Below are 72,089 nucleotides of genomic sequence, written 5' to 3' on the forward strand. Positions count from 1 at the left end.
CATTTAGGAAATGTGAACGTGTAAAGCTGCCTTTCTGCACCATCCGGCAGTTTTTATTTGGTCATACTGGATATAAAGATAATTCACAACGGTCCTTAAATCACGAAATGCTATTGCCAAATGATAATATTCTGTTTTACAATGAGACAGGTTATTCAGATTAACGTGACAGTAAATCAATGACAAAACAGATTTTTAAACATCAGTCTTTCACAGAGATGGTATGAAGTTTAGATAAAAGCCAAGATACACATATGAAAACCTTCTCAGTTCAGTGTTGATTAATTACACGTAGAGCCTAGACTGAAGCATCTGGTTCTCCCATAGCCGCATTACCAAGATATCTCCATTATTTGTTTGATATAATATATAAAATACAGTTTAATCAAAAAAGAAAGTACAAGATGAAGTGTGAATTTTTCATTGGTTCTAACAGACCCTTTATAAGGAAAACTGCGTGATGACTAGCCAGTAGGAGAGGAATGGATGGTGTTTGGAAATATAACATTTATTTCTCTAAAGTGTTTACAAAGCTTTCTGGTGCATCATGACCAGATGTTAAGTATTGTGCTTTCTTACAAATGAAATTATAGGATCTTAATTGTCAGAATGGAAGGCACGTTAGGAAGTATCACTTTAACTCTTCTATCAGGTGTTGCATTTGACAGCAAGTAGCAGAGTTCTGAGAAACAGTGGCTTAATCAGACAGGGCTTTATTTTCCCTGCATATAAAGTGGGCATCCAGAGAGGAGCTGTTGCTCATCAGGCTGAGGTCTGTCCAATTCTCAAGACTTTCCCTGGAGCTTGCAAGGAGCTGTTGGGACTCCTACCATTAATTATGAATTCCAGGTAGCAAAGAAGAAAAACTGAAGGAAAGGAAGAAGGGGAAGTTCCTGTGCCGGGAAGACAAGAACTCAATATCCCAGTAGATAGTCATCTCATGTCATTGATGGAAACCAGTCATTGTCCACCTCTGTCAGGGAAGGTTGGAAGGCAGCTTTTAGCTGGGCACAATGCCAACGCTCACAGAATTAGTCTGTTAATAAAGGAAGAAAAGAAGGTTCCTCTCCCCATACCTCTCTGTTACAGTCTCTGCCACAATCTATATCTTACAGAGATGAGGCGATTGGCTTAGAGAGGTTAAGCAACTTTACCTCTGTCTCCAAGCTGGTGGCAGAGTCAGAACTTACGGAGCATGAACATATGCCCTCTTGTTTTCAACTGAGGACGTGGGGATGGGTGGGAAAGGAATGGGGGTCTTCTGAAGTTCTAAAGAGTTTGCTTTAGCAAGAGCATAATAAGAATGGGGAAAAGAAATCACGGATTCTTCAAAGTTTGGCACATCGATGTGACAAAAATCACAGCGATTTGATTTCCCTTTAGAAATGGTGCAGCGAAAAATAAAGGCACAATTCCTAACACAAAAATGAAGTCATACTGTAACCGTCAAGGCATTAAAATTTTGAGTCTGTTTCTCCAAAGTAAATAATGGACATGTTTCCTCATACAAACCTGAACTTACTACTGTAAAAATTGTGGTCCTCTTCCTCCCCATAGAGGGATCAGCCCTCAACTTCCTGAGGAGTGTGCCTAAGGACCAGTGATTTTGACGGTAGTGGTAGCAGAAAATCAAGATTGTGCTTGAAGGGCCTTCCTCGGATTCTCTCCCATTGCCCAGATGATAAAATGTGTTCTCTCGGAAAAGGGCTGTGAACAGATGTTGACTTTCACAGATACCATTCAGCCGTTCAAGTACCTGTTAATGTACATACGTTCAAGAATGCAACACTATATCTGGTTATGTGTTAATCTGAGAAGAGATTACTTATTACTACTTATAATCTAGTACCACAAAGGAGGGAGATATGCAGAAACCTGAAGGAAATGTTTTCCAAAAATTGTACAGCCGTAAAACTATCCCATCCGTGTTATAGACAAGAAAACTTCAGGCCAGCAAAACAGAAATTACTTGATTTAATTTGTTTAGGAAAATATTTGTTTTCATTTTAATATATATTTAAGTTATATATAACTCCAGGGGTTATGGTCTCGTATCTTTCCCAACACGAAGACGTATTTGAATGTTGTCGTGTCATCTGAAATTGCAGGTATCTTATGTTTCTCCTCCATTCATGGTCAATGTCTGGCATATAAATGGGGGGCCAAGTTTCCTAGTCAGAAATTCAGTATTGTAAGTGATTCATTTACAATTGCAGTGGGAGAAACTACAGATGACCACCAGCGAAAGGAGGAAAATATTCTGCTCTGTCACATTCCACGTAATCGCGATCACCTGTGTGGTTTGGTCTTTGTATGTATTAATAGATCGGACAGCGGAAGAAATCAAGCAAGGCAATGATAATGGTAAGAGCATGTCTCTTTTCTTTTTTCCTCCTATTGGTTTCTCTGATGACATCAGAGGTGGGTAGGGAAGCTATTTCCCCTGTTAGGTCTTCATGTGTGATAAGCTAGCAAAAACCAGTACTGGCAATTAAGTCATCTCCAGTTATGTTATAAATACTCTGATTGAATGCCTAGGGTCCCACGCTGAGGTACGAAATTTATCAAGTCCATATAAACATTGGTAGAGAGAAATATATAGATGTCATGCATCACTTCAGGCTTTTCAGGAACTGATTAAGAATCATGTTCTGCCTAGGGAGCCTGGGTGGCTCAGTTGTTAAGTGTCTGACTTCAGCTCAGGTCATGAACTCATTCATGGCTTGTGAGTTCAAGCCCCACATCAGACTCTGTGCTGACAGCTCAGATCCTGGAGCCTGCTTCAGATTCTGTGTCTCCCTCTCTCTCTGCCCCACCCCTGCTTGCACTCTCTCTCTCAAAAATGAATAAACATTAAAAAAAATTTTTTTTTAAATCATGTTCTGCCTGATGTGAAAAAGCAAACAGTTGTGAAAGTGGAAGTTTTTTCATTTAATTTAATTCACTATAGTCATTGCTTCTTTTAAAACATGAATAAGACTATATTCTACTAGAGAAATGTGTTATACCTTATTAATTAGTACCATATAATTTGATAGGAGTAGATTAACACTATGGTTTGAAATTTTAGCCATACTGAGTTTAATTGTGAAGGATGGTGTCAAGCCTGCAAAGAAAGCTGTTTAAAAAATCATTAAGGCAGATTCTAGGATCTGAAAAAGATAGGTCACTTAAAGCAGAATAAAAAATAGAATGCTTATTTTCACTTCTGAATGTACTCAGCTCCATTTCTCATCAGGCTCTACCAGCTTCCGCATATGGCATAAATCATAGCTGGTAAAACAATGAGAAATATTCCCAGAACCACCCCCACCATCAACCCTTGAAAAAAACAAACAAACAAACAAACAAACAAACAAACACAATATTAAGCCACTGGTGAATTTAAAAAGAGAAATTGTTCAGATGATAACACTGTAAGTTTGTAGTATTCTCAAAAATGCCTATTGCTTCCCTCAAAGAAAGAAACTGAAAGAAATAAAAAGGTGACAGGAAGTTAGGGAGAGGAAGTGAGGGAAAGAAAGAAGAAGGAAAAGAATATTAAAAGCAAAAGTTCTGTTATTTCTGCCTTTCTTTGGGTTCCTAAGAGCAGGAGCAATGTGCCATTCTCACGCTTGCCCGCTCGGTGGCAGCAGGGAGCACCAGCGCGAGCTCTGGGCGCTGGAGAAGCGTCTGGGGAGGAAGGGACTGTGAGGACCCGCCTGCTGCGCGGCGATGTGGTGGCTAGGAAAACGGGTCGGGGCAGGTTGTGTTTGTGTTTCAGTTCCATATGACAGTGATATTTACAGTGTATACCAGACTAGACTGTTTACAACTACATTATGCATTACTCCTGAGATACTGGATTTTTAAAAAATGCCTGTTACATCCCTGGAATAAGTTTCCTGAGGATAGGACTTTTTCTTTTTTTTTTTTTTTTAACCCACGCCCCCTATACTTACAGGGACGGGCCCAAGCTAAGTAACAGAAAGCGTGCCATACACAGCAGTCATGTATGTATAGAACAACAGCGAGGCACCCCACCACCACCCTCACCTTAGCACACCCCGGTATAAGATCTTCAGACTCAAGTGTTTTCTTAGCGATCAAGGGCAGCCCTGACAGCTAGGGATCAGTACTTGTAGATGTCTGATTTAGAGTTCAGTGTTTGAGAATCATAGATCGGCCCCAGTGTAGCCCTGCCTTCTCCCAGCGGTCACCATGATACCAGCAGGGCTCCTCCTGTTCTCCTCTGGCCACATGAGAGGGAAGGAAGATTATGAGCACCTGTCCTGGACAAAATGAGAAGCAATCTTGTGTCACCCATATACAGACAGTCTAGAACCTCTCCCTTACATTCATTTACTCAATCCCACTTCTGAGACAAGTGAGTGAACAGTGATCATTTCTCCTACAATGAACAGGACTATCTCAACTTCAGCCAACCAAAGTCTCCAGAACCCAAGAAACCCTTGGCCCCAAGCTTCCTTCCATTTATCTCACTCTGCCTGCTCATTCTCCAGTGCTCCTGGATACCCTTATGTCTTCAGTTGTCATTGCTATGCTGAGAACCAAACTCCAAATTTATCTCCAGCTCGTACTGCACTCCAGATCAGGCATCGACCTCCTGAACATCTCCATTTAAAGGTCTTCCAAGCACCCCAAACTCAATGTGTCCAAACTTTTAATCTACTACCACTGTCCACCCTAACACCTGTGGGAAAGGCATTACTACAAACACCTGTTGCCAAATCCATTTGGACTGTCATTTCTCCTCTCCCTCTCCCCAACTTCTGCCTTCAGTCAATCACCAAATCCTATTATTCTGCCTCATTGGTCTCTGGAATCTGTCCCTGTCTCTCTTTCCTGACTGCCCTCATCCTTGTGCAAACTATCCTTTTATTTGAACACTGCAACAGCATCTTTACTAGACCTTCTCCAGTTCTGCCCACCTTTAACCCATGCCCAATAAGGTATTCATTGCAAATTTACAAAACACACATCTGATCACATTCTATCCCTACTTAGCCATTACTCTTAAAATGTATCCCAAACTCTTTAATGTAACTAAATTGCCCCCTTCCCTGCCCCCACCATGACCTGGTTGTAGCCAATTTTTCTGAACATTCGTTCAGCCCCACAAATGGGGCTCTAGACCTTTGCTCAGCTTTTCCCTCTACATGAAACCTTCCTCCAGCTTCTGTCCACCACACATTCAAACACTGCTCTGTGTTCTCACACCACTCAACTCCCACTCAGCCTTTGCAGGTTGCCTTAAATATCACTTCCTCTGGGACACCTGGTTCAGCAACCTGAGCTAGAACAATTGTTACTACCATAGTGGTTCTCAAAATGGTTCCTGGGACTGATAGCATTAACAGCACCTGGGCAGTTGTTAGAAATGCAAATTCTTGGCCTCTCTGCACCCCAGACCTATGGACCAGAAATTCTGAGGACAGAGCCCAGTAGGGCTGTGCTTAAGAAGCCAACAGGTGATTCTGATGCCAAGCATTGAGAAACGTGCTTACCTAGCATCCTGCACTTAACCCACTTACTCCATTTTGATTGCATATTTGAATTACCTGTGGAGTTTCTATACCCTACAAAGCCTGAGTTTTATCCCCAGAGGTTTAGATTTAATTATCCCCTATGTCATGGTATTTGCAGACATGATGAGAAGCTCTGCTGTACCAGGAAACTTACCACATACTATTGTAATTGCTCATTTAATTGTAAGTCTCCTGGCACCAATAGACTCTGAGCTCAGGGAAGGACAGATCGCTCTCCAGCATATATCCCTGGGGCTTAGCACTGTGTCAGGGACCTGGAAAGTTGCCCAGTCAACGTTGTAGAAGGAATGATGAAGTGTGAGTGCCTCATACCCCATGCTCACACTTTCCTACCTTTCATGTTTCTTGTAGAACTTTTCTTCAAAATGCCTGCCCCCCACCTCAGTTCTGGGTGTATGCAGGATTTCAGGCCAGAGTCTCCCAAATGAATTATCACTCAGGTCCCTCAGATTTCAAAAAGAAAATACTGAATGATAATCAAAGGCCATATATATATATATATATATATATATATATATATATATACACACACACACACATGGTCCAGGGTCAGGTCAGCTTTCTACTGTATACTTTTAAAAATTATTTTCAGTTTCTTAAGAGCAAGTGGAAATGAGATGACTTTTATCTTTGGTGTTCAGAGCTTCTGAATTAGGCAGCAAGATATTCATCAGGAAACCATATCCATGACTTCCTACAGACCCACTTGCCAGTGGGACAGTTCCTACCTAACTTGGATAATTTCAGATGGAAACTATAGTGACTTTTGCAAAGGGTACCATCTGTACTTATGTTCAGATTGTATTTAAAGCCTGACTTCCCAAAGTACACATTTGTAGGTAGTGTGGGCATCTGTATGAGTTGTTATTATTTTAATCTCCCTTTGGCATTGGGACTGTGAGTGCTGAGCCTGAATTTACTTTTAACGTCTGAAAAAACTGCAAAATTTAAAAGTCAAAATATTTTAAATCCATTTCGAAAACCTTCAAAAATATTGGAAGAGGAACAAATTGTCCTTCTTCAACCTGAACTGAGGTTGAATGTAAAACAGCAAAATTCTTTGAACTGTAATAACAATACTGAAAGGGGAAAAAAAAATCCTTCATGTGTTTTTAATGGTTGTTCTTTTAGATTAAATAAGCCTGGTGCCCCCAGATAGCTCTCTCTCTTCTCTCTCTGTTGCCTTTAATGACAAAAAAAAAAAAAAAAAAAAAAAAAAAAAATCAAAGACTTGGTACTCGAAACTTTAACACAATCACCCATTACTAACTCTAATTTGGGGGAACAACGTCCTCCTGCCTTATCTTTACATATTCTAGAAAAATGTTTCAGTATACTGTTTGTGTGTTGAAAACAAAACACAAAAATACAGACCAGGAAAACACAACAATTTATACTATTAGAGAGACAGTAGGTGCAGAGTATTTTTTTTAATGAAGTATATAGCTGATATACAATATTAGTTTCAGGTGTACGACATAGAGATTGGACAACTGTATACATTACAAAATGCTCACCGTAGTTGAGTGTGGTCACCATCTGTCACCACACTGAGCTGTTACAATGTGGTTGTGTTCCCTATGCTGTACTTTTCACCCCATGATTTACTTATAACTGGAGGTTTATACCTCCATTCACCTATTTCACCTTTCTCCCACCTCCTCCCCTCTGGGAACCACAGTTCTCTGTATCTATGAGTCCAGAGTCTATTTTCTGTTTTCAGTTTGTTTTGCTTGTTGTGTTTTAGATTCCACACAGAAGTGAAATCATATGGCAGGTGCAAATTTTAATCTCGCCCTAGAACTATGTAAATGTGTACACCACAAGGGGCTAGAATAACAAATCGAATTTTTTTTTTTTCATGCCTGCCCCACTTGTGAGCCTCTAAGCATCTCCAGGGCAGGGGCCATGCTTCATTATTCAGAGAGGATTTAATATGAGTAGAGGTTCAAAAAATGTTGCCAGCTGTGGCTGATCCCAGCAGACAGGCACGATGGCTGTGCCATACTCGTTAGCTGTTAACATCTGCTTCGAGTGGGTGTTAAAAATCACCTCCCAGCAATCCATATATTTTCCATTTGAGCACTGCTGTTTAAGCATTCCTTTTTAAAGTGAGTGTATGCACTGTTATTGTTAATAACCCAAAGATGATAAACATTGACTTGAGCTACGTGTCAGAAGCCCAGGCTTCTAGTTCTGCCCTTGGTCGCGGACCAGTTACGCTGAATAAAATAGTCACTCTGAAGCTCAGATTCCTCATCTGAAAAACGAAGTTGGACTGAATACCCTTCAAAGGTGCTTTCTGATACATTTTTCAAAGATACTATGAACTTGACCTCGCATCAGATAAATGGAAACATCGTGTTTATACAAATACCACACATATATATTTGTATAATTTATATATATTTATATATTCCTTTTTTTAATGTTTATTTATTTTGAGAGAGAGGAGAGAAGGTAAGCAGGGGAGAGGCAGAGAGAGAGGGAGAGAGAGAGAGAATCCCAAGCAGGCTCCATGCTGTCAGAGAAGAGCCAAGCCATGGGGCTCCATCTCACGGACCGGGAGATCATGACCTGAGTGGAAATCAAGAGTTGAACGCTTAGACTGAGCCACCCAGGTGCCCCGATATTTATATATTTCTTATATATACTCATACTTTTATATACTTTTGTATTTTTATCTTTACTCACAGTGACTACCACCGTTAAAACAAGTTAAGGAAAATGTTACAAATGTGTGAGCTTTTTTTTTTTTTTTTAATGATTTAAGCAACAGGAGAGAAGCAACCAGGACAAAAGTAAAGGACAAAACCATCTCCTTAGCCCCATCATTCACACACACCCTTACGCAAACACATTTCATAACTCTGCATAACCTAAGCACCCAGCCAAAAATATCCCAACTTACCAATGAGATGCTTTTTCTAAATATATATTGTCCCTGCAGCTGTTAAATGAGACAGGTTCACTTCTGCTGTTTGGGGATTTTAAAAGCCTTTTTAGACACACTCCAGGTGTCTCCAGTTACATGATCTACACAAGATATGCAGAATACTTTGAGAGTTCCAATTTAAAAGCAGGAAGAGATTTTAGGGATCACTGTTTTAAAGATGAGGAAGTAAGCAATTTGCCTCATCTTCAGCTTTATTATGAACACCCTCCCAGGAGCCTGTGGTTTACCCAATTTGAACAAGAAGCAAGATGTTACAGGTGACCCTGCATGTGTTTCTCCAGTGGAGAGAGCTGGGGACCCTGTTCTATTAAAAGAAACATATTTTCAGAGAAACAATATAGCTAGAAAATGAGTCTGGAAGAGTCTGAAAGTGGATACATCTCAGCTTACAAACCATTGTCATTGTGGTCTGAAAGTCTGGCATAAATGTTTCCTAACAACACACAGTGAGATTTCTGAGCTTTTCTCCATGAAGGGAATTCCTGATTGGGAAGGATGCCCAGAGGCCCAGAGTGAGGAGGTATAGTTCTAATTCCATTGGCCTGGCTGGCAGCTAACTGGACTTGCTCCTCTCCTAGTTGTGGAGGTTTTCATTGCCCTGGAGTCCAGATGGGACATCTAAAGGTTGAAGCCCATTGAAGTTAGGTCTTAGTCATAGGCACCAGAAAGCTTTGCATTTAGTCTACAACTCTATCAGCGAAAGGTGTGTAGCATTTAAATCATCCATATTTAAATAGCACTTATATTTACATAGCACTTATAACTTATAAGTTATATTTACATATATATTATAACTTATATTTACATAGCACTTTCTATGTCAAGACCTACCCATTTAACCCACACTAGCAACCTTGTGAGGTAAATACTACCAATATCTCCATTTTTAACTGATATATCAGTTATCTTTTGCTATATAACAGACTATCCCAAAACTTACTAACTTGAAACCACAAGCATTTATTTCACTCCCAATTCTGCAGATCGGTTGGGCATTCCTCCTGGCCAGGACCTGGCTGGCTGTTCTCTGCAGCATCCACATATGTGTCTACAAACAGCTGGCACATTGGCTGGCTGCTGTATAATCAAGGCTGGCCTCCTCCAAATGCCTGGCAATGGGCATGCCGTTGGTTGGATGACAGAAACAACTGAGCTGTGTTTTTCGTCACATAGGACCTGTTGGCCCTGTCTTCTTCCCATGGCAAGTGCAGTGTTTAAACAAGTAGCAAGAGAGTAAACCACACACACAATGGGAACACGTTTGAAGTTTCTGTTGTGCCCTATTTGCTATTGTCCTGTTGGCCCAAACCAGTCATGTGGCCACATCCAGAGTCAATGAGGGAGGGGGTGGTTACCCAAGGACACGGTTACAGGGAGGCATGAGCCAAGTGGGAGTATTTTTGAACAAGCTACTAAAGAGGAAACTGAGACCAAAGAGAATACCAGGTAACAGGCTGTCAATACCTGAAGGAAATGAAATAGCACTCTGAATTAGGACAGATGAAGATATAAAGACTGGAGTGACTGATTCTTGGGAATAAAACTCATGATCCTTAAGAATGGGTGTGGACTTTACACAGGAAAACAGCCTTTGAGAAGCATAAGGAACATCCTATTGGGGTTTGGTCTGCAAAGAAATTGAATAAAAGTTTGAATCCTTTGGGATCAGGGTATTTCTTAGCCAGGAAGGAGGGCCTTCTGGGAGTGAAGATGAAGAAAGTGATTATAAAGAAGGTAAGAGATGGTCAGTGGCAGTGGTCCTGTTGATCAATAAATTCTAGTCTCAGGTTCCTGAAGGGGAAATGCCTTTAAATAGTCCCAATCCATGTCTACTTACCCAACCCCAATGGAGAATAGAGTGAGGAATATCTGGAAGACCTTTTTATGTGAGAAAATAATTTATAAATTTTATTCTTTCATTCATTTTTGTTTTTATTCAAGTATTTATAGAACTTTACCTAGAGTCCCCAGTTTTCCTCTCTGGCTTGCTAGAAAAATCTTGCACAGACTCAGATTCCCAAGAGTCTATGATGAGCTGAAAGGCCCATTTGCTTTTCTTTGTCTAGAGTGCTTTTATTTGCTCTTTAAATATAAATTTCCCTACAGATTGTGGGCTGATTTCTGTGGCTCTGGTAGCACCACACATTCATCAAATTCTACTATGCAAAATCTTCAATACCATAACCCAGGACGAATCTACAGACCACCTTAAGCCTTTCACAGAAGACCTACTAGCATGTTGGTTGTTTGGCTGGCCCTCCAGTACCGCATCATACACATGCCCTTACAGAAAGGAGGCCTGGACATTTACCCATGAGATACAGGTGTGCTGTTTCTTAGGGACACATGCATCCCCATGTTTATAGCAGCACTATCAACAATAGCCAAAGTATGGAAAGAGCCCAAATGTCCATTGATGGATGAATGGATAAAGAAGAGGTGGTATGTATATATATATGTATACACACACACACACACACACACACACACACACACACACACAATGGAGTATTACTCGGCAATCAAAAAGCATGAAATCTTGCGATTTGCAACTACGTAGATGCAACTGGAGGGTATTATGCTAAGTGAAATTAGAGAAAGACAAAAATCATATGACTTCACTCATATGAGGACAAGAGACAAAACAGATGAACATAAGGGAAGGGAAACATAAATAATATAAAAACAGGAAGGGGGACAAAACAGAAAAGACTCATAAATATGGAGAACAAACAGGGTTACTGGAGGGATTGTGGGAGGGGGGATGGGCTAAATGGGTAAGGGCATTAAGGAATCTACTCCTGAAATCATTGTTTCACTATATGCTAATTTGGATGTAAATTTTAAAAAATAAAGAAGAAAATTTAAAAAAAAAAGAGGAGGCCTGGAAGAATTTAATAATCATATGTTGAGATTGCTTGAGAATGTACTGGCCATTCGTGGAGGATTGGCATGACAATATGGACAGTGAATGAGTCAGGTTTACCTATTATAGGGGACAAGAGAAGACTTCCATTTCCTTAAAAAATGGTTGTGGACAGAACATCTGCTCTTCCAAGCTCCTCCAATTCTTACCCAAGAATTTCCAAGCAAGTTTCCTGTTAATGTTTAAAAGGTAACATTAAAAAGGTAGGGATACAGAGAGTTTATTCCTAAGCCTACAGAAATTTCTGAAGAAAGATCCCAAGCACAAAGGCAAAACTACAGATAGATCCTTGGGCTTCAGAGAAATGAACAGATGGTTGAATTGCCTCAAGTTGAATTTCAAATTCCTCTTCCAAACTGGCAGGTAGAAACAACTTTGAGCTCTTGGCATTTCCAAGTTCAGGTTCCAGCTTCAAATATATATTAGTGAGGACCAAGAATTACTTGTTTACACAAAGGATCCACAAGGAACAAGACTTTGTGCCTTCACTTTTCTACCACCCTTATTGTGTACATTCTTTCTTCTTTACAGAAGACACCATAGAACTGAGGAGTCCAACAAGGTTGAGCATGAAGACAAATTACTAAGTCTCGATAAAAGGAGGTAAATACATCTTGCCAATGGAAACATTCTTGGAAATTCACTTAGCCCCATGTTATTATCTCCTCTCACAATGTCCTTTAGGTGAATTTTCCAAGGTAAAATCTTATAACTGCTCAATAATATCTTTATAGAAAACAAAAATCTTGCCCACTTAGTCAAAACCAAAGAGAAAGATCAGGCTGTCTCTGAGAGAAGATGTCACGTGGACTGTGGGTTTGTACCCAAATGACTTCTGGATGTAGGGTAGGGGGATACTGCACACTCTAAACTGTTGGTGGATGTACTGGGAGCCCTGACTTCCCAAACATACGAAGGAAATGACTGGAGGAGACAAAATCAATTCAGAGAACATTGTGAAAGAAAGTGGAAGAACCAGACTGTCTCCCAGAATTAGAGAAAATGGCCCAGATTCTCAAGTATATTATGCGTTCCAGCCATTATTTCAGGAAGGAGAGGTAGGACAAGAGTGGATTCTTCAGATTATCCACCAATGAAAGCAGGGCTTCATGGACAAGTGAAGAAAGGCTGTCACCTCTGGTTATATTAAAAACACTGAGGCAAAGCAATCCAAGTTGGAACTTCAAAAGCTTTCATTCATCCTTGAAATATCTACTGAGCAAGGTGCTGTGGAAAATTAAGACCAACCAGACATAAATTCTGTGCTTGTCAGGATTATGGTGTACCAAAGTAAAAATAACTTGTTAGAAAGTTAACACATGCCACAAGTGGAAGAAATAACATGAAACTGGAAGAATGCGGGTTTATTTCCAGCTGGAAATTACTTCTTAGTTGGCTTTTGTGGAACAGTAGACATGCAGAAGTACAGAAGGAAAACCGAGGGAAGAAACATCATGGACAAAGCCTCAGAAATGGAAAACCTCCAGACTCTTAGAACAGCTGGTAGTTTGATTTAGCAGAGGGGAAAGTTGGATGTAACCCATGGGGACTTCCCCCAAATGGGAGATAAAGCACGTCTTCTCCAGCTTGTCTGTGGTTAAAACATTCCAAACACATAGAAACTATGGATCAATATAGTAGCCAAGAGCAAAAATCTTTCTAAATTTGGAGAACTTCAAGATGTCTGATCTACATACTGAATCCTCCCTGCAATTAAGAAGCTTAAATGATTATCTTCTACACGAATTCTCAACCTCAGCACTACTGACATTTTGGGCTAGATAATTCTTCGTTGGGGGGGGGGGGTGCTATCCTACACACTATAGGATGTTTATGCAGCATCTGTGGCCTCTATTTACTAAAAGTCAGTAGCACCCCACCTCAACACCAGGCGTAACAATAAACAGTATCTGCAGACATTCCCAATGTCCCCTGGGAAACAAAACTTGCCCCTGTTGAGAACCACTGGTCTACCCTCGGTCTGTGTGTCAGATGATTGTTCTCCTTGCATAGGTAGAACTAAGGTAAGAGCTGAACAAGCCCTTGTGTCTGTTTTCTTACAGAAGCATGAAGCATATGTCACTGTTACAAAATATAGGTAGGACTTCTTATAACTCTATCCATTGGTATAAGTAAATAAAAACCCAAAATAGAATCAGAAACTCTCATAAACTAGGATTTCTAACCAACTCTTCCTGGCCCAACATACTAAAGCCTTTCACATGAACGTAGATGGCTATTATACCCTCCACACATACTGACATTGGCAAGAGATGGATTCCTGACTGTCGTGTATTTAACATTCATAATATTGCTGTAGCTACAGAAACTCTTGTGAAATAGTTTTAAAAATTGTGAAAGACTATTTGTAGTTATGATGGTGGAAATTAAGAGAAAATATTGATATGTAAGAAAGTGGTTCCCAGCGACAAAAAGACTTATGAAACAAAAATGACTAAAACACTAAATTTGATGCATGCCTTTACTCAGGAATTGTTTCTGGTGAGATGTGACAGCTTCTTTCTTTCACATTTTTTATTTAATTTTAAAGGGAATGAGGGTGATCCTATAAAAGTACCTATTACTTTACCTTTAAAAGATTTTAAGGTGGACCTTTAAGGTTCTAGGTAAGGTAAAATCCTTTAACAGAATTTTAAACGGACTCTTTCACTTAGTATGTTCACTATAAGGAATAAATGTCAAAGTAAGTATCTAAAGTCTAATGTCACATACTTGATGCTATAAGGAGAAATAAGACCATTATAGTGGTAGGTGAGCTCCTTCCTGTAGACTTTCAACAGTACCTTTAAAAGAGTTGAAAGCAATTAAGCAATTCTGGTTAGAATTTTACTGCCTGTTAACAATATATTTCTTATCCACAAAATTTAGTAGGCAGGCATGGTCTTTTGAAGGAGTCATAGAAAAAAAAAAATTACCAAGTCCATTGGTAACAACTTGGTGGTAACATTCTCTTTTTTATTTCAAAGGTGTTCTTGAATGGCCATTTTGGACAAAACTGGTTGTGGTGGCCATTGGCTTCACGGGAGGTCTTGTCTTCATGTACGTACAGTGTAAAGTCTACGTTCAGTTATGGCGCAGGCTGAAGGCCTACAACCGTGTGATCTTTGTGCAAAATTGCCCAGACACTGCCAAAAAGCAGGAGAAGAATTTCTCATGTAACATAAACACGGACATCAAAGATGCTGTGGTGGTGCCTGTATCACAAACAGGTACAAATTCACTGCCATCTGCAGAGGGAGGCCCCCCTGAGGTCATCCCGGTGTGACACAAACAGTTGGGAGTTTCTTCACTGAAGGGTATCTTTCTAGCCCTTAGCCACTACAAATGACAGAAGTGATCCTGAATTATTCACTCCTTTATCTTCTCCTTTCTCCTACTGACTCATTCTTCCTTACTTTGCTCAAAAAAGGAAAGGACCAAAAGGCACCGATGACCAGGATCCCATGAAGCAGTCCAAAGTGTGATACAGAAATGTGAAAAATTTGCTAGAGGTGATTTCTAAGACAATTAAGAACCAATGGAGCGAGGGATGCTTTCAGGCAATGACGAAAGACAACATGGACACATGCATCTTCACGATAGCAGGACAAAGTTTAAGAATACAGACTTGAATTGCAATGTGTATTTCTTCTAAGGCCTTGTAATGTTAACTCTCTCGTCCAGAAATAAGAAACATACTTGGTTTTAAGCTTGAAATTGTCTACATTATCCTTACATCATATCAGAAGCAAACTTGGAGGATGCATATTTTGATATTTATACTTTGGACGGCTAACAGATTTTTATGGCTATAGTGGAGTCCAGTTGTTTTAACAGATGCATGTTTTTAAAATAGATGCAATACACATTTGAAGAGATCAATACTTAGAATTATGTTTAAGTCATGAGCAAAAGATTTGCAGAGGTTTTTGGGTGTAATTAGCACTGTTAATACCTACAGAAGTTGAAGTCAACTATCAGGCTCTATATTTTATCTCGTCCCTCTTAAGACAGTGTTGTCCAACAGATATATAACGTGAGCCACAAACGCAGGACATGTCATATGCATACATTTTAAACTTTCTAGCAGCCCCATTAGAAAAGTAAAACTAAATGAAATGTTTATATTTAACACTATATATCAACATGTCATCAGTATTAAAATTGAGATATTTTACATCTTTTTCTTACGAACCAAGTCTTCAAAATCCAGTATGTATTTTGTCTTTACAACATATCTTCATTTGAATTAACTGTACTGGATAGCATAGCCCTAAAATTAGAGGCAGGACCTCTGCTTCATCGAACAGTTGAATATTTAAAAACAACAGCTCAATTCATTCTTTTATTCAGAGTCTCTCAAATATTACAGTTTTGTTAAGCACTTACATTCATCAAATTAAACATCCTGAGTTAGGTGAACTTACCATTTCTCTAAAAGGTAAAAAAAAAAACAAAAAAAAAAAGGGAAGGATGAAATGATCTGTGGCAAAGTTCTGAAATTAGCTTGTTTGCTACTATGAAGCACAGATGATAGGGAAACAGAAACTAAATATTTTTCTTAGGTCAAATGTGTAAATTTTTTTTTTTTTAATCCACATGTGGTATCAACTTGACAGAGGAGTAGTTATGACTAAGCATTTAGACTCTGTTTGAAAAAGCTGACAGCATTTCCCTGCTCAGCTGGGAAGTAAAGATACTGAATAGATTTTATGATAAGTAATAAACTGAGTTGTTGAGGTTTGATGTGCAGCTGATTATCGTGCTCCTTGCATATTCATGTAAAACTGAAGCGTGGATCATAGATTCTGCAGTGAGCTAGATTAATGATTATAGATGTAGTGACCTGTCAAAGAAAGAGGTTCTACATTTTAAAAGGTGATTTATTTTTGTTAGCTGTCATATTTATTATTGTGAAAAGGCAACTGTGATGGCCATAATGACCAAAGCATGGGTATCGCATTGCACAAACCTGGGTATCACATCGATGCACTTTGTAATTATCAGTGTGCTTGTTCTTCACGGATTATCATATAAGAAAGGAAAAGGAAATAACCTTTTAATGAGGAGAAAGATATGAATATTAGTAGTGGCTGACAGTCCAAATAGTCCCAATTCCTAGAAATAAAGAAAAGGTAAACAATGTCGTGTGTGTGTGTGTGTGTGTGTGGTGTGTGTGTGTGATTTCATGTATGTACATGAGAAAAGTGGTAAGGTTTTTGGTCAGTCAGGAAACAAAAGGTTTAAAACATCTTTCTTAAAACTTGTTACGGAGGGTATGGAATAAAGGCACAGGGAAGACCCAGTTGAAGTTAACGAAAGTGTACCAAAATTTCTGCACAAATAAGGGCAAAAGTGGTGTAATAAAAAATTAATGAACTTTAAACAGACTAAAATTTGTATTAACTTCCTCTTAAATTTCTATGTTAAAGTTTTAAGATAAATACTCATGAATAGAAGCTTTGGGTGATTTAACCATGGCATATCACCCAATAGATTAACCTTGATTCAATTTTTCTGTTAATTGCCCTAAGCTTTTTACTAATCCATTTCTCCAGGAGCTTAGCAATGGGAACAAGTTGTTTACATATATCCCCTGGGGGGGTGGGGGAGGAAGTGGGAGGGAATCTGTCACCAGCAAGCAATGAAATGTTATCTCTTTTGTCTGCTCTGGAAGGAAAATGATTATTTACTTTATCACCAAAAATACTATTTAAATTCTGTACAAATCTAAAGATTGGTAAATGCATAGCTCATTTCTCAATGGGAGAGGACTGGCTAATAGGCCTTGTTTATTAAGGGTCACACCTAACACTAAGAAAATATTTCTAGAATGAAAAGATCAGCATTACTGTCTTAACAAGAAAATACGACATAGTGTTTTAAGATCATACCTAAATTCTCAAAATTAACTTACAAAAGCCTTGACTTTCTTGTAATGAGAATATAATAATACATATAGCTCCCTAGAGGGTGAACAGTCAGCTTTTTATTCTGCTATTACTCTTCTGAACTTCATATATAAACCCTGAACTCCCGAATTTAAATCTTTTACAAAGTTTTCCTATAATGGCTGTTTATAGTTCAATCTGAAATAATTACATGCATTTAAAACCTAGTGTTGATTTCCTTTCATATTTTGTGTGGCAACTGCCCTTTCAGTGAAAGGATTTGGCTTTGTGACAATACTGTTGTGGACTGGATATACCCTTCAAAAACTACTCTCCAGGCTGACAGTTTTTTTGAAGCATGTTTTCCTGCTCATGTAAAAAAATGGAATTGAAACAAAGGACTGAAATTGAAGAATGGCAACACAATTCTGTTAAAAATCTTGGCTTTTTATAATCATGCATTTGGTAGTATCAATACCATAAACTACAGACATTTACGCTGTTAATTTTTAAAAGAACTCTCACTTTCATTGTATCAAAGATTGAATTGTAAAGGAATGAAATTCCAGTTATTTTTTTAAAGAGTGAAGTCCAAAAGGCAATTAAGCTTGAGAACAAACACAAGTAAAACAAAAATGAAAAAAATCCAAAAATGATCCCATCAACCTGGGATATAGCAGTGGAGACACTGAAGATAGGTGTATATTGAAGAAGTGTTTTAAAATATCCCCGGCTTGAATCTCACTCTGAGCTGCTATTACATATGATTATTGCCCCAGAGATAGCCTCGTTTATTTTGTTTTGCAAAAGGTCCCTGGGTACCCCTAAAACATCTATTGTTTGGCTGGAAAATTAGCTCATTAGAGCAATGACATCATTAAGAGACTGTAATTGCCAAGGGGGTGTGGTGGGGAAGATTATTCCATTTGACTGACAGTTTACCTTTCCTTACCTTGCCAATGAATATTTCGGAACAAAGTAGAGCTCTTTAAACTTATTATTCATTATTGTAGTTGTTATATAATAATTGTGAAAGACTTACACTTTAATTAAGAAAGATAAAAACCTTTTTTTTCTTAAGTCAGCCCAAAGGTGCTATTTTACATATCAATACAGCTGAAAGGAAGTGCTGTTATTTTGGGCTGCAATGTTTCCTCCAAATCTGAAGCCCATTTTGAAATTGGATATCACATTTAAAACAAACGAGGAAAAATTATTTTAACTGTGTGCAATTTTTGAGATTGAGCATTTGTACTTTTTTGGTTTTACCTAATTCTCTTGCATTAACAACTTACTGTTTTGTGAATGTGTACTGAGATGAATTAAGGAAAAGAAAATAATTATCTGTGAAAGAAAGACTTTGTATATTAAACAAGTGACCTAAATTTTTGTTGTGGTTTCTGTACTCTTTGCCTAATTTACCAGGATTTCTGCAGGTTTGTATCTGCGACATTCAAAAAATCTTGAGTTCTTAAGATTTTATAACAGTCTGGATGTTTAAGCAGCTTCTGAACAGATTCATAGTTACTTTAAAGCCAACACAGGCAGATTCACCCTGACATTACAGAAGGGAATAAAGAGGTGCATTAACAAGGGAAAACCAATAGAAATAATCTAAACAGATTTTCAAAACCTGTTAAAAAAACAAACAAAAAAACAAAACAGCAAAACCCTAGAGGAAAAATCATCATGTAAAGAAAGGACTGTCTCATAAATAAGGCTTGGATATACCAAAGAATTTAACAGCATTTGTCTACTCAGACATAATAAAATAGTAAATTTAGATAATTTCATACATACTAATAGGAGAAAGACTGTGCAATCAATTTCTAATCTATGATGTTTGCTGGTAAGAGAAGAAAATGTCTCTCTCCAAAGCTCCAACGTCTAAACCTGAATTCAGGGTAAACCCACTGCCTAGCCCAAGGCCACCTCCAGGTCATTCTGGTAGACTAATTGTATGTGCTCATTCTGCCTCATTGGATATCCAAACTTACAGTTTTATCACACCTCCTGAATTACAGCAAATATTCCTGGATCATAAGTCATTGTCACTGTGTGTTCAGCTAATGATCCTAAAACTGGGAGATGTGATAGAGATACCAAAGGAAGCAAGAGAATGGGAAGAAATACTTGGAACTCGGGGAAAGGGCAATGCAGGCAATGGGAACAACAACCAAAGTCCCGAGTGGTTGTCAAGCAAGATTCAGCTACCGTAGAAACAGCAAGCCCTTGTTAGGGTCACAAAGTTTATTATTTACAGTGATAGCAGAAGACAAACCACCAGTAGCCCCATGAGTCCTGTCCCAAGAAAAGACACAAAAAGAGGGGGCATGAGACATGAAAGAGGACACTATAATGCAACAGAAGGGGTGGGGCACCTTGTTGCTGAGATACTAATTCCATGTTGTAGCTAAGCAACTTTGTGGCCTGCAGCTATGCCCTAAAGGGACTCAAAATGGAAAGTCTCATACTTCATCAAAATCTGGAGGCAAGGACAACTGTCTCACGTCTTCTCTGGGAGACAGGGAGGCATACATGAAGTGGCCCATGATAGTTCCTCACATGCCCCAAATCCTTGTGTTCCAGGAAGATCATGGGCCATCATGGCTCAGGTTAGCCTGAACCTAGCCTGGCCTAAATGGATAAACACAAGGTCTTCAGGGTGCCAGCAGAGTTGTTCCACAATAGAAAACAGTTTGGCCATTCTAGGAATAGACAGGAGCTGTCTGTGTACCTGCAGTACAATAAGCCAAGGGCAAGTGGAAACAAAGGTTGGAGAAGCAGTTAGGAATCAAATTATTTCAGGCCTCTTTGGCCATGGTAGGTCATGTGAATTTCACCCCAAATATAATGGATGTCAATGTAGGTTCAGCAGTTGTAATAAATATAGCACTCTGGTAGGGGGTGTCGATAATGGGGGAAGGTGTGCATGTGTGGGGGCAGAGCGGATAATCTCTTTACCTTCCCCTTAATTTTGATGTGAACTTAAAACTGTTCTGAAAAAATAAGTGTTTAGAAACAAAATTATACCCATCAAATAAACATACCATTAAGAAATGACAGAATGATACTATAACAAGATGAACAGAGGAGTAGCATATTGTAGTGTACATTTTCAAAAATTCATCAGCAACTCCAAAGAATGGATTATGAAGAACAAGAATGGTGGCATGAAGGCCAGTGAGGAAGTGACAGGTAAGGGCAAAGAGTGGAGATGGCCTGACATGGACTGATTTGACTTTCTGAAAACAGAACTACAAATACCGACTAATTAAATTTAATTGGGAGGGTATGGAAAAGAGAAAGTGAAGAATCAAAGATGATTTACAAGCAGTTTTCAGAAATTAGGTGAAAAACTTGGGAGAGATTCAAGGTTCCTGATGAGAGAACAGGGATTGGGATCCAGGACACAAATAGGAGTATTTGCCATTGAAAGGAGAAAAGCTGCTACATCCATAAAATGGAAAGGGAAGGAAGGGGAGGGAGACGTAAAGGGGAGAGCAGTTTCATTGTCTCAACGATGTATATAAACTGAAAGTTGGTTGAGGAGGCAAATATTAAAGCTAAGCTAGAACATGAAGAAGTAGTGAGGGGCGCCTGGGTGGCTCAGTCGGCTAAGTGTCTAACTTCGGCTGGTTATGATCTCATGGTTTGTGGGTTTGGAGCCCCGTGTCAGGCTCTGTGCTGACAGCTCAGAGCCTAGAGCCTGCTTCGGATTCTGTGTCTCCCTCTCTCAATGCCTCTCTCCTGCTTGGGCTCTGTCTCTCTCTCTCAGAAATAAACAAACATCAAAAAAAATTTTTTTTAAGTAGTGAAAATTATCTAAATGTTGGAAAAATGAACTTATTACAGGTACACAGTAAAACTGCTAAGCAGTATTGAGAACCCACTTGAGATGTACAAACATGAATGGAAAAACCCGATACTCTCCACAAACGCTGAGCTACTTGGGAACAACAGGTACAAAGGAGACAGATAACCTGGTGTGCTCCTCTGAGTTTTGAAAGACGAATACTATGCAGTCAGGGGCAGAGGGATGGCGAGCATGTGACAGGAGGCAACTCTAAAACCCGAATCTAAACAAAACAAAAGAATCTGAAAACAGGAGACAGGTGGTGCACAATGAAAGAATGAGGTCAAAGTACAGAACTTCAGCAGTGGAGGGGGATAGGAGATAGTGAATGGAGCACAGAATAGTCGAATTTTATGGGAGTTTCAGGAGCTAGTAAGTATCTGGGTGTGGCCACTGAGAAGTATCTGAATGGAGTGGAGAAAAGGGTCACAATTTTAGATTTGTTATCCACAAGGTCCTGGATTCACTGAAATGATTAAAATAAGGGAGAAGAAAACTAAGCCAAGTAAAGTCTTCAATGAATGAGAAGGTTCTTCTGGGAGGTGAGATAATAAGGAAAGGGTGACAGTGATAGAACTTCAAAGAACAGAGAAGTAGCAGTGGCAATATAGCAAAGAGGACACCTGTCTAATCTCCTGCTCCTGAAACACAGGGATAGAAGAATAGTAAAAGCTCCTATTTGAGGTGACAGAGTCCTAAGGAGACACCTATGTCGGTGAGGAAAAGAAGTGACTAGGATATCTGGAAAGAGACCACTGTCAGAGTTGACGGCTCTGAGCTTAGAGAGGTACCATTAGCTCATATCCGTGGAAGTTCCACTTGTTGTTGACAAACTATGGCAAGCTGGAAAAATCCAGCCTATTTTGTGTATGGCCACAACTAAGAATGAGCTTTACCTTTTTAAGGGTAGTGAAACATACACACACACACAGAGATATGCAAAAAGAAACTGCATTTGGGCTGCAACACCTAAAATATTTACTATCTGGGTCTTTACAAAAAAAAAAAAAAAAAAAAAATTCACCATCCCTGGTTTACAAAGAACTGCCAGTGAGTTCTCTTCCAAGGCCATGGACTGCAGAAGCCATCTTGCAAAGACAATCTACTGACCGAAAGGAAGGAGCCTACATAAGGCAGCACAAGTTATCCCTGCAGGAAAAAAACGTGTTCTATAGATAATGATTAGGGATATCACTTAAAAGCAATACTGTAACAACAAATTATCTCTTAGGCTACTTTGGTCCAGCCAGGAGTAACAGGTAATTATTTATAATGATATATAATAAAATTATGAATTATAATTACTATCCTAAATGATAAAGTAAATTCTTCCATTCAACAAATACCTACCTATTCTAGTTCCAACCAGGGTGCTTGTTCTATTTTTTGCTTTGATGGTATAGGGAAAACCAGGAACAAATGTTTAAGGGAGAGCACAATCTGCCATTTTCATAAGTTATTTATCTAACAGAATAGTAAGACTTTTTAAATATCAGACCAGATAAAAGTTTCTCTTCTCTTTAAGATTCAGTTTTGGCAGCTCTTTCTGCCCACAGGTCCTGTCCCTGTGCTTTAATAAAATCACCTTTTTGCATCAAAAAATAATTTAAAAAAAGATTCACTACAAATCAAACCACACTCAGATATCACCTCACACCAGTCAGAGTGGCCAAAATGAACAAATCAGGAGACTATAGATGCCGGAGAGGATGTGGAGAAACAGGAACCCTCTTGCACTGTTGGTGGGAATGCAAATTGGTGCAGCCACTCTGGAAAACAGTGTAGAGGTTCCTCAAAAAATTAAAAATAGACCTACCCTATGACCCAGCAATAGCACTGCTAGGAATTTACCCAAGGGATACAGGAGTACTGACGCATAGGGGCACTTGTACCCCAATGTTTATAGCAGCATTCTCAACAATAGCCAAATTGTGGAAAAAGCCTAAATGTCCATCAACTGATGAATGGATAAAGAAATTGTGGTTTATATACACAATGGAGTACTATGTGCCAATGAGAAAGAATGAAATATGGCCCTTTGTAGCAACATGGATGGAACTGGAGAGCGTGATGCTAAGTGAAATTAGCCATACAGAGAAAGACAGATACCATAGGTTTTCACTCTTATGTGGATCCTGAGAAACTTAACAGAAACCCATGGAGGAGGGGAAGGAAAAAAAAAAAAAAAGAGGTTAGAGTGGGAGAGAGCCAAAGCATAAGAGACTCTTAAAAACTGAGAACTGAGGGTTGATGGGGGGTGGGAGGGAGGGGAGGGTTGGTGATGGGTATTGAGAAGGGCACCTTTTGGGATGAGCACTGGGTGTTGTATGGAAACCAATTTGACAATAAACTTCATATATTGAAAGAAAAAAAAAGATTCAGTGTTTATAGCCATTTTGAAACAAAAATGAACCCCCCCCCCAAAAAAAAGGACACTTTCCAGTGACTAAAGAGACAGGAACTTCTCTAACCATAAAACCATACTCTTACAAAGATTACTAAAGAAAGCAAATCAGCATCAGTTGAAACACTGAAACACTGAAAATGAAATAATTGGAACTTTAAGAAGTGAAATTATGGAAATATATTTTATTTTTAATTGTCAATAGTAAAAAAAGCTGTAATATTTTAAATAAGTTGTTAACAAGATTTAGTTAATGTCTAGTAAACCTCTTATAGCATCCTTTTACATTTATTTTCTTGAAAATACTCAGACACTTGCATTGTATCCCTTAGAAAACAGCCTAAAAGATAACTGCATTTAACAAGTCCTATAAAGAACAACATTCTAACATTCATGTTTTTCATATTTGAAATACTGAGTTATATTATATGTCATTCAGTGTATCACTTAGAAGAATAAATAACACAATCGCAATAACTGATGCTCTGATCTTTGTTTCCACAGATAAAACCTATCAGCCTTCATGCAGGAAATATACAAACAAAAAGAGTTAACCTGCAACCACTTATTTGTTAAAAGATAACAAATTACAGTGTGGGAGACTAACATTACGAAAATAGTCACCATTTTTTTCTTTACCATTAAACTCTGGCTCAAAGATAATAAAAATAATGTACAATCCATCAGTGTGTATTTATCCTATATCACATTTTCCCTATCTTACAAGGAAAGAAAATAGATTTAATTTAAGAGGAAGATTAGTGAAACACTATTACTGAAAGACAATTTTGTTATCACCACTACTCAAGGAGTATGCACGGGACCCTTTCAGAAAACACATTGCTGTACATACCCCACAATCTGAGATTAGGTGATCCAAGGTGAACATGAAAAAAATTAAAACATTTTTTTTTCCTTATTCGGATCACTCCCTATGCCCAGGAAAATCATGTTAAATGGATCTTAGATTGTACTTTTATTTTATTTCACTATATCTATTTTAGCAACTTAATGTAAATGGAAAGTAACACTTATTTTTAAGTGAAAATCATAACACTTTTTGAAACTGCAAATGGGAGTTTCATCATGGAAGATGATAAGCTACATGGCAAATTCTTGTATGTAGACAGTTATTTACCATAATCAGTTCAAATATAACTACGCTTTCCATTTATTTACTTTCAACTGACATAAAGGACAATTAGGCCACTGCAGTCATTTCCTCATCTGAGTCACTGGATTCATCTTTTAGTTCCAATTCCCCTAAATCTTTGTCTACGGTTATAATAGTTTTCTTCTTGCACTTCTTGGGAACTGCATCATTAGCACAAATTTTTCTCATTTTAATGGTTGGCAATTTCTTCAGATCCAAATCCCACTCCCTAAACAAAAGAGAGTACACACAGAGGGTTGCTGGGGTGTGAGATGGGGAAACAGTCAATGTATTTAAAACTCTAAAAGCAGTAGAACAAAGTTTATGAATGTACAGTAGATTCAAATGCACTAGAAACAAACAACATAAATGCATTAGGAAAAAAAAGAGTCCCAAGAACTGAGGTCTGCTTTGTCCATATTTCTTGCATCTTCTCATTAACCTACAATAGCTATAACTGTACACAGATTCCCACATATCCAAAACTTCCAAAATGCAATTCAGGAAAATATTAGGCAGAAGTTAGAAGGAGGCTCTGTTCCATTCTTTTATTCTCCCTAACCTGAATCTTCAGTCTGGCCATATGGTTTCAAGAATCTAAAAGGTAGGAACTAAGACACCTGGGTGGCTCAGTCAGTTGAGTCCGACTTCAGTTCAAGTCATGATCTCACAGCTCAGGAGTTCCAGACCCATGTGGGGCTCTGTGCTGACAGCTCAGAGCCTGGAGCCTGTTTTGGATTCTGTGTCTCCCTCTCACTCTCTGTCCCTCCCCTGCTCACATTTTGTCTCTCTTTCTCTCAAAAATAAATAAAAATGAAAAAATTTTTTAATAAATAAATAAAAAGTAGGACCTAGATCATACCTGGCAAATTTCCAAAATGCAGTCAGAAAAGATTTTTCTTTTCACACATGGTGGTAAATCACAGTAATTTTCAGAAACGAAAAACATGTTATTGTTACACTAGAAAACTCAATCGTTCAACTACCAGACTAACTAGTTCTTGATGACTTAACTTTTTCTCTGGGATCACTTCCCAATAAGCATCCTTTCTGAAAGAACTCTGAGCCATCAAGTCTGTTGCTATTAGGTTATATTTTAAAAAGTATGAACTGGGGAAGAATAGTGAGAACAAGTTCTTTTAGGTATTATATTAAGGTATCTAAATTTTCTTTTAAAAATAAATAAAAGCACCATGTCACTATCATTTCGGTGTAGATCAGGTGTTTCAAAGAAACACAAGTTAGGAAAAGCCTTACTTTGATAAAACAGAAAAAGTTAAAAGAAACCCTTGAGTTTTTTTTTTTTTTTAGCTCATTAGAGCTAACTTCAAAGTTCTAGGTTCATAAGGGAAGAAAGTTTATGTCTCGTGTATTTTACATGCAGCTTCAAGGAGTAATAAAAAGAGACAGACTTACCTAAAAGTTTTCAGATTACCTGCATTTACAATGTCTGGAATCTCTAGGAAAGAAAATAATTTACATCCATTAATCAATGTTCTTTAAATTACAACACTTTACAGTTTCCTTGTTTATTATCTCACACACAAAAGTGACAGCAAAAACATCCAAAGCAAAACAAAATTTCAAAGCACTGCTGTAATGCTATATGAAAAGCAAGTTTTGGAAGTATAAAGGGCTTAGTTTAAGAAGGTGACTTATTCACCAGACGCACTCCCTGACACTGGAAGCAGCACTGTGGCACGCCTGAAACAACACCGGATCTGAGTTTTTGGGCTGACTCAATCACCAATACATGTTGACCTTGGCCACGTCCTGTTAATTAATGGGCTGGCTACATGGTGAACAGACTTTAGAAGGAAAGAGCAGTAGCACAGAGACCAACTGGGAGGCCGTTACAATGGTACAGCTGAAACGATGGTGGCTCGAACTAGGGAGGTGGTGACAGTAGCAGTAAAATTTATCAGACGCAAAATGTTTTTTGCTGAGGATGTGGACGGAGCGTAAAAGTGACTATGCATGGGCTTCCGACCTGAACAACTGATGCCGCTGCCGGAAATACAGATCACGTGGGAGAAGAAAGTTTTGGGAGAAAAGCTGGACTTTGCTTTGGAACAGGTCAGGTCTGAGATGCCTATAAGACATTCAAGTAGAGATTTTAAGAAACCCATCTTTGATAATGCAAATCTGGAGTTCTAGGGACAAGTTAGCACTGACAGATACAAATTTTGAAATTATGGGCACGTAGACAGTATCTCAAACCGAGACAGAATGAAATCCATTAGGAATTGGTATAGACAGATAAAAAGAAGAGGCCCCCAAAATAGAGACCTTGGCCAATATTTAGTTTGTGAAGAGGAGTCAATTTAGGACACTAAAGTCTCGGCCAGTGACCTAGAAAGACAAGTAGGAAAGGGTCTTCTTTACCAAATGAAACGTGTGACAAGAAAATGAAATGATTGATCATATGTATCAAATGATGCAGAAAAGTTGACTGAGAATCAATGCCTAGTATAGCAACTATTTGCCAGTACTGTTAGTTGAGTGGAAACGACAGCTAATTAAAGTGGGTTACAAAGAAAATGGAACATGAGGAAAAATGGAGACTACAAACATAAACAAATTTTATAGTCTGATGGTGACAACTCCATGAAAGGGAGTAGTTGAAGCTCTCCCTCAACTTCCTGTGTCAGGTACTTTGATAAATCAAACTTTATGTAACTTTTAAACAACCTGTGGAAGTAAGTATGCTATTTATTGCAATGTTTAAGCTGAAGAAAACAAAGCCGCAGGAGGGGAGGATTTAAATAACGTGTCCTGTTTAATAGTAAGCTGTAAGGGTTTAAATCAGATCTATCTAGTTCTAAAACTATTTTCTGTTATTTTTTCAGTTAGGAACGCACTTCTTACAGATGATGAAGAGGAACTACCAACTACTTCAGGGTTTCTAGCATTACTATAGTGTAGGTGCCTGACGTTAAGCTTTTGATTGTCTAGACATCCGTATCACAGACACCCTTCTCAAATAAAAGTCTTGCCAACTGTATGACACAGCTACAGCAAAACAACTAGACGAGAAACCAGGCCGCCCCCATCCGTGAAAGTTCCCTTTCAGAAAGCCCTGGTAACCAAACACTTGAGTGACCCCACTTTTCCCTTCTCGCGCCCTCCCACTGCTGTGTTTCTAATTTGGCAATACAGAATGAACCTGTGAAACCCTTGGCACCTCACCTTAGGTCCTAATAAAGGTAGAGCCCCAGGTCCACACTCCCTCTCTCTACCTTTGTCCTCCCTGTATGTCCTGGGTTGTGCTGTGGGCCCTCTAGGACTTGTGAGTAATCTTTTTTTCCCAAAGTCCCCTGATGGTTGTTACTGAGGTGCAACATGCAATCCTAATAAGAACCACAAAACCTGGTACTACCACAACACTGGCTCTGGTTGGGGAAATGCCCATGGGGGCTCATCACAAGTACCAGGCGCCCAGGTGGGTGCTTCAGGCATGTCTAGCAGACAGCACCACTATCAATAGGCTGGGACCAACACAACAGTTATCCACAAGATACTTCCTTTAGGGTCCCATGTTTCAGTGTTATTATTACCAAAATTTAAAAATTTAATTTGCTATTATTTCGTTCATACTATGCTTTTTAAGTAAATCCATGTACCATAAATGCAATCATAACATGGCTAGGAATGGAATGTGAATGAAGGAATGTGTACAGGACCATGGCAAACTTAAGAATATATGATCAAATCTAAAAGGGACAGCTGTTACTCCACTATAGTGGATTATGCTGCCAGGCCATTTGCATTTTTTAAAAAGAAGCCAGAAATCTACATTTTTCATGTGCAATCACCAGGTTTTTTTCTACAATGGCAATTAATAAGTCAATCAAATGCCATCTGCAGGCCATGTTGCCTCTGTGTCATCACCGTTTGTGGGCCTTGCAAGCCTTAAGTACCCTCACTTAAGTGCTTTTCTTCTGAAAATGTTAGTAAACTAGTAACACAGAAATGCCACAATGAATGAATGAATGTTTGATTTTACAGTTTTTCAAGTATGACTACAACCCATAAAGGTTGGTCCTGTAAGAATTACAAAGACGGGGAGGGCACAGCACCCACTCTAAAGGAACACAGATGTAGTTGGAGACGGGCAAGTAATAACTCCACAATAAAGCAAATTAGGTATGTGCCAGAGGGAGAGGAAAGCTTTATTGTCACAGTAGAAAGATACGATGTCACTGTCACAAGTGACAGTTTTGAGAATGTAAGGAAAAAATGAAGTAAAAAATTGATATACTCACAAAAGAAAGGAAATCAGAGGAAGAAATTCAAAACTAAATAAACAGAATTTTTAAAATTAAGCATTTGAAATGAATTACAAATCTGATATGGCTATGTATTTTAGAGAGAAAAAAATAAAATCACAGAAAACACACCAAGACCATATCCTTCATACTGCTGCCGCTCACGCTCCATTGTCTGCTTGATGACTGTCTCCCGGGAACAGTGCCGCCTTCCCTGCCTGTCTTTGATGCTGTTATGTAATTCAATCTGCTCTAGTTCACTGCTGAATCGATTTAAATACCTGAGAAATGAGAAAGCAACCTGAATTACAAGTCTGTACATTTGGCTGACATTACTTCATTTAAAATATAAACCCCAGGCTTCACCCGTCCTTGAAATTTTTGTATTCTCCTGAGTTCCTCGAGTCCTCAGACTTCAGACCTTTCCTGGATAACCCAACCATTTCTGAAATTTCAGCAACCAAATCACTGCCTGCTATTCCAAGTATCTGCTAAACTCCAGATCCTCATATTCAACCACCTCCTGGACATCTCCATTTGGATGTCCCATGGAGGCTTAACACATCAAAAGTGAACTTATGTTCACCCCAGTCCCCCTCATCCCCCACCAAACCTGTTCCATCTCTGGCTCTCTACCTCAGGAAACAGTATAGCCATCCACCCAGTTGGCCAAGTGAACAATGTACGTGTCCTCCTTGATGCTACTCTCTCCCTTTTATGCCACATCTAAGTTTTCACTAAAGAGCGAGACTTTCTACCTTCTTTAATTTCTCCAGTCTTCATTTCTCTTCACCATACTGCTACTAATGATGCAGAGACCACCATCATCTCTTGCCTGGATTGCTTCATGAGCCTCTCAACAGTGTCCTGGCCAAAACCATGCCCCTTCAGGCTATCCATCCTCATTCTCACTACTGTGATATTTCTAAAGTTTAAATATGACCATCTCAGGTGCCTGCTGTAAAAAGCTTCCTGTGGCTCCCAATGTCCTTCGATAAAGTCCAAACTTACAATGATACTTGAGGTCCTTAATTAGCTGTACTTGTCACAATGCCCTCTTTGAACCTGTTAACAAATGTCTGGCAGATCACTACATATGTCACTCTTACCTGTGATTCTCTCTGCCTAAAGGCTCTTCAGCTAACTTACCTCAACCTGCTAACTCTTACTCTTCAGGTGTCAGTTTAGACAATATTTCCATTAGGAAGCCTTTCCTGACCCCCAAGAACTAACTGGGTGGGTTAACTAACACACCCACACTCAGAAAGGTTACAAACCTACTAGAGTAGCTAAGCCAGGGTGTGAATCTTAAAGCCTTTCAGATAACAAAGTCCGTTTACTCCTCTATAAATCCAGAATAGAACTCTGTCTCTTGAAGAACCAGGTTGAACAAGTCCCTCTTTTCTGACCTTTTGCTCATAACATGCCCAGTGTTTACCTTTCAATTAATTCACAAGCATCTTTCTTTGAATATCCTGCTTTTTGGGGATCAAGATGACTTTGAAACCACTGGAGTTTTTCACCTGTAACAACAGGTACCAAGATCATTCAACACCGTAAGTTATCACTTATGCAATGAGTATTCATTATAATTTTCAACATCACTGTGTTTAAAATAGTATCAAAATTTATTTCAATGTTAAATACAAAGGCTTGTGTGGGCTCAAAGCTAATTAAACCAGTCTGTCAGAAATCAGATTGTCACATTTTAATTTGGGGAAGAGACAGGGGTGGAAGAGATGCTTTTCTGTGTATTTCTTGTCCAGTAAGAATGAAAAATTCTTTTTTTAAAAGAATAACAGAACATGAAGTTGTAAGTATTTCAAAAGCAAAGGACAGAACTTTTCTAAAATAATGAAACAAACCTAATTAGATTAATGGTGAAGATGGTCGTTGTTGAACATTTAATAAGCATCAGGCTCTATGTCAAGAGCTTTACAATCCTATGAGGATCAGTACATTATTATCCCTACTCACAGATGAGAATAAGTAACCTGTCCAGGGCCTCAAAGTCAGTAAATATATTAACCATACAAGAGCTGCCAGACACTGTGCAAAAAGTGACCAACATTATCAACGAGCTAACAAACCTCACCCTAAATCTGACGATCAGGGTCATATTCAGTTAGATTTCTCAAAATTACAGATCAAGAAATGACCCTACCCCAGATATGGATGACCTACTTAGAAATACTATTCTATTAACTGAGAAAGCATTGGAGAGAAGTGTTCAAATAAAGCCTAAGGGTCACTATTTTTAAGTCAGGCTAATAAGTAAAAATTTACTGGCAATAAATATGACCAAAAAAAAAAGATTATGACACTGCGATACAGACTGAGGATGCGCGTATCCACATCAGTATCCACATCATTAAATATAAGCTGCTGTTTCCAAAATACTCAGGCCATAATCCTTCCTAATTCTAATCATTAGGGAGTAGAATTAAACTTCTGAGATAGATAGATATAGGTAGGTAAACATAAACCAAATAGTTTCTGAAAAAACTGAGTAGATATTATTAACGCTTTCTAAGAGCTAATGATTGATTTTACTTTGTTGGGTTTTAATTAAATCTGGTAAAAAAAAATTCACTTAGATAAAAATAGTATTTGCCTAGAAGAATCAAAAAAGTAGGCATATAGCAGAATTTCACTATCCTCTAGCCAGAGTGTCAAATAAGTAAATCTACTTACCAATAAGGTTGAGACGCAATGCCTTTTCATTCTTCAATCTTGGGGGAAAAAAGGTGCATAATGTGTTAGAAAATTTCCAAAGCAAGTTTTAAAAATCTGTCAAAAACAAACAAAAAAACTGCCCACAGAACCTTAATTCAAGGATCATTCTTTGATACATATGAAATTAATTCTGATAGTGCAAAAACACTGAACATCATGCTCTTCTTTTAAAACGCTGGAACACAATGTTACTAGAAACTTTTCTTTAGCTCTTCAATGACTAACGACCAAAGGACACCTATAGAACAAATCACCTTTGAAAACACACAAAAAAAGGCTTGATTGGATTACGAATGTTCAGGTGGATAATACTTGTGCACAAAAGAGTAATAATGAATACCTTCTAGAAGATGGAATGCAGGCACCAAGGCTAAAATGCCTTACTGTCACCTTTTAAACTTCAACAAGAATAAAACAGAATGTTTACTTTTCATAATTTGCAAAGAATTATAACAAAGAACTCATCTATTCTCAGAAAACAGTATGGGTAATACGTGATCCCACGATTGTTGGTATTCTAAATACTAATTCATTCAGATGAGACCTTTGGATAGCTAGTTTTTGCCACATTTTGTGCTACCCACCAGAGATACAGCAATGAGCAAAAAACTACTGTCCCTGCCCTAACAAAGCAGACCGGATTTATCCTCCCACTTTAAACAATGAGAAAATTGGAGAAATAAAATGAAGCCTTTTTTCAAAAAAAAAAAAAAAAATTTAAGTACAAGGGCACCTGGGGTGGCTCAGTAGGTTGAGCATCTAATTCTTGATTGCAGCTCAGGTCATGATCTCACAGTACCTGAGTTTGAACACCCATGCCAGGCTCTGTGCTGACAGTGTGGAGCCTGCTTGGGATTCTCTCTCCCTCACTCGTGTGCATGCGCACACAGGCGCTCTCTCTCTCTCTCTCTCTCTCTCTCTCTCTCTCTGCCCCTTCCCAGCTCCAGCTCTCTCTCTGACCCTCCCCCACTCACGTATTCTCTCTCTCTCTCTCAAAATAAATAAATAAACATTAAAAAAACTTTAGGCACAGAACAGATTAAAATATACATAATACAAAAAACTAACAAAGGAAAACAACCCAATACCAAAGAGGGCCAAAGATTTTAACAGATTTTTAATCAAATCAAAGACAAATGACCAACAATCACATAAAAAGATACTTAATATCATCTAGTCATCAATACGTACAAAATTAAATCATACTGGGATACTATTATACAACTACCAGAATGGTTAAAATATTTTTAAAAAACTGATAATACAACATGTGTAAGAGGATATGGAGAGAATGTAACTCTTACACACTGGTGGTGAAAATATAAAATACTATCACTTTGGAAAAAGCAATTTCTTACACACTTAAACGTGATACCTATAATATGACCAGCAGTTCTTATAACTTATTTCATATAAACTTAATTTCTTATATACTTTAACATACGTTCACCACATGACCCAGAAATTCCAGTTCTAGGAACTGAAAGAAAAATGAAAACAAATGCCCAAACACTGTACATGAATGTTCATGGCAGCTTTATTTATAATATCAGAGGCTGGCAAATTTTTTCTTAAATGGCCAGAGAATAACAGGTTAGGCTCTGTGGGCCATGTGGTCAGTTTCTGTCACAACTACTTATTTCTGCCATTTTAGCCTGAAAGCAGCCACAAATAATACAAAAGGAATGGGCACAGCTGTTTTCCAATAAAACTTTTTAATAAAAACAGATCGCTGGACCCGTACTTTGCAGAACCTGATAATAGCCCAGTACTGTAAATAATCCAAATGAACACCAAAAGGTGAATGAATAAACAAACTGCATTTCCAAACAATGGAATACTACTCAGTAATAAAAAAGAAAGACAATATATGAAATTACATGGGAAAATTTGATAAACAATAGCTGGCACAAAAAATTACAATCATTTCATTTATATGAAACAATAGGAAAGACAAATCTCACCCATCAAAATAAAGAGCAAATCAATGGTTCCCCAAGTCTAGGGTACAGGGTGAGGATGGGCTGAGCAATACACAAGGGAATCCTCTGGAAGAATGAAAATGCATATACACTAATCATGGTGATTACACCAATGTACTGTCAAAAACTCAAATCTGTACAATGAAGATATGGCTATTTTACTGAATGTTATTTATACTTCAAAGCTGATTTTAAAAAATAAAGAATACTTCAAGGGCACCTAGTTGACCAGTCAGTTAAGCGTCTCAACTTCGGCTCAGGTCATGATCTTGCAGTTCATGAGTTCAAACCCCACATTGGGCTCTGTGCTGACAGCTTAGAGCCTGGAGCCTGCTTCAGATTCTGTGTCTCCCTCTCTCTGCCCCTCCCCCACTCACACTGTATCTCTGTCTCTTTCTCTCAAAAATAAACATTAAAAAAATTGTAAACAGAAAAATAAAAATAATACTTCATAACAAGAAAAGAGAAAAATTCATTCCTTTCAAATAAGCCTAGAGGAAAGAATCTAGTTAGAAGTCAGGTTGCTGAGCGCCTGGGTGGCTCAGTTGGTTGAGTGACCGACTTCGGCTCAGGTCATGATCTCAGGGTTTGGAAGTTTGAGCCCCGCATCAGGCTCTGTGCTGACAGCTCAGAGCCTGAAGCCTGCTTCAGATTCTGTGTCTACCTCGCTCTCTGCCCCTCCCCCACTCATGTTCTGTCTCTCTCTGTCTCAGAAATAAATAAACATTAAAAACATTTGTTTTAAAAAGAAGTCAGGTTGCAATAATTCTGAACGAACTAAATGGAGGCCTGAACTAGAGTGGTATCGGTTGGGATACAGAAAAGTGGAGAGATTTGAGATTAATTCTCAAAAGTAGTTGTTTCCTAGATTTTTACTTATTAGGCTTAGTTTCTCTTTTCTTATGGTATGTAGAGTTCTTTGCTGGTTACTCTGCAGGAAAAGACATGACAGTATACACCAACAAAATATCGCTAAGCTCAGAATCATAAAATAAAGCTAAAATCATGACACAGAATAGCCATTTGCTGTCCGTAATTGTGCATCATTTGCAATGTACTAGTCTGCAAACCATACTAGTTTCTTTTAATACAAACAGAAGCAATATTGCAAACAGTCTTAAATCAGAGCATTCAAATACTGAAGAAGAACATGTTTGAGTTCTCAGCTGTTGCTATTCACTCCTATAGTATCTTTAAGTAATCAGAGTCTATCAATAAAAGTCAAGGTGACCAACTTGGTCTGGTTTTCTATCCTTCTACCACTAGTCAAAGGCAATGCAACATAACAGATATCCTCCCTGATCTTCCCCTCACTTGCCATTCTCTCTAAAAAGAAACCTTAGGAAGCAGTACAAAGAATCCTCAGTTCTGTATAAAAGTACAGAGACTGGAACTGTAGCTGCCTTTGTTCCTCAGAGAACCAAATATCTTAGTAGGCAGATAGTTAACAAAAGGCGATAGTATCTAAAATGGTCCCCACTGATTCTTGTGTCTTGATATTCACGTCCTTCAGTGTGGATGGCTAGACCTAGTGACTTCTAACCAATAAAATAGCACAATGGATGTCACTCTGACTGTCTTCCATCCTGGCCACCCTCTCTTGTTCTATCTCAGAGCCTTTTCTCTGTTGGAACCAAGCTACCATGCTGTGAGTAGCCCGTGGAGAGGCTCATGTGGCAAGGAACTGATGCTTCCGGCCAATAGGCAGCCATGCATGACTTGAGATCTGTCAACAGCCACGGGAGTAAGCTTGGAAGCAAAACGTCTCCCTATGAAGCTCTGGGATGAATGTAGCCCCAGTCAACATTTTGACTGTAGCCTTGTGAGAGACTGAGTCAGAAGCATTCAGTTAAGTGACACTGGAATTCTTGACCGAGAAACTGTTTTAAGCTGCTAAAATGGCATATAATTTCTCATGCAGCAAAAGGTATTTAGAGCAGTATTTGATAACTGTTATTCATTACTCAGAAGCCACGGGCACCTGCACTGCAAGTTAAGTCTTACTGGTACCTTTTCTATCATCTTGCATACAGTTTGTCCCAAGAGTCTGAGTATCTTCCACCAACCATCTCTCCAAAATATACAACTCAGCCTTTCTGTCTTGCTGGACGTACTATTCTAGTGCAGGTAGATCAGCAGTATTTTCGGATAATATTTGTGATCATGCCATTTAAATTGAATATAACTCATGGTCAATGATGCTGCTACTCGAAAAAAACGGACATCTATGACAGGAGTAAGCCTGTTTCATAAAATACATTAGACACTAATAAAACTTTACATTTGTTTGCTTCTGGAGCCATTAATGGTTACAATGGTGACTTCCTTAAAATAAATGAGAAAAACCTGTTTAGAACGCTGTCCAAGCAGAAAAAATTAAGTATTACCTTTCAACTCTGTGCTATAAAAACGGAGCTTTGGCCAATAATGGAACCTCCTTGGATAGAATAAGTTATACAGCAAGTAGCATGTTGTTCAGTTTTAGCCTTCTATAATTCTTTTATGTTGATTCTGTAAATCAATGCATAAAATCCTGAATACAACTGAAAACATACAAAGATTCTAGGCTCACTAAGCTCACTTCAGTGAACTGAAGAACTTAGCCAAATTCTAAAGCAGTATTTGCTAAAATATTGCATGTATACCATCGGTACTACATAAGCTGATTTTTAAGTTTCTTATGGACACAGAATTAAATCATCTTTAAGCAAGCTACTTTTTTTCCTCATTGTCTTTTGATCCTAATTACATTACAAAGAAAAAAAAAAAAAAAAGAGAAAAAAGAAAACTTAGTTCAATATTAGTTTATTTTACAAGTCTTACAACCTTTGCCAAATCTTTCCACCAAGGATAAAGCAAGCATGCCTCAGGCTCAGACCATACAGGGAAGGCAACAGTTATCTACTTGGTTTTAATACAGATCAAATGTCTCCTTGAAGAAAAAAAAAAAAAAAAAAAAAAAAAAAATGTAAGGAAAAAGGTTCCAAAAGAATATTAAGTTAATAATACTATAGGTTAGTGGTTCTCATAGTGTAGTCTTGAACCAGCAGCAATAGCATCAACATTACCTGGAAGCTTGTTAGAAATGTAAAATCCTGGCACTGCCCCAGACCTTCTGACGTAAAATTCCAGGGGTGGGAACAAACCATTTTAATATGCCCTACGGGGGTATCTCATGTTCACTTAAGTTTGTGAAATACTAGAATAGATGGTAAAAGGACTGCAAAATCACAAAAGTGGTAATTATGTCAAAAGACATAGCAAAATTCATGAAAGTGACATTAAATACTTTAAGTTTGAAAAGTACTGTTTGAAAGCAATACTGCTATCATAATAACCTTTATGAAAAGAAAAAGAAAAATTTGATTATACTATCACAGCACTTGTCTATTCTCTTCCAGAAAACTTCTAGCCAAATCACTGTGAACAGTTAACTTTTACTAAATATGCCTTTAGGTCTTGGGTAAGGAATTAATACATAACAATGAACATGCTGGCTTCTATCAGCTAGTATGGAAATGTATCTACCATTTATTAAAATGGTAAGGCCATTTAAAAATAGCCAAAATGATGACTTTTGTGTTTGTAACTTCATTTTAAATTATTTATTTGTTTCTACAGCAGTTCCTGGGGATGCTTACAGGCCAAAGATGGAGGGTAGGGGCGAATTGGCAAATTATAAAATGTAGGCTGCTAACGAGAGAAGGGAGACTAAGGGAAAGGAAATGGAAAAGAAAGGGCATTACATATGCATTATGTATTCCTAAGAAGAAAATTTTCCTATGAATTGCTCACATCAAGAATACAAACCAACTTCCAAAATGGCATACGGACCTATGAAAATCTACTTTTCCATAAAAGCAGAGGATACTAACAAAACTTATTGAAATCAACTTTTTCAGAAGTATGAAAATTAAACAAAGGCTTGCAAAAATCCAAGGAGTATTCTCAAGAAAAATAAGCCCAGTCTCAGTAAGAAAATAACAAATCTGTTTTTTCAGTGCATAGAACATACTTAACATCTATTGAAGAAAGAACAAGGGAATATTGATGAAAGATAAAAGTATAAATGAGCTTTACACCAATGCATAATATAAATGATAAAAAGATACTTACTTTTCCTTTTTTTCTTGTTTATGGGCTTCTCTTGTAATTTGAGCTGCTTTTCTACTATATGGATGGATGACCTTTTTTTCCCGTCCTACAAGTTTTCCCTTTAGGGCTTTAGGCTACAATGTAGGAAAACATATTACATACATAGTCAGATATATAAGTGATTTCTGTCCAAAAAAAAATTTTTTGAAAGTAATATAACAGAAGTATTGTAAGCCAAAAACACTATAAAAAAAAGGTGCAGAAAGTGTCAATAAACCCAGCTCCTCAACTGTTCCATCTTCAAAGTATGTAAGAAAATCCAGATAGTGAGGAGAAACAGTTAAACACATGTGTTAGTTACAGTTAAGAAAGTTAAGGAGGTAGAAGGAACATAAGATGTTCATGGGAGGCTGACTGTAGAAGTTGTTCATGGAACAAAGTGGGCACTGAATCAAGCAAAATCAAAGTTGGATTCATAGAAAGAGAAGAATAGAGGAAATAATAGAAGCCATCTCAAAATCAGCACATCAAAAAGAACAAATTACTTTCCCATTCAAACCTTATGCCAGTTTAACTAGGTCACAATTCATTCAGTCCACTGAACTAGACATGTCAGTAATTCTTTATTCCCACATAATTCTCCATCTTATCACACCTGTTACCATTTTGGAGTTGGCTTCCTATAACAACAGAAGCCCAAAATAATAATGGTGTATGTAACCCAACGAAGTTTGGTTCTCTCATGTAAAAAGTAGGAGCTGGAGACTCCACTCCACAAAGTCCTCAGAGATCCAGGCTCCTTCCATTTTGTTATCTACTATCCTTAGGCCCCTATATATCCACACAGTTCAAGATGACTTAATACCAAGTCTAAATTCTAGACAGTGAAAAGTAGAAAAGAAAATCAAAAGGCATATGCCTTTCCTTTAAGAGCAAGATCTCGGAAGCTGCAGTCTTCTGTTTATACCCCATTGACCAAAATTTAATTGGTGGCTTATATAAAGGTGAGTAGTAAATATAGTTGTTATTCTCAGGAAGAAAAAAAAAAAAAACAACAACAACACATGATTACAATAGAAAAAGAGCCTATTTGGGGACAGTTGACAGTCTCTAATATACCGAAGCCTGGAAAAGTCAAGTGTTCCTAGAATCTTCTCTTCAAAACTATTGTCATTGCCTTAAATCAGCCTCGTGATCTTTCATGATTAGGGTGACCTTTAGATTCTCACTGCTAGTTCTTTTTTCATGGAAGTCATACAGCTTATTTTTCTACAACATTAATCTAGTAAAGTCCCTCCCCCTGCTAACAAACTCAGTTAGGTCCCAAGTCCTTAATGTGGAAAACAATCTACCCCCACCCTAATTCTCCAGCATTATTTCTCATTCTTCAAAACATCCTTCACCCCATTCTTACTGAACTTCTCCCCCATTCCCAGAATACACCTTGCTGTTTCATAACTTCTGGAAGCTGCACTTGTTACCTCTGCCTGCAAAATCTTTTCCTTTCTGTTCTTTCATAAATTACAACTCAAAGTCTTCACTTGTAAAACTTTTCGCAGAATTAATTAAAATGACCACCAAATCCTCATTCACACATGTATTCATTCCTTCAACAATACTCAAATACACAACAAATATTTACTGCTCACTTCTTGATAAACCTGAGCAGCGAAGATAGCTCCAACTGTGAAACCCAGAATGGCATGGGAAGGTTGTTACAGTATAGGAGAATAAGGTGAAACCATCATAAAACAGTACAAACATGCTTTATTTTATTGTGCTTCACAGATATTGTGAGGGTTTTGATTTGTTTACAAACTGAAGGTTTGTGGCAAACTTGCATGAATTAAGCAAGTCTATTATTGACATTTTTCTATCAGCATTTGCTCACTTCATGTCTCGATGTCACAATTTCGGTAATTCTTGCAATATTTCAAACTTTATCATCATATTTGTTATGGTGATCTGTGATCAGTAATCTTTAAAGTTACTCTTGTAATTGTTTTGGGGCACCATGAATATGCCTATATAAAACAGCAAACATGAATTGTGTGTGTTCTGACTGTTCTCACTCACCAACCATTCCCCTTTCTCCTTCTCTTCAGGTCTATTTCCTGAGACACAACAATACAGAAATTAGGCCAATGACTAGCCCCACAATGGCTGCTAAGTGTTCACGTGAAAGGAAAAGTCATGCATCTCCCACTTTAAATCAAAAGCTAGAAACAATTAAGCTTGGTGAAGAAGGCATGTCCAAAGCTGAGACAAGCCAAAAACCTAGGCCTCTTGTGCCAGTTAGCCAAGTTGTGAATGCAAAGGAAAAGTTCTTGAAGGAAGTTAAAAGTGCTACTCCAGTGAGCACACAAATGATAATAAAGCAAAACAGCCTTAATGCTGAGAAACAGAAAGTTTTCGGTGGTCTGGAGAGATCAAACCAGCCACATTTCCTTGAGCCAGAGCCAAAGCCAAATCCGGAGAAAGTCCCACCTCTCTTCAATTCTACGAAGGCCGAAGGCCGAGAGAGGTGAGGAAGCCAGGGAAGAAAAGTGTAAATTGGCAAAGGTTGGTTCATGAGGTTTAAGGAAAGAAGCTATCTCCATAACATTAAAGTGTGAAGTAAAGCAGCAAGTGATGTAGAACCTGCAGCAGTTATCCAGAAGATCTAGGTAAGATAATTAATGAAGGTGGCTATGCTAAACAAAATTTGTGTAGACTTTTAATGTACACAAAGCAGCCCTCTACTGGAAGATGCCATCTAGGACTTTCACAGCTAGAAAGAAGTCAATGCCTGACCTCAAAGCTTCAAAAGACAGACTGCCTCTCTTGTTAGGAGTTAACGCAGCTGGTAACTTTAAGCTAAAGTCAATGCTCAGTTACCATTTCCAAAATCCTAGGGCCCTTAAGAATTATGGGCCCTCGGGGCGCCTGGGTGGCTCAGTCGGTTAAGCGTCCGACTTCAGCTCAGGTCACGATCTCGCGGTCCGTGAGTTCGAGCCCCGCGTCAGGCTCTGGGCTGATGGCTCGGAGCCTGGAGCCTGCTTCTGATTCTGTGTCTCCCTCTCTCTCTGCCCCTCCCCCATTCATGCTCTGTCTCTCTCTGTCCCCAAAATAAATAAACATTAAAAAAAAAAAAAAAAAAAAAAAAAAAAGAATTATGGGCCCTCTACTCTGCCTATGCTTTATAAATGGAACCATGAAGTTTGGTTGATAGCATGTCTGTTTACAACATGGTTTACTGAATATTTTAAGCCCAAGGTTGAGACCTATTCCTAAGAAAAAAAGATTCATTTAAAAATGGCTGCTCATTGACAATGCACCTGGTTGCCCAAGAGCTCTGATGGAGACAATGAGATTGTTGTTTTCATGCCTGCTAACACAGCATCCATTCTATGGCTCATGAATCATGGAGTGATTTTGACATTCAAGTCTAATTATTTAAGAAATACATTTTATAAGGCTATAACTGCCATAGTGATTCCTCTGATGAATGTGGGCAAAATACTGAAAGCCTTCAGAAAAGGATTCACCATTCTAGATACCATGAAGAACACTCATGATTCATGGGAAGAGGTCAAAATATAACATGAATAGGAATTTGGAAGAAGTTGATTCCAACCCTCCTGAACGACTTCAAGGGGTTCAAGACTTCAGTGGAAGCAAGTGCAGATGTGACGGAAACAGCAAGAGAACAGAATTAGAAGTGGAACCTCAAGATATGACTGAATTGCTGCAATCTCATAATAAAACTTGAACGGTTAAGGAGCTTCTCCTTACAGATGAACAAAGAGAGATGGAATCTACTTTTGGTAAAGACACTGTGAAGACTGATATGGCAGCAAAGGATTCAGAATATTACACCAACTTAGTTGACAAAGCAGTGGCAGGGTACGGGATGACTGACTACAATTCTGAAAAAGTTCTACTGCGGGTAAAACGCTATCAAACAGCACTGCACACTACAGAGAAAATGTTCATGAAAGGAAGAGTCAATTGATGTGGCAAACTTCATTACTGTCTTACGTTAAGAAATTGTTACAGCCACCCCAACCTTCAGCAACTTCTAGCCTGATATGTCAGCAGCCTGACTGAGGCAAAAACCCCACTAGCAAAAGAAAAAAACAAAAACAAAAACAAACAATTTGTTGAAAGGTCAGATGATGGTTAGCATTTTTTAGCAATAAAGTATTTTTGTAATTAAGGTATTTACACTTTCTTAGACGTATGCTACTACACACTTAATAGACAGTCTAGTGTAAATATAACTTTTCTATGTACTGGCAAACCAAAAAAAATCATTTGACTCGCTTTATTGTTACATCCGTTTTACTCGGACAGTCTGGAACTGAACCTGCAGTATCTCTAAGGTATGCCTGCACATGCATTCTTTTGTTTTACTCTCTGCATATATATGTGGGGTGGGGGTGGGAGTACAAAAAAAGGTGTGGTAAGGATTTTTTTGTACATGAGCTTTACACACACGAAACAATAAAAAAACATGTCAGAACTCATGGTAGGTTGCCTCTGGGATGTCTCCCAATGAATTCCACCTCCTGATATCATGCCCAGGTGTAATCTCCACCCCCTAGGGTGTGGACCTCATGACTCACTTAATGAATAACATTTGGCAAATGGATGATCTATCAATCGTGAGATTAGGTTTTGTAAGGACTCTGGCTTCCATCTGGCCTATTCTCTCTTTTGCTCTCTCACCAGGCTTGCTCTGATGGAAACCAACTGTCATGTCAAAGACTTGCTCTGAGGCTGCTAAAACTTAACTGAAGTTACAGAGCTGTGTGTTAACACTGTTTCAGCAATATGTCCAATTCTATAAAAAAACTTCCTTTAAAGATTTAATAAAAAACTTTCTTTAGAACAAGAAATGATTTGATATCCTTGGAGTATGAATATGTCCTCAGAGCTTTAGAAGTCTCAGTTAAAGAACCTCTAAGACTTAGTACAAAGAAGACACAAAAATTGAACTTATATTCTGATTCACCTGTAGTTTGCAATTCCTTCTATTATTCATGAAAAGGTTGCCTCAAGGCAGGATATGAATGTATAAGGCACAGAAATATGTACAATATAGCTTGTTCAATTTTAAAACATTTTCGTATTTTTCAATATATTAGTATAAAAAAGAAATACTCAACAGGGAAAAACTGAAATAAAACCCTATCAACAAAATGTTAATCTATTAAACAGTCTATTCAAATTAAATATCCCTTAACTAAAAAGCAATTAATCTCTAACCTTTGGAGGTTCTCCAAATTTATTTGTAGAGCATCTGATGATTCATAGACTAGTACACAATGTAAACAAAAAACAAATCTGGGGGTGGAGGAAAGAGTTTAAGGTGTATTTGCTACAGAAGATTAACAGTTATGTTTTAACTTTGAAAGATACAGCAAAATCGTATTTCTTTTCATAAGCATAACTAAGGCACTGTTTTGAATAACTATGCTTAATTTCGTGTGTGTGTTTGTTTTTTTGAGAGAGAGAAGCAGAGAGAAAGGGAGACAGAGGATCCAAAGCAGAATCTGTGCTGACAGCAGAGAGCCTGATGCGGGGCTCAATCCCACGAACCATGAGATCATGATCTGACTGAAGTCAGACATTTAACCAACTGAGCCACCCAGGAGCCTCTAATTATGCTTACTTTGAAGTTTCTGGCACCACAAAAATATGCCAGTTATAAAATTAGTTATCAAAAGTGTCTCCTTCCTACAATCTTTGGCGATTACTTAAGAAAATTCATTCTAAATTAATCTTTGGATTCATAATTGAGAGTAACAGAAGAAAACACATAGTTTATTCAAACACAGAAACAGAAAGAGGTATTTCAGGGGCAATAAGCTTCAAATATTCCTGTTAAAATCATAAATAACAAAAAGGATGGGGCACCTGAGTGGCTCAGTCGATTAAGCGTCTGACTCTTGATTTCAGCACAGGGCATGATCTCACAATCATGAGACTGAGCCCTGTGTGGAGCCTGCTTGAGATTCTCTCCCTCTCTCTTCCTCTGCCCCTAACCCTCTTGCACACGTGTGCACTCTCTCTTTCAAAAAATAAAGAAAAATATATAAAAAGGAACTTTTCCTAAAACACCATCAAAGTCATCATGGAATTCAAGCTAACTAGAGGCAGAAAATGCCATTTAGATTACTCAGTGTAACTAGACACCTATATCAAATATAAGTCCTTCGATACCAGTGACAAGATGAAAATGAGATGACTTAACTAAGAAAAGCTGCTTTGTTGATTAGCAAATCTACCATGAAGAAATTCAGTGCACTTTCCTTGCTTTACAGATAAACATGACCCCAATGACGGACAACTGGTTATGGCTTCCAGTAGGAACTTAAGTGATTCTGCACATAATCCTTTCTAAACCCACCCAATTCCCAAGGACCATTTCAAATTCAAGTTTACTTCCTCCTTGAAACGACCCAAGAATAATCATTTGGACCTTAGAACCTTTCTCTTTTGGTAGCATTTGCCACATAGCAGCACCTAGTATCATACTGCATTTACCAGTCATTTAACATTTACAAAATCATTTATATTTGTGTTTTATCTTCTCAACAGTGGCTTCTTAAAGACTGTAAATGTGTCCTCTCAGTTTGAAAATAATACTTTGAAAGTAAAAGAAAAAAAAAAGTAGGATGCTGCCCCAAGTAAACATATGCTGAGCACCCAATGTACATTAAACTACTGTGAATTAAAAACATGAAAAATAGTCCTTAAAAGTGTGAATTATCTCATATAAAAATAATTTTTAATAGCCCCCAAACAATACTTTCCTTACCATTAAGAATATCTTAATAATTCTCTAACACAGACTTCAATTTCTTTCATGCAAAATTCTATCATCAAGCTCAACTTCTTTTATGTTATCATAGAATCCAAGCTCAACTAGAGACAGAAATGCCATTTAGACTGTTCAGTGTAACTAGAAACCTAGAAAAATGACCATTCCACCAAACACACTTAGGGTACATAAAGGCATACAAATACTTAAAACAAAAAGTATAAGACTAAAGCCATACCTGCCACCACTCACAAACATCTAGTCAGAATTAACCTTTTCTCCCACATTCCCTGCAACTACTCTTTACACTTCTACCTTGTACTAGATTAATTTTTTAAAAAATCCCTGAGCATATATTACCATGTACTAGGATAGGAACTAAGGCTCCAGGATCAAACACAGACACAACTTGCCCTCATGGAGCTTACAATCTAGCTATCTCATGAATAACTATATACTTCAGTTAAGTCCAGAAAACGGTCAGGAAGTATAAGATCCTGAGTGAAACCATATAAAAAGTGGACCTAATTTTTGAACATCAGGAAGAGCCTCCCTGAAGAAGTAACTTGAGACTTTTTTTTTTTTTTTTTTTTTAAAGCTGACACAAGTTGCTTGTATAAAGAATAGTTTGGAATGAGGTAAAGGAGTAAGACTACCACTGGTAGTGTTGCAGTTGTTAAGAAGAGCTGACAGTCGAGTAGCCTAAGCATGGTGACAGTGAGGGTATGAAAAAAAAAACAGCAAGGTTTGAAGAAATGTATCTTGAGGCACAATGATACAGGACTCGAATATGGAGGGCGAGGGAAAAGGAAGAGTTGAGTATGCCTCCCCAGGTTTGCAACATAAGCAACTACATGGTCAGAATTACCGTTTACCGTTAAGATAGGAATGGAACGTGGAGACAAGGGGCCTCAAGAATTCACTGTTAATTAGTTCAAGAGGCCCAGGAGACAGCTGAGTACAGGAGAGATAAATACAAGTCTGGCACTTAGGAAAAAAAGATCTCGGCTAAAGATATAAATTTGGAATGACTTGGGAATATAGGTGGCACTTTAAGCCACTGGAGATAGTAAGATTCCCTCAAAGAGTAAGAGGAGAAAACAGCCTAGATCTAAGCTCAGATGAAATACATGTATTTGATGAGAACCTACAAGGTAATGGACATTTACAAAATCATTAAGAAAAAGATCAACAACACAAATAAAAACAGGAAAAAGAACACAAACAAGTCACAGAAAGATAAATACAAATGTTATTAAAGTTTTGAAAGGATATGTGGTCTACCTTAAAAGAAATGTAAATTAAAACTTCAATGAAATAGAATTTTAACGTATAAGACTGGATGTTTTAAATTTCTTAGCACTGCATTAGTGAGGATGTGGGTGAGTTAGTGGTCTCATAAATAAGCAGTCTCATAAATAAGTAAGTATTCTCCTCCTGGAGTGCAACTTGATAGTTCTTATCATTATTAAAAATTGCACATGTCTTTTGACCAAGACATTCTATTTCTATTAATTTAGTCTGGAGGTATATATCTACACATGTAGCAAAAACAAGAATAATCAATGCAGCAGTGTTTGCAGTAGGAAAAGAAAGAATGGAAACAGGTTATGTGTCCATCAGAGACCTGGTTAAGAAAATTAGATAAAAGCAAACAATGGGTTATTAGCTATAAAAAGCAAGAGGGAGAACTATATGTACTTACACAGGTCTCCAAAAGTTGAGTAAGACAAAACAAGCAAGGGGCGTAAGACTGTGTCTAATATAGTATTCATATAAAAAGGAGGAGTAGAGACATATACATATGCTGGTGCATGTATATAAAATGTCTGAATGGGTATCTAAGAAAATGGTAACAGGCATTCCTCAAGTGAACTGAGGCATTAGATAACAGAGTTGGAAGAAGACTTACTTTTTGCAGGAGGAAGAATAATGATCTCCCTCCCAAATATGTTAATGCCCTCATCCACAGACTTGCAAATCATTTACCATATATGACAAAAGGGACTTTGAAAATGTGATCAAAGATCTTGAGACAGGGAATTTATCCCTGATTCCCTATAAACAAGGGCCCTTCTAGGAAGGAGGAAGAATCATTATCAAGAGAAGGGGTTGTGGCCTTTCTTGGAGAAGCAGGTTAAGATGTGACACTGATGGCTTTGAAGATGAAGGAAGGAGCCAAGAACCAAGGAATGTAGGTGACCTCTAAAAACTGGAAAAAGCAAGGAAACAGATTCTTCACTACAGCCTCTTGAAGAAAGTCCTATCAACACCTTGATTTTAGCAGAACAATAAGACTCACTTTTGGACTTCTGATTCCAGAAATTTAACAATAAATGAATCTGCATTGTTTTAAGCCATTAAATTTGTATTAATTTTTCACAGCAGTAATAAAAACTTAATACACTTTTCAAGGACAACAATTTTTTTTAAGTTTATTTAATTTGAGAGAAGGGGAGAGAGAGAATCCCCAGCAGCCTCCACACATCAGCACAGAGCCTGACGTGGGGCTTGAACTCACAAACCGTTAGATCAGGACCTGAGCAGAAATCAAGAGTCAGATGCTTAACTGACTCAGTCAACCTGGAGCCCCACTGCTGTCTGATTTTTTTAAACCATGCATATGTAATACTGTTTCAAAAAGAAACAGGTTCATTAACATTTTTCATTACTTTTACTAATTTTCAGGAGCAAGTTTTCACTAGCAAGTAATCTAAGATTTAGGCATATAAACAGACACATACACCAATGGAACAGAACTGAGAGTACAGAAATATACTTATGCATATATGGCCAAGAGTACTCAAGGGCAAAAAGACAGTCTCCAACAAATGGTGTTGTGAAACTGTATATTCACATGCAAAAGAAAGAAATGGAACCCCTACATTACACTACTCAAAAAAATTACCTCAAAATAGATTACATTTTTTTTAATTTATTTTTGGGAAAGTGCAAGTGGGGGACGGGCAAAGAGAGGGGGACAGAGGATCCGAAGCGGGCTCTTCACTGACAGGCTGACAGCAGCAAACATGATGCAGGGCTCAAAAAACTCATGAACCAAGAGATCAAAGTCAGATGCTCAACTGACTGAGCCATCCAGGTGCCCCAAAATGGATTAAACATTTAAATGTAACGCCTGAAACCATGTAACTCCTACAAGGAAACACAGGGGGAAAGCTCCTTGACAGCGAACTTGGCAATATTTTTTGTGTCTGACATGAATGCTCAGTCAACAAAAGCAAAAATAAACAAAAGGGACTACATCAAACTAAAAGGCACAGAAACAGAAATGATCAACAAAATTAAAAGGAAACCTACAGTATGGGAGAAAATATTTGTAAACTGTATAAGAAGTTAATATCCAAAATATATATGAAACTCATACAGGGGCACCTGGGTGACTCAGTCCATTAAGGGCGCAACTCTTGATTTCGCCTCACGTCATGATCTCACAGTTCATAGGATCGAGCCCATCATCAGGCTCTGCACTGACAGCATGGAGCTTGCTTGGGATTCTCTCTCCCTCTCTCTCTCTGCCCCTTCCTGGTGTACACACACTCTCTCTCCGTCTCTCTCAAAATAAATAAGTAAACCTTAAAAGAAAAAATAAGTAAATTCATATAATTCAGTAGGAAAAAGAAAACCCCACAATCAGATTTAAAAATGGGCAGAGGACGTTTTTCCAAAGATACACAAATGGCCAAAAGGGACTTGAAAAGGTGCTCAACATCACTAATCATCAGGGAAATGGACATCAAAACCCCAATAAAATATCATTCCACATGTGTTAGAATGGCTGTTATCAAAAAGGCAAGAGATAATAAGTGGTGGAAAAGATGTGGAGAAAAGGGAAAACTTGCACACTGTTGGTAGGAATGAAAACGGATACAGCCACTATAGAAAATAGCAGAGAGGCTCCTCAAAAAATTAAAAATACAACTACCGTATGATCCAGCAATCCTACTTTTGGGTATTTTTCCAAGGAAATTAAATCACTATTTTGAAGAGGTATCTGCACCTCTATTGACTGCAGCCTTATTTATCATAGCCAAGCCACTGGAACAACCTAAGTCTGTCAGCAAATGAATGAAGAAAATGCGGGTGTGTGTGTGTGTATACATATATGTACATATACATATATAATGGAATTATCAATCAGCCATAAAAAGGAAATCCTGCCATTTGTGACAATATCCTGCCATTTGTGAAACTTCAAAGCACTATGCTGACAGCTAAGTCAGGGAGAAAAAGACAAATACTGTATGATCTTACATATATGTGGAATCCAAAAAAAACAAACCTCATAGAAACAGAAAGTAGATTGGTGGTTGCCAGGGGCTGAGGTTGGGGGAAATGTATGAAGGTGGTCAATGGGTATAAACTTCCAGTTACAAGATGAGTAAGTTCTTGAGATCAAACATACAGCATGGTTACTATAGCTAACAATACTGTATTGTGCACTTGAAAGTTGCTTAAAGAGTAAATCTTAAAAGTTGTAGCTATGTGATATGTTGTGTTAACTAAATTTATTGTGGTAGTTATTTCACGGTATATATCAAATCATAACACTGTACATCTTAAACTTATACAATGTTATAAATCAATTATATCTCAATGCACCTGGAAAAAAAAAAAGTTACCAAGATTTAGTAAGCTGATTTGTTGCTATAGCCTACATTTATAGGTGAGTCCAAAAGTACACAATTCGTGTCGTTAAGGAATATGTATGTAGTCACTAACAGTTAAGGCCCATAGTAATATGTAAAGATAAATCAAGAAGGATAACAGCATACTTTTAAATGTTTTATAATCTAGCTAGGGAGAAAAACAAGCATGCTTTTAAACTTTATAACAGGTTTATATAAAAAGGAATATACCTATGAGTGTCTTCTGTATAGTATACACCAAACTAGTAACTTTTAGTATGCTAAAACTTTTTTAAAACACAGAATTAAGAAGTGTTGTGTGGGATCAATTAGTTGAAAAAGACTGTTCATGTTAGTTGAATTAAGTTTTGACATAAGAAAAAGATACGAATTTGTAAAGCTCCAGGACAGGTTCAAAATAAGAAAAAAATGAACAAAGTAACTAAAGTGGACTACAAGCTCTACTGCTATCATTTACTACTATTACTAAAGTTAATTATAACAACTAAACTACATTTACTAAGTGCCAGACATTGGGCTAAGTGGCTTACATTTAATTTTCACAACAACCCTTATGAAGTAGTTACTATGATTATTCCAATTTAATAGATGGGGCAACTGAGACTTAGAAGGATTAAGTAATTTCGCCAAGATCAAAATTTAGCAAAGACAAGTGCCAAACACAGTCGTCTGGTACTCCATAACCCACATTCCAAGCTGTACTGAAAGAAGTTTAGAGTAACTGATATAAAAAGATGGAGGGGGGGCGCCTGGGTGGCGCAGTCGGTTAAGCGTCCGACTTCAGCCAGGTCACGATCTCGCGGTCCGGGAGTTCGAGCCCCGCGTCGGGCTCTGGGCCGATGGCTCAGAGCCTGGAGCCTGTTTCCGATTCTGTGTCTCCCTCTCTCTCTGCCCCTCCCCCGTTCATGCTCTGTCTCTCTCTGTCCCAAAAATAAATAAACGTTGAAAAAACAATTTAAAAAAAAAAAGATGGAGGGGCGCCTAGTTGGCTCAGTTGGTTAAGCGCACCCACCTGGGTTCAGGTCATGATCTCACGGTTCACGGGTTCCAGACCTATGTTGGGCTCTGCGAGGACAGCTCAGAGCCTGGAGCCTGCTTTGGATTCTGTGTCTCCCACTTTCCCTGCCCCTCCCCCACCTGCACTCTGTCTCTCTGTCTCTCTCAAAAACTAATAAAACATTAAAACAAATTTTCTTTAAAGAGGGAAAACCTCCAATGCCAAGCTGACTTTAAACTCAAGAAAGGACACAGCACGGCCACTGGTGATATACCAGAAAAATGAAAAGGCAGGGAATATGCCCATGAAAGCAGATTTACATGCCATTCTTTTGATTCATATGACAAGCCAATATCCTCCTACCATACAGCCTGATAAAACTGAAATTCTCAGAGTCAAGGACAACTATAGTCAAATGCCAATCAACCCCCAATCACTCACACACCATCATATCATCAGTGCTTTAACATTCCACTCTGAAATGGAAAAGCTATGAAAGAAAATTAAAGAGTTGGTGCACAGAGGCGAAAAGACTAAATTTATGCAAATACAAACGTGTATAATCTAAAGCAAATAGACCATACAGATGTGAAAGACAAAAATGACATGCATACAATGAAAAAAAGAACATAGGACAAGACATTGTGGCCAGAGTATCCTAACTTTTCATCAGATTATAAACTGTTTAATGCTGTTGTTTTTATTAAAAACTGGTCAAAAAGGCATATTTATAAAGCATTTTCCTATTCAAGAATTACTCTACTGAACAGAAGTTAAAAAAGAAAAGGCAAGGGGCGCCTGGGTGGCGCAGTCGGTTGAGCGTCCGACTTCAGCCAGGTCACGATCTCGCGGTCCGTGAGTTCGAGCCCCGCGTCAGGCTCTGGGCTGATGGCTCAGAGCCTGGAGCCTGTTTCCGATTCTGTGTCTCCCTCTCTCTCTGCCCCTCCCCCGTTCATGCTCTGTCTCTCTCTGTCCCAAAAATAAATAAACGTTGAAAAAAAAAATTAAAAAAAAAAAAAAAAAAGAAAAGGCAAGAAGAAACAACAGTTTTGGAAGACAACGAACGTTAAGTGGTAACTATAAAGAAAAGGGAATTATAAATACAAAATTTAAATACCGTTTACCTGAGGGGCTCCTGAAGGTTGGTTACAGGTTCAAGTAAAAGAAACATACAGGCTTTCAGAAGTTTTATTTCTTAGACTAGATAATGAATAAACCAGAGTTTCTTATATTGCTAATCTTTATACTTCACTATGTTAATGTGAACATTCTTTTGCATCTACTCAATTTTTAGTAAAAACAACAGAACAGTTCGAGATTCCTGGTGGGGCGGGGGAGGGGGTACGCGTGCAGGGGGGCACGGGGCGGGGGATGGAAACAGGATTTGCGGTGCAAGGACGTCACTCAAGGGCGCGAATGGACGCCAAGAAGAGGAGATTGAGCCTAACTAAATAGTCTAGACCAGCAAGAAGTGGCACAAGTGTGTGGAGGCAACACTTTCTCAAGTTTTGCCTACCTTCCCCCCCCCCATCCATGCTCCCGCCCCCCACATTTTGGCAAGAAAATGTGTAAACGTGAGTCTTTTCCCTTCCCTCGAGGAGGCAGGGCACTCCATGAACACTTCGGAACCCAGAAGTTAAACTTTAAAGCCCAGACCCTGGGCCGGGCACCTGCCTCGGGGCTGCCCAGCCCAGCACCCCCTACCTGGGTGTACTGGGTAATAAAACCACTTTAGCCACTTCCCCTCTCCCGGTTTTCCAAGACTGCCCCCTTCCCTCCCGCCTGCCTGACGGGAGTCTTCCAGAGAGCCAAGCGGGTTCAGGGGAGCGGGAGGGGGCCCACCATGGTGACGTCCTCACGGCCCCGGAGAACCTCCGCAGCCCAGACCCGGGAAACCTCACCAACAGTCGCAGCAGCTCAGAGAAAAACTCCAGCTTAAACACACGTGGTTGCCGGAGAAGACTGGGGCGGAACCGACCGGAAAGGGAGGGGCAAGTACGGCTCTCTAAAACTTCCCGGGGAACCAACACCAAGTCTTTTTATCCCGTGTTGGACTTTTCAGCCCTGGACCCGCGGACAGCCGGCCTGAGTGTTTGCGAGGAGCAGTGGGAGGGAGTTTGGGGAGGGGCGGGGAAACCTGGTCCGGCGCCCAGTGTGAGGCCTGGCATTTGAGCTGGGCTCGCCAATGCTGGAAGCTGCTGGCTAGCGGCGTCCCAGGCCCGAGCGCGGATCTCGGACATCATCTGCCCGGATGGCTCGGGTCATGATCTCATGGTTCGTGGGTTCGAGCCCTGCATCGGGATCTGTGCTGACAGCTCAGAGCCTGAAGCCTGCTTTGGCATCTGTGTCTCCCTCCCTCTCTGTTCCTTGCCTGTTCGTGCTCTGTATCTCTCTCTCTCTCAAAAATAAATAAAACATTTTTAAAAAGTTAAAAAAGAATAATAAATTTGATACATTCCTGCAGGATTACTCGAAAATAATTAGAAAAGATATAATTAACCAATATCAGAATTAAAACAAGGTAACATCACTTCAGATCATGCAAGCATAAGAGGATATTATGACCAAAAATCTTAAATAAAATGGACATATTCTTAGAAAAAAAGATATAACCTATCAAAATGGATGCAGAGGAATAAAAAACGTGAATAGTCCCATTATCATTTTTAAAAATGCTTACTCACATAACTTCCCACATTAAAACTAAAGGCTCAGATTTTTTAGATTTTATAACTATATGCAAATAGGGATAGAACAGCACTTCCTTAACCTGATAAAAATGTGGATTAGTACTAGCGATAGTGGGCATCATTGTCTTATTCCTGATCTCAAGAGAAAGCTTTGTTTAACCATTTTGGAAAACCCCTTTGGCAGTAGCTAAAAAGTTGAAATGTGTACCTCCTCTAATCCAGCATTGTCATTCCCAAATGCATGTACTAGGAACTCTGGCATACATATCTCAGGATATATATACAAACTTTTCATAGCGGTATTGCTCATAGTAGCCCAAACTGGAAAAAAAAAAAAAAAACTTAATTGTTCATTAACAAAAGGACAGAAAAGTAGACAGTGGTAAATTCCATATAGCAAATGAAATGAACAAACTACAACTATGCTTAAACATGGATAAGTGTTTAATCATAGTGTAAAAAATAAAGATAAAATGATCATACAGTAAAATTCCATTTATGAAATCAGAAAACAGACAAAATGAGCTACACTCCAGTTTTCATAGATACTCTCATAAGTGGCCAGTGATGTTTTGTACCCTCAGTGGTGGTTATCTTGATGTTTGCTTTATAATTTTTCTTTATGTGTCACATTTATGTTTCATCCACATGTATGTTTGTAAGCTATACTTTCACTGCAAGAGGTGTTAAAAGACATTTTAAGCATAAATATATTACTCCATCATCTCTTGAATCCATTATTACTGTTAAGAAGTCTCATGTTGGTCTAATTTTTGTTCCTTTGTGAGTGGCTTTCTTTTCTGTATGGGATCTTTTAATAATTTTTGTTGACTTTGCTCTGCAATTTCACTATAGTGTATCAAGGTATTGGTATTTCTTTGTGTATCTTGGTACTCTATGGCCCTTTCAATTTCCTTTTGGGATGTGTTATCTGAATATTGATATTCTCCAGATCCTTCAGCCTTCTTTTATATCTTCTATTTCTTTATTAATTTCTGTTGCCCCTGGGTGAGTTCCTAATTTGGTCTTTCAGTTTACTATTTTCTTCTTTGCTATAATCATCCTGCTATTTAGTCCATCTACTGACCTCTTCATTTCAACTCTTATTTTTAAAATATATCATATATAATGTATCTAACATGTGTGTGTGTATGTATATATATATATATATATATATATATATACACACATATATAATTTTTAAAGTAATTTCTTATCCTTTTGATTTGTCACCATATTCTTCCTCAACTCTTTTGAATATATATTGTGGTCATTTAAAAGTATTGGTTCATCCGTTCCAATTACTGTGCTTAATGTGGCATGTGTTGTTCAATTTAATTTTTTTTTTGATGTTTATTTATTCTTTAGAGAGAGAGAGAATGAGTGGGTGAGGGGCAGAGAGAGAAGGAGACACAGAATCTGAAGCAGGCTCCAGGCTCTCAGCTGTCAGCACAGAGCCCGACCGCGGCTCGAACTCAGGAGCCGTGAGATCATGGCCTAAGCCAAAGTTGGACGCTTAACCTACTGAGCCACCCAAGTGCCCCAAATTTAATTACTTTTAAAATTCTTTTCTAGCACCTGTACTCCTCAGGTATGTCTTTTTCTTGAACCTGTGGCATCACATTTCCCTGATGGAATCAGCTCTCCTATCCTGTAATGTGTATTGGGGAAGGGCTGAAAGTCACATTCTTAAATGTGTCCTTCTTGGAAAATTTGAGAACAAGGAGGGTCAAATCTCAGAAGAGAGTTCCAGGGACAGCAGAACCTTTGCTGACAGGAGCACAGGAGGTGTGAAGGTGCGAAGGCATTGGCGTTCCTGCACCCGCTTTCATCAGCTCCTTACATTAGCTGGGCTCTGTCTTCTCTGCCAGTGCCTCACACTGTCGGGAGGCCAGTGATGTTCCACATTAGAAGGTGAAGTAAGAGAGACAGGAGCTAAAATTACAAGCTCTCCAGATCCTCCCCCAGCTGCCACAGATGTCCTCTTCACGGGCGACTGCTGTGTTCTCTGCCCGCCTCCCACCTCATCACTTGCTAGTTCCCATCCTCCGTGAGGGTTTTCACAGTTGTGATTTTACTTCCAACTGCCAATTCCTTCCTGTTTCTGCTGTTTTTCAGGGTTGATTTAGGAGTAGGCCTATGCTATTTTATGATTTTATCCTACTTATTTTTAGAAGTACTGATTATATTAGCAAAATTAGCCTTTTGTTACATATGATGTAATTTTTCTCTTGACCTGTTTGTGACAATGTTTGCTGGAGAGAAATTATAAAATGTCTTTCAAAAGGGAGTTAGTTGTTATGTAAATGGTTTAAAGATGGCCCCTGTATAAAGGGCCTTTTTGTTTTTACCTTTACAGCAGGCTGGGACCTGGTAACTCAAAAGCCTGATGGTGCCAAACTCAAATTTTAATGCATCCAATTGTATGACACATGGTTCCCCAAAGGGAGATTTTTAGCCATTTAGAGCCTCCTTGCTTTGCATACCCAAGCATCACCCAACATCTGCTGGCCATAGGTAAGATAAATCCTGGAGCTGTAAAGACCCCAAGGTACCCTGTCCTTCAGAGTTCTTGGACTTAGAGTCTTCCCACATGCTGGTGATTGACACTAGACACTCCCAGACACTCCTTTTTCAAATCCTTCCTCTAAGCCTCCTGTCCCCACCTCTGGGTAGGAATCTTAAACTCCAAAGTCTTCTGGGGTCAGAGTAGTAATGTTGCTGTAATAGAGAGTGGTGCAGTTTGGGCTATAGTTATCTGGAGATTATCTGCCCCATACAAGGGGCATACAAAATACCGGGCAGAGGCTACGAACAAGTAACTGGAGTGAGACTTACCCTCCAACCATAAACAACTAGCAAACTAGACAAACTATACAAACTTGCATAGACTGGAAAACAGACAGTCCAGAACTGTCATCCCTAAAGAAGAGAAATGAGTGAACCATATCATCTTCCTGAAGGCCCTTTCCAGACAGTGTTGCAGGGAAGGCTATCTTACACAGACCAAGGCAATTTGTGGAGGTAAGGGAAGAGAGACTGGAGCTCCAGAGGGCTGAATTGGCTAGAATTTTGGAGGGAGTATGCTAACAAGAAGGAAAATGCCTGGAGAAAGACCTCCAGCCATCTTCAAAGGTGTGTCTTTGCATAAGGTAGATTTCCAAAATGCCAGGAAAGTGACAACTTGAGAGCAATAAATCAAATAGTTCCCAGAGCTCACATAAGGCTGAGATACATCTGAGTCTTGACCAGCTGGGGTGGGGAGTCCATGTTGGCACTCAGGGCATTCGGTGGAGAACCCTCAGAGAGGCTAGGCTTTTGTGGGAAATAAACTAACACCAGAGTGAAGCATATTCTGTATCGATCTGCCTTAACAAACTCAAAATTCTTAAGATTACCAGGCTTCCTGATAGAACGAACTCCAACACTCTTTGAAAGACGTTAACAAAGTAAAATCTAGCCCTGCAAAATAATGTCCACCATTTAAAAATAATGAATTATTAGCTATTTCAAAAAGCAGAACAGAAAAAAAAATCAGTCACAAAAGCAGATTAAAAAGACAGAGATAATAGACTTAGAGAAGCACTTTATTTTTCCCCAACTTTACTGAGACATAATTGACAAAATTGTATAAGTTTAAGGTATACAATGTAATAATTTAATACGCGGTATATAATGTGAAATGATTACCACAGTAAGGTTAGGATTTACTTTCCTAACTATGTTATTGCCTGTTCCCTCCTCCCCCAAATAAGAACTCTATAAACTATGGGAAAAGCATCACAGGCAAAAATACCACCAACCATTATTTTCAAAACAATAATTCAAGCAGGGAGAGCACCAAGAATCTTATTGCCTTAACACAAGTAACTTTTCCTCACTTGCTCTGGTGGTCAGCCTACTAAACTAACGAGATTCAAACAATGGAAGAAAAAGGATGAAGTCAGCATGTGTGCCTTTCTTTTACATAATTCCATTTTGACAAAATTCAACAGTTCAGATATCAGTGAAACATCAATGTTTCTAACCTCTAAATAATAAATAACTCACTCTCACGTAACAAGAATGTGTATGTTCACAAATCACCGTAGAGCTCCGAAGTCATCACTATGTTTGTTTTATTTTCTCTACTGCAGGCTGGTAGAAATTCTACTTACCAGTTCCCTCCATAGCTATTTGTATGAGTGATCCTCCTAGGCTTTATCTTCATTTGAAGTGCACACTACAACAAATACTTTTCCATACCATGAGAAAAGAGTCATAGCAGAAAATTTAAACAAATGTAAAATGATACATTTTATTTACGTTTAACACACTTGGAATCAGGGGTCAAAACCTGCAGCCTGAAGATACATTTTTTCGGTTTCCGTGCTTTTTTTGTCCAACAACACGTTCACAATTTTTTTTGCAAATTTCAGTGTCTTCAGGTGGGCTTATATTCTCCAGTTTGTCATAAACCACTCCAATCTTCTTACTTTATATCCAACATTCATGTACTATTCACGGTACCTCCTGGCCCATGAGGCACTTGGGTTTGCCAATCTCTACTTTGTGTGAATAAGCCAAAATTAATAAATAATTTCTTCCTATTTCAGAAGACTTTTGACTATCTTCCAAAATGACCTCTAAAATGAGCGATGGACTTTTTCCAAGACAACTGAATTTTTAACATGTTGGCTTAAAATTTTTTGGCAGAACTTTTGTCAGTAATAGCCACTTCTAAATGGAGAAAAGAGAATGTGGTATCGTTGCTTTGATTTATTTGACTAAATTGTGTTCACAGCCACATTGGGTGATTTTGCATAATCAAATTGTTCATACTTTCTACTTATATTGCTATTTTCAGTTGTATATTTTAAAATATATTTTGAAAGATTGTAATGCTTAAAGAAAATATTAATTTATATATAACTTTTCAGACTTCCTTTTAAAAAATCTCACAATCCGGGGCGCCTGGGTGGCGCAGTCGGTTAAGCGTCCGACTTCAGCCAGGTCACCATCTCGCGGTCCGTGAGTTCGAGCCCCGCATCGGGCTCTGGGCTGATGGCTCAGAGCCTGGAGCCTGTTTCCGATTCTGTGTCTCCCTCTCTCTCTGCTCCTCCCCCGTTCATGCTCTGTCTCTCTCTGTCCCAAAAATAAATAAACATTGAAAAAAAAATTAAAAAAAAAATAAAAATAAAAAATAAAAAAATAAAAAATCTCACAATCCTTTAAAATATTTTACAGATAATTTATAAAATATTATTTTCTATGTTGTGTAAAAATCCACACAACCTCACTGAATAAAAAGGGGAAATTCACTATCTACGGTATTAAATCTCCAAAACCACATTCTTTTCTTAACAAAACTGACCTATACTAATGTTAATAACTTTCTATTTAATACTTTGAGAAATAGTTGTGCAATATTTTTAAATGAATGGAAACATTGAAGAACTTGAAAAGAAATGTTGAGTAGTTCCTACATCTCTCATGTTTTCTTCGTGTGAGCGCTGCCTCATAGACCATTTTTATGCTATGTTGTTTACCAATCGTTTGGATTTATTAGAGCTCTCCTCAACCAAAATAATGGTGAGCTACCGTTGTTTGTATTAATTGCTTTCCTGTCTGACCTTAGCAGTGTGCTGTTATGATGCTGTGAAAACTTTTTGTCTCTAATTCCCATATTGCTCTCAGCCCTAATCAAAGCTGTTTTTATTTTCTCTTCCTTTATTTGTCTAAAAAAGATAAACAAACACTAATTTGCAAAGAGCATGGGGAGTGATGAATCCAAGATGACCTTAAGGACTTTTCCAACTCCAACATTCCTTCAGCAGATCTTAAGATCTAGTTAATGTCATACTATATGGTTTACTCTAATAGGTATCCTTAAAATTTTAAATGATAGAATTAGTTCAAATGGCAAATAATATTTAAAGTGTTTATCTGTCGGGGCGCCTGGGTGGCGCAGTCGGTTAAGCGTCCGACTTCAGCCAGGTCACGATCTCGCGGTCCATGAGTTCGAGCCCCGCATCAGGCTCTGGGCTGATGGCTCGGAGCCTGGAGCCTGTTTCCGATTCTGTGTCTCCCTCTCTCTCTGCTCCTCCCCCGTTCATGCTCTGTCTCTCTCTGTCCCAAAAATAAATAAACGTTGAAAAAAAAATTAAAAAAAAAAAAAAATAAATAAATAAAGTGTTTATCTGAGAAGGGCGCCTGGGTGGCTCAGTCCGTTAGCATCCGACTTCAATTCAGATGATGGTCTCACGGTTTGTGAGTTCAAGTCCCTTGTAGGGCACTGTGCTGACATCTCAGAGCCTGGAGGCTGCTTTGGAGTCTGTATCTCCCTCTCTCTGCCCCTCCCCTGCTCGTGCTCTCTCTCTCTCTCTCTCAAAATAAACATTTAAAAACAAAAATAAATAAATAAATAAATAAATAAATAAATAAATAAATAAATAAAATGTTTAGCTGAGATATAATGTAAGAGATATATGAAGAGTAGCAAGACTGCCCTGAATTAGTTGTTTACAACCTAGGTGAGTATTGAAATGATCTGGGGAGCTTTTAAGATTACTGATATCTCTACCTATCACCCAGAAATTCTGATTTAATTTGTTTGAAATGCAGCCTGGACATGAGATTTTTAAAAAACTCTCCAGATGATTCTAAACTAAAACCAGTATTAAGAACCACTAGTGTTAAAGTCTATTTGCAGTTTATCTGTTCTTAACTAAGACTAAACATTGGCATCAACAGGTGCATTTAAAAATATACAGCTTCCCAGACTCTATTCCCACACATTCAAATTACTCAATTTGGGATGGAACCAGGGCATTGTTTTGTTGTTGTTGTTCCCTATGTCATGATTTTGATATGGAGTCAATGCTAAATACTATTGCTCAGGAATCAAGATAGTTACCATGGCAGCATGAAAAGGGACATAATGTCGTATTTTTGTTTTTCTGATGACACACAATGACCCCCACCTGCTAGAAGAGCTCAGTGTCACAAATTTAGTTTTATAATTAATGTAAGTAAATTAGTTTTATATTAAAAATTACTCAAAGTGGGGCGCCTGGGTAGCTCAGTCAGTTAAGCCAGGGACTGATTTCCTCTCAGGTCGTGATTTCACCATGTGTGAGCTCAAGTACCCCATCGCGCTCCACGCTAACAGTGGGGAGGATTCTCTCTCTTCCTTTCTGTTCTTCCACTGTTTGTGCTATCTTTCAAAATAAATAAATAAACTTAAAAAACAATTACTCATGGTAACGGTTATAGCATTTTAGGGTATACTGGGAAAATTGCGGTACTAGATACTCTGCCACTGAGTGGTTTTAAATTTGTTCTTCCTGCAACTTTTGTCCAAATAAGTCATTGTACTTCTCTGAGTCAGAGACAGAATTTTCAGTTGTTCTGAGAAAGTCTTTGTTGGCATAGTGTTACCATATTGGCTATATTGAAAGCGACTTTGGGTCATTTCTATTAATACCCAGCTGTGAAGCAGTGGACAAATCTTGGATGTACGCAGAATGCATTAAAAGAAAAGCACAACCTCATAAATTTCTCCATATAATACATAGAAATGAGAATGATCCCTTTTGAATTTATAACAGGAGGAAAGGTATAAATAAATTTAATTATTTTTAATAATGTTGAACATTAAGTGACACAATTAAAATAAAAGTACATTCCATTGAGTGCAGAAGGACACGGCCGTGCGCGGAAGAAGAAAGGTGCACAGCGACCCTGAGTCTCGCGACAAAGCCTCTCCTCCCGTGGCTCTTGCCGTTGGCGGAGCTCACTTCCTGGAGTAGGCGGGGCCAGGGGCGGCGGTCACGTGACATAACGGTGAGGGGTGCGCAGGCAGCGTTTGCCCTGAGCCGACCGGTGAGCTTACCGTCATGGCCAACGACTGCAAGCCTGATGGGAACACCGTGCAGGTGCTGCGGGACGTGGCCAACCGCCTGCGAATCCATTCCATCAGGGCCACATGTGCCTCCGGCTCCGGCCACCCCACTTCATGTTGCAGTGCAGCCGAGATCATGTCCGTGCTCTTCTTCCACACCATGAGGTATAAACAGACAGACCCAGGACACCCTGATAACGACCGATTCATCCTCTCGAAGGGCCATGCTGCTCCAATCCTCTATGCCGCTTGGGCAGAGGTGGGCAACATCAGTGAATCTGACTTGCTGAGCTTGAGGAAAATTCACAGTGACTTGGAGGGACATCCCACCCCAAGAGTGCTGTTTGTTGATGTGGCAACAGGATCACTTGGGCAAGGATTAGGTGCCGCGTGTGGAATGGCTTATACTGGCAAGTACTTCGACAAGGCCAGCTACCGGGTGTTCTGCCTCATAGGGGATGGCGAATCTTCAGAAGGCTCTGTCTGGGAGGCCTTGGCCTTTGCTTCGCACTACAATTTAGACAATCTCGTGGCAGTCTTCGACGTGAACCGCTTAGGACAAAGTGGAGCCACGCCTCTTGAGCACTGCACAGACATCTATCAGAATCGCTGTGAAGTCTTTGGGTGGAATAGTTACCTAGTGGATGGCCATGATGTGGAGGCATTATGCCAAGCATTTTGGCAAGCGGCTCAAGTGAAGAACAAGCCCACTGCCATAGTTGCAAAGACCTTCAAGGGCCGGGGTATTCCAGATATTGAGGATGCAGAAAATTGGCATGGAAAGCCGATGCCAAAAGAAAGAGTAGATACAATCATCAAATTAATTGAGAGTCAGATACAGACCAACAGGAATCTCATACCAAAACCTCCCATTGAAGACTCACCTCAAATCAGCATCAGCAATATAAAAATGACCTGTCTGCCTGAATATATAGTTGGTGACACGATAGCTACCAGGAAAGCATGTGGTTTGGCTTTGGCAAAACTGGGCCATGCAAATGAAAGAGTTATTGTCCTGGATGGTGACACAAAAAACGCCACCTTTTCTGAGATATTCAATAAAGAGCACCCTGAGCATTTTATTGAGTGTTTTATTGCTGAGCAAAACATGGTGAGTGTGGCACTAGGCTGTGCCACACGTGGTCGAACCATTGCTTTTGTTAGTACCTTTGCTGCCTTTTTGGCCAGAGCATTCGATCAGATAAGGATGGGAGCCGTATCTCAAACCAATATCAATCTTATTGGTTCCCACTGTGGGGTATCCATTGGTGACGATGGACCCTCCCAGGTGGCCCTGGAGGATCTAGCCATGTTCCGAAGTATTCCCAACTGTACCGTTTTCTATCCAAGTGATGCCATCTCAACAGAGTATGCTGTTTATCTGGCTGCCAATACCAAAGGAATGTGCTTCATTCGGACCAGCCAACCAGAAACTGCAGTTATTTATACCCCACAAGAAAATTTTGAGATTGGGCAGGCCAAGGTCATCCGCCAGAGTGTCAATGACAAAGTCACAGTTATTGGAGCTGGAGTTACTCTGCATGAAGCCTTAGCAGCTGCTGACAGTCTTTCTCAACAAGGTATTTCTATCCGTGTCATTGACCCATTTACCATTAAACCCCTGGATGCTGCCAACATCATCTCCAATGCAAGAGCTACAGGTGGCCGGGTTATCACAGTGGAGGATCACTACCGGGAAGGTGGCATTGGAGAAGCTGTATGTGCAGCTGTCTCTAGAGAGCCTGACATCCTTGTTCATCAGCTGGCAGTGTCAGAAGTGCCTCAAAGTGGAAAACCTGGTGAATTGCTGGATAACTTTGGTATCAGTGCCAGACACATCATAGCAGCTGTGAAAAATACTTTAATGAACTAAAATAGCTCATTTCTTAGAGTTAGTCTGTTGGCTGGCTTTGCTTTGATCTTAAAACACGGCATCTTTATATTACATTCATGATTGTTGTTACTAAACCATCATTTATATCTATGCCATTGTGGTTTTTTTAAGAGAGAGACATTAATCTGTCACTGTGTATACAGATGTTGCTCTTATTTTTTAATCATTAAAGTAGCTTATAACATTTTGGGTAACAGGAATAGCAAACAAAACAACCACCTCAAACAAAGTTTTCTGGAAGACTACAAATAACTGCACTGAGAATCAACATAGAGGTAATAGTTTCGCAAATGTATGTAATTTCCTTGTAAGTAAAAAGAAAAAAAAAAAAGAATTTAATTGTACACTTCAATAGTCCAGGTTCTGAGGCAAGTTCCAGCTTTCATGGAATGCTATTGTACCTGCAGCTTCCTGGATAATGTTTGACTGCAATTGCCTTAAAATTTCCTCTGATGTCTGCCTCATCTCTCCTCTACCATTTAGAAGCTGTTGAGCAGCACTAAACGTGTATATGATGTACTGGACGGCATGTGGTGACTGTTCCATAAAGAGATGAAAGCATAACTAGTTTTCGTTTGTGTCCTACACTGTTCTGTGAGGTTTTAGAAATGTTTCCTTTTGTCAGTGACCAAACCAGACTGCTAACTTGATTATACTCATGTAAGGATACTGACATCAATGTAATAAAGCATTGAAAAACTATCAGCTTTATTTAGTTTGTGCCATGCATGTATGATTTGGCTTCTCCTTGATATTGTGTCTAAATCAGAAGCAGAAAGAGGCGTGTCCCCCCACGGAAATCCTGGAAAAAGGTCCAAGCTCTAGGTAAATCACTAGAGAATAATGTGTGGGCGGAAAAACATCTCTGAAGCAGGCTCCTTACTTTTAGCTGTGAAAACATAAATTATTTGGCTGGAATATAAGAAAAAAGTGCCAATCAGATAAACTGAAGGGAAACCTGAGGTCCAAAACTAAATGTAAAATTACTCTGGTATATCAGATTAATTCTGTATTTTTATTGCTTTCATTAAGTGCCCTTATTAAGTTCCTTGGAGGTATCACCAATTTGTGTCAGGAATTGTTCTAGAAGGTATGGTAGAGATAAAAAAAAATACTAACCTAGGAAGCAGAGAGATCTGGGGCTGCTCATTTTACTAGTGCCTTTTTTCTTTGATCGTGTTCTAGTTTCTTCTTTTGAAAATTGATCGTGATAATTACTCTATTTCATAAGATTTAAAAATTACTTTGTAAAAATAAAAAGTTGCTATAGGACCACTGCGGAAATTTAGAAACTACAAATAAGGAAAAAAAAAATCCCTCACTTATCACCAAAACCCAAATCCATTTCATTGCACTTCTCATCTGGGATCTATAACTGAATCTTCCATATAGTCATTCCCATATAGTAACATCAATCAAATATTACATGTATCTATGAGTGGGGTACTGAATAATAGTCTCCATCCCTAATTTTTTCAAAGTTTAGGGATAACACTGATGCAGACACACAATAAAATAAATTGCTAATGCAAAATTACTTGTTATAATTTGCACATACTGGGAAGGAGCTTCAGCTTTTAGGGCTTAAACATAACTGTGGGATGAAAAATGATCTGTTTCCAACCCTACATGCATAAACACACCTTTAAAAATGACAATAGATCAGGGGTTTTTGTGGGTTTTTTGCTTTTTTTGGTTTTGTTTTGTTTTGTTTTATAATGACTAATGGGATCTTTGAGACTACCAGAAATATTTTTTTATAGGAAGGCAGGGAAACCTTTATGAATAGTTCCTGCAAATGTTCTGTCCCACAAGGCATCAATTAGTGGCCATCAGCTCTAGAGAGAATATATAGGAGATGAAACTTCTTATTTCATGTCTACAATTTTTCAGGTAAAATTAAATCAAATCCAGTTTTGTTACGCTGAATGTGTTCCAGCCTTGAATCTGTCCCGAGATCTTCTTTTTCTTAAGGTTTTATTTTTTTTTTTTAATTTTTTTTTCAACGTTTATTTATTTTGGGGACAGAGAGAGACAGAGCATGAATGGGGGAGGGGCAGAGAGAGAGGGAGACACAGAATCGGAAACAGGCTCCAGGCTCCGAGCCATCAGCCCAGAGCCTGACGCGGGGCTCGAACTCACAGACCGCGAGATCGTGACCTGGCTGAAGTCGGACGCTTAACCGACTGCGCCACCCAGGCGCCCCAGTTAAGGTTTTATTTTTAAGTAATCTCGATACCCAATGTGAGGCTCGAACTCACAACCCCAAGATGAAGAGTCACATGCTCTCCCAACTCAGCCAGCCAGGTGGCCCTATCCTGAGGTCTATTAAGTCTCCATGGAAATCTTAGTAGAGAATAGTCCTAACTGATGCTAACCCTTGACTGCTAACGCTTGTGAAGATTCAGTTTTGATTTTGATCAACACCATGATCATTGGCTTACCTCTGGTCTACTATTTGTTGATTCGCCTAGAAAAAGGTCTTTTAGATTTAAGAGAGCCAACTGCCATTCCAGGGACAGCTGGGACTGCCAACAGCTGCCTTGCTTATGGTTGTGCTAGAGAAGGCCTGCCGGCAGTCCTTCTTACAGATAGTAAAAGAAGAAATCAGAAGGTTAAATTTTTAAATACAGCAATGGCTCTTAAGCACCTAGGAGTTTTAAAAAAAAATTTTTAACGTCTATTTATTTTTGAGACAGAGAGAGACAGAGCATGAACGGGGGAGGGTCAGAGAGAGGGAGACACAGAATCTGAAACAGGCTCCAGGCTCTGAGCTGTCAGCACAGAGCCCGACATGGGGCTCGAACTCACGGACCCCGAGATCATGACCTGAGCTGAAGCCGGATGCTTAACCGACCGAGCCACCCAGGTGCCCCAGCACCTAGGAGTTTAATTGAGGGTTCCTTTTGGGGAAAGAATAGTTTTCTAAAGAAAAAGTAAAAGGGTCGATGTTTCTGATTTTTAAGTCATAATAATATGAGGTACTGGCTGATATTTAGTTATCCATGTTTACTGAACTGTACAGGAATTACTACATTCTACAGGGCTCAATCAGAGAAGGTCTGGTTTTGGGGAGTTGAGAAGTATTGGTGGCCATTACTATTGTGATACATAAAGGAGGTCCTGAAATATTACTGTGATGGGGGAAGATGTTTTAATAAGTGAAAATGACTGAAAGTGTTATGAAATTAGTTAGAGACAGCATGAAAAGTGCTTACTTATAATGGAAAGAGACAAAGGGTGTTTCAAAAGAATACAGATGAGAGGCACATGGGTGGCTCAGTCAGTGAAGCATTAGACTCTTGATTTCGACTCAGGTCGTGACCTCAAAATTATGGGTTTGAGCCCCACGTCAGGGTCCACACTGACAGTGTGCAGCCTGCTTGGGATTCTCTCTGTCTCTTCCTCACTCTCTGCCCTTTCCCTCTTCGCGCACACACCCACTCTCTCTCTCAAAATAAGTAAATAAATAAAAAGAATATAGACAACAGTTAATGAAAAAATAAAACCATTTTATGATTATATACACAAGAGTTGAGTCACTTTAATCAAACCAGTTATAAGAAGAAACATAATTCTTAATATTTTTATATAATATAAATTTAATATAATATTTAAATATGTTTATATCACACACATTGAATGAAAAGATTTATGATTAAATTCAAAAAAAAATTATTTTTGTTTCCCTCTATCCCTTTTAAAAGTGTTGAGTCTGGGTAAATTCACTGTGACTCACTGAATGGAAAGTTTGACAGATCCCATGACATCCCTGTCCACATTTAGGTATCATCATTTTAAATCATAAAAATCCAATCAGGATTCAGTGATTAAAATATATCATATATATATATATACTTATTAAGCAATGCTTCCATTTTCTTTTGCTTCATTTCACCCAAACAAAGGGCCATAGTTAGCAGCTGCTCACTCTCAGTGAAAGGCGGGTTGTTGTCTTTGCTTGGTTTCCTTTCCCCTGTTCTTTCTCCCAGCCTTGTCAACTGCTAGCTAGAGTTTTAGGCCAGAAAAGAGGTAAGAGGAGAAGTGGCTCTTACTTGGCTGGAAGGTTGTGTTTGCAGAGTTTGGAAAGTGGTTAAGGCTGACGATGCAGCTTTGTACATGTACCTTTATTTCACGTGTGCAAGTATTCTGAAATTTAGACAACCTTATCTCTATGTCATAAGTTGGAATAAATGCAAGCCATTAAACCAAAATCCAACAAATACACATTTATTTACAAGAAGGCAAAAAAACAGTCACACAGTGTGTTGTTGTAAGCTCTCTATTGTAAGGCAGTGTTACAAGCCCACTGGATAAATGTTTGCTCCAAGTTGGGCATGAGTAAGAGTGAAGTTCTAAATATTTAACAGCCAGCATAGTCTGGGCACCTACTGCTAAGAATGAATATGGAGCTAATCAGAAGATACCCTGCCAGAAGGACTATACTGTAAAGTGTACTGATGATCAGCTCTGGAACCAATTATATTCCAAAAGGAGAAATAGCCATCATTTAGTTGGATCAGGAGTACCCTGTGAAGTGGAAGACACAGAGCTCTAGATGTGGAGTGTTGTTCCTCCGAAAGATAGATGGCTGACTTTTCCAGATCCTTATATCTCATACCTTCAAAGGGAGAGCATATGCATAAAATTTATGGTCAAGCCCATTATCTTAAATACAATGTATTTCACCAATGAAAAGTTATTTGAATAACCATATGTTATTAACAAATGGATTGTGGTATGGATTATGCATTAGTGTACTTCAAAAGCAAACTAAGCATCCCACACATGTAGGTGAAAATAAGTGGACACACACACATATGGACATATACATTCACATGTGTGTGTACATCACACTATTTATACTAATGTGTTCAAAAGAAAGTCACTCCATGAATGATAAATTCTACTATATTCTTATCTCACAGATGAGAAAGCTAAAGTGGAGAGAGCTTATGTTTGCATAACTTGCCCAACGTAACATAGCTAGTATGTCGTGGAGCCTGATTTTATTTTTTTTAATTTTTTTTAGTGTTTGTTTATTTTTGAGAGAGAGAGAGAAAGAGCATGAGTGGGGGAGGGGCAGAGAGAGAGGGAGACAGAGAATCCGAAGCAGGCTCCAGGCTCTGACCTATCAGCACAGAGCCCGACTCGAGGCTTGAAATCACGAACCTTGAGATCATGACCTGAGCTGAAGTCGGATGCTTAACCAACTGAGCCACCCAGGCACCCTAAGCCTGATTTTAAAGTTATGTGTTTCATATGATTCTCGCAGTAATCTTGAAATATGTATTTTATTATTATCCCCATTTTCTCAGATGAGGAAACTTACTCTCCAGAAAGAGAATGTCACTTGTTTTGTTTCTAAAACTGGTTCCTAAATTCCATTATACCTGTCTCATTTCTTTTTTATTTCCCCTCCTGAATTATGTTTCTGATTTAAATAGATTTTTTTATTCAGTATAAACAGAGATTTTGTAAAAATAAAACACAACAAATAGCTGTAGTGTGGTACCTGAGCTTTCTCGTCAGTTCAGGAGACAGGGTCATCTGTACATCGAAGAAACACTTATGGGAACCTCCCTCGGTACCCAGATGCTGCTAAGCTGATGTCTTGTCTTTTTGTCTCTTAGCCTTACAGATATCTGACTCTTTAGGATTGTATCTACTGCTCTATTCTTATGGTAGGATTGAAGTGTTAAACTCCATTTATACACAAAAGGTTTGACAGCAGAATAGAAAAGTTACCCTTGGCCCAAGTTAGTCATCCTCTGAAAATTACTGAGTATATAGTAATCTATTCCCAAAACCCTAAAAAGTATACTTTCATTTCAAATTTTCACCTGCGCTAAATACCACTCCCTGAACTATTCTGATAGCATCTACTCTTTAGGTAAGAGATTGAGGCCAAATAAATAATAGACATTAATTACATTAAGAGCCACCTAACTCAACCAGCTGTACAAGTCATTTGAAAATAGGGGCATTTGGTTAATTGGTAGTTTCACTCTCTCTAGACAATGCAAGGATGTTAGAACACTTTAACTTCTGTTTACACCAACCCACTCACACATAAATGGTATTGTTTTCATACACAGTAAAACGTTGGATTAGGTGCATAATTCATTCCAGAAACATGCTTGTAATCCAAAGCACTTGTGTGTCAAAGTGAATTTCCCCATAAGAAATAATGGAAACTCAGATGATTCCTTCCACAACCCAAAAAGATTCATATAAAAATGATTACAATACTGTAACTTAATACAAAATAATACAGAAAATATAAAGAAAAATAAACAAATTAACCTGCACTTACCTTTGAAAACCTTTGTGGCTGGTGTGAGGGAGCCAAGAGGAGGAGGAGGGTTATTGTGTAGGAGGACTTTTGCTATCACTAATCACTGCTATCTACCAGCTCAATGGAATCTTTTTCTTTTCATGGAACTCTAACAAGGAACCTTTCCAATGACACTTGCTTTTGCCTCCTTTTGAGAATTTCACGGAAATGTAGCATTGCATTGATGATCACCCACACTCCTGCAGCATGGGAGAGAGGGAAAGAGAACAACCATTGGCTCAGTTGTAATCATGGGACATTCAGTGACATGTACTACTTGTATTGCAAAACATTGCTCATTTATCAAATTCAAATTTATTAAAAATGTTTGCTCATCTTGAGGTATACTCATAGAACAAGTTATTTGCAACCCAAGGTTTTAAGGTACTTTAAATCCTTCCATATACATTTTTATTTAAAAAATTAACAAACTGTTTTGATGTATATTATCCAATCAAAAAGTGCACAAATCATAGGTGCACAGTTCAGTGAATTTCCACAAAGTGGAAACATTCTTCTAGCTCACACTGAGTGAAGAATTATAGCAGCATTACAGAAGCCACGTTCTTGCCCCCGCCCATGTGTTGTTTCTTCTTTCTCTTCAGAGGAACCACTATTTTAACTTCTAGCTCCACAGATTACTTTTACCTGTTTTTGAACTTTATGTAAATGTTATATTACAGTGTGCACTATTTTATATCTGGTTTCATTTCCTGAACATTGTGCTTATGGAATTTTCCATATTGTTAACTGTACTTGACATTCATTCAATTTCTCTGCTGGACAGTATTACAAATCATGGATATACCACAGGATATTTATATCTTTAAATTATTGACAAACATTGGGTTTGTTTTTAGTTTAAGGCTATAAAGTAGCGCTGCTATGAACATTATTATACAGTATTTTGGTAAACACATGAATGTATTTATTTATTTTAGTTTTTAACTTTTACCTTAGGACATTTATCAATTGCATGTTATAATGATACCTCATACTTAAATAAAAGTTAACCTGCCTTTAAGTCTAAACAATACACTACACTATTCTTTTAGGAGACAAAAGGGATCTCCCTCCTTATTAAATTCTTACTTTAAGACATATCAATTTGTACTCCTCACAAGAGGCATGACATTAAAAAAAAAAAAGATGAATTTTTTCCTCCTGCTTCCAAAATTCTTATCAGTCACCCCTAGATGATCACCAGCAAAGTTAAAGGTAAAAAATGAACATGCACAGAGGCACCTGAGTGGCTCAGTTGGTCAAGCGTCTGACTCTTGATTTTGGCTTAGATCATGATCCCAGGATTGTAGGATGGAGCCCCACATCGGGATCCATGCTGAGCGGGAAGCCTGCTTGAGATTCTCTCCACCTCCCTCTCTCCCCACTGCTTGTGCACACTCTCTAAAATGAAAAATTTTAAAAATTAACATATATAATATATCATCACAACAATTCCCTGTTGAATTTTTTTCCAAATGACAGTTTGTGAACTCAAATGACTGTCAGATGATGAGGAATTTAAATTTTAAGGCAACTATGTAATTAATCTGCAACTTAACTTTGTAACTAAAACCTAGTAAAACAATTTTGAGGTGAAACATTCTAATAATTTAAATTTATGATGTGAGAGTATATATAGTATGTAAGTATGCCCACATTATAAATTTGTGATTTCTTTCTTCCTTTCTTTTTTCTTTCTTTCTTTCTTTCTCTCCTCTTCCAAGATCAATCAAAAGCAGTAATCCATTTAAAAATCAGGAAATGAGCAAACGTTTTAAAACATTTCAATGTTTCCTTTATACGGTATTAAAATAAATGCTCCATAAAACTGTTGCCTTCGGTAAGAATAAGGTCTGTTTTGAGGACAACATTTATCATTGTCCAAAATCGCTCAGAAGATGTAGATGATAAGATATTTTGCTTGGACTGTAGTAGATGACTTTGAAAACTGTTCCTCAAATTTATTTTTTTAACTTAAAAACAAATTTTAAATGTTTTTATTTATTTTTGAGAGAAAGAGAGACAGAGTACTAGTAAGGGATGAGCAGAGAGAGAGGGAGACACAGAATCCCAAACAGGCTCCAGACTTCGAGCTGTGTACAGAGCCTGATGAGGGGCTCAAACTCACAAACTGTGAGATTGTGACCTGAGTCGAAGTCGGCCGCTCAACCAACTGAGCCACCCAGGCACCACAAATGTTCCTCAAATTTTAAAAAGGCAAAGTAAAGGTTTCTCCACTTGCTAAATTATTGGACTTTTTTTTTTTTTTGCATAAGAATGTTATTCAAGTTTCCTAAAATGAGAACTTTGAGTTTACATTAAACATCTCTAAAGTGTGTACTTTTTTTTTTAGCAATACTGTCATGAGATGCATTTATGAAATTATCCAGGTTTAGATTAAATGAGAAACTTGAAAAGACCTTGAACATTATTAATCCATTCCCACATGAAAAGTACAGATATTAGAATATTCATTAAGTAAAATGAAAATATTACCTGGTGTCTAAGGCACACCATTAATTATACCATCTAAAGTGGGATTTATTTGGTGAACTGCATCAAGCACTCAGAGAACATTTGCTACAACTCAGGGAGAAAGAAGCAAATATTCACATTATATGTTATCCTATCGTCAAGAAAGCTATTTCAACTAGAATATGTCAATCCTTAGAATTACTGATGTAGAGTTTCTGTATAGGTTTCTTTTAGACATACAGGGCTTAATGCTTTAAAGGGTTAGGTAAACTCAGTTCTCTTTTGTTCAATAATGCCTCGTTTACACCACACAAAGCGTAATCTCCGTTTCCACTATGCAATGCCTGCCTTACATTAAGTCATACTTCGTTAGTACCACATAAAATAATTACATTATGAAAGGCCTCTAGATCACTAGTTTCAAAAATAATAGCCGGTATCATTAGCAAGCCAGTTTTCAGAGCAAGGGAACCTTCTCCAATAATTCTGAGGTTAATAAATTTAATTTTCTAAGTATTCT

General features: G+C 38.4%; 3 protein-coding genes and 1 pseudogene across 12 annotated transcripts in view; 2 read left to right on the forward strand and 2 right to left on the reverse strand.

Moving 5' to 3' along the window:
• MARCHF1 (membrane associated ring-CH-type finger 1) overlaps window positions 1–18,707 on the forward strand; it is an 892,783-nt gene extending 874,076 nt beyond the window's left edge. For 9 of the 10 annotated variants that reach the window (XM_086703934.1, XM_086703938.1, XM_086703941.1 and 6 more), the window contains 2 exons: window positions 2,217–2,364; window positions 14,419–18,707. In XM_086703934.1, coding sequence (XP_086560060.1) covers window positions 2,217–2,364; window positions 14,419–14,717 — 447 coding nt within the window. In that variant the 3' untranslated portion in view covers window positions 14,718–18,707. Of the gene's footprint in view, window positions 1–2,216; window positions 2,365–11,962; window positions 12,035–14,418 lie in introns of all 10 variants that reach the window. The other variant, XM_086703942.1, reaches the window with a different exon arrangement.
• A 5,045-nt stretch (window positions 18,708–23,752) lies between these two features.
• On the reverse strand, window positions 23,753–52,531 carry TMA16 (translation machinery associated 16 homolog). Its single transcript, XM_086702949.1, has 8 exons — window positions 52,426–52,531; window positions 52,190–52,299; window positions 37,838–37,950; window positions 31,698–31,735; window positions 30,442–30,526; window positions 29,136–29,284; window positions 26,152–26,194; window positions 23,753–24,964 (listed from the first exon to the last, which is right to left on the reverse strand). The coding sequence occupies exons 1-8, from the start codon at window positions 52,529–52,531 to the stop codon at window positions 24,784–24,786; spliced, it is 825 nt and encodes a 274-aa protein (XP_086559075.1). The 3' UTR covers window positions 23,753–24,783.
• An 8,255-nt stretch (window positions 52,532–60,786) lies between these two features.
• TKTL2 (transketolase like 2) lies at window positions 60,787–63,454 on the forward strand. The gene has a single exon (XM_025921863.2). It carries the CDS (start codon window positions 60,856–60,858, stop codon window positions 62,731–62,733), a length of 1,878 nt encoding a protein of 625 aa, XP_025777648.1. The 5' UTR covers window positions 60,787–60,855; the 3' UTR covers window positions 62,734–63,454.
• An 8,360-nt stretch (window positions 63,455–71,814) lies between these two features.
• LOC112858865 (uncharacterized protein C3orf38 homolog) overlaps window positions 71,815–72,089 on the reverse strand; it is a 25,266-nt pseudogene continuing 24,991 nt past the window's right edge.

The sequence above is a fragment of the Puma concolor genome, chromosome B1, assembly GCF_028749965.1.
Source record: "Puma concolor isolate L17-30 chromosome B1, mPumCon1.1.hap2, whole genome shotgun sequence".
NCBI classification, from domain to species: domain Eukaryota; kingdom Metazoa; phylum Chordata; class Mammalia; order Carnivora; family Felidae; genus Puma; species Puma concolor.

What these genes read in the sequence shown, in the direction of transcription:
- TMA16 (XM_086702949.1), bottom strand. Translation starts at nt 52,531, where the DNA reads ATGATGTCCGAGATCCGCGCTCGGGCCTGGGACGCCGCTAGCCAGCAG. An exon ending in CACACTGGGCGCCGGACCAG is followed by an intron (nt 52,300 to 52,425) that starts GTTTCCCCGCCC and finishes TTCCCCGGGAAG; the next exon opens with TTTTAGAGAGCCGTACTTGC. An exon ending in GTATGAAGGATATGGTCTTG is followed by an intron (nt 26,195 to 29,135) that starts GTGTGTTTTCTG and finishes TTTCTTTCCTAG; the next exon opens with AGATTCCAGACATTGTAAAT.
- TKTL2 (XM_025921863.2), top strand. Translation starts at nt 60,856, where the DNA reads ATGGCCAACGACTGCAAGCCTGATGGGAACACCGTGCAGGTGCTGCGG.